The 72,089-nt window shown below is 44.3% G+C and overlaps 2 protein-coding genes and 1 long non-coding RNA gene across 4 annotated transcripts; 1 reads left to right on the plus strand and 2 right to left on the minus strand.

Moving 5' to 3' along the window:
• Window positions 1–9,780: 9,780 nt before the first annotated feature.
• LOC112264426 (chromobox protein homolog 3) lies at window positions 9,781–13,783 on the minus strand. 2 transcript variants are annotated; one of them, XM_024441025.2, is made up of 5 exons: window positions 13,633–13,783; window positions 11,341–11,489; window positions 10,961–11,129; window positions 10,696–10,790; window positions 9,781–10,409 (listed from the first exon to the last, which is right to left on the minus strand). In XM_024441025.2, the coding sequence occupies exons 2-5, from the start codon at window positions 11,481–11,483 to the stop codon at window positions 10,283–10,285; spliced, it is 534 nt and encodes a 177-aa protein (XP_024296793.1). In that variant the 5' UTR covers window positions 11,484–11,489; window positions 13,633–13,783; the 3' UTR covers window positions 9,781–10,282. The 2 variants fall into 2 exon arrangements, with proteins under 2 accessions (XP_024296793.1, XP_024296792.1); XM_024441024.2 differs by having other exon boundaries at window positions 11,341–11,519; window positions 13,633–13,776.
• A 10,471-nt stretch (window positions 13,784–24,254) lies between these two features.
• Window positions 24,255–34,214, minus strand: LOC112264427 (endoplasmic reticulum membrane sensor NFE2L1). The gene is made up of 5 exons (XM_024441026.2): window positions 33,337–34,214; window positions 30,521–30,625; window positions 30,172–30,279; window positions 29,480–29,960; window positions 24,255–25,240 (listed from the first exon to the last, which is right to left on the minus strand). Exons 1-5 carry the CDS (start codon window positions 33,850–33,852, stop codon window positions 24,468–24,470), a joined length of 1,983 nt encoding a protein of 660 aa, XP_024296794.1. The 5' UTR covers window positions 33,853–34,214; the 3' UTR covers window positions 24,255–24,467.
• A 25,058-nt stretch (window positions 34,215–59,272) lies between these two features.
• LOC121838992 lies at window positions 59,273–60,618 on the plus strand. Its single transcript, XR_006078520.1, has 3 exons — window positions 59,273–59,475; window positions 59,695–59,747; window positions 60,429–60,618. It is a non-coding gene; the product is annotated as an uncharacterized LOC121838992 (long non-coding RNA).
• The last annotated feature ends 11,471 nt before the right edge of the window (window positions 60,619–72,089 follow it).

A 72,089-nucleotide genomic window follows, 5' to 3' on the forward strand; every position in this document is an offset into this window, starting at 1 on the left:
CCTGTTAATGACATTGATTATGGTCATCAGACACTGATCCAATGTGTCCATGGTGACCAGTCACAGCAGCCCACAGCTGAGCTCACAGTTGAGATTCAGGGTCAGAAATACCTCCTCAAAGTTGGGGTAATGGAGAAGCTACCTTTTGAGATGATTTTGGGGAGGGATGTGCCTGTACTCTCTGATCTGTTGGGAAGTGTGGGGGGTCAGCTATATGAGCAGTCAGTTTGCCAGTCTGATGTTCAGATGGCATGTTCAGTTGTCACTCGTGCCCAGGCCAAAGCTGGTTTACAACCTCTGCCTGACTTTTGTGATAGTCTGTGCGAGGGGGGAACCAAAGGGCCCAGAAAGTCGCGGCGTCTTGAGAAGTATGTGGGAACCCCTGTACCTGTTGCTGATGTGTCTGGGTTAGAGGTGCAATGGGATGTTCCACAAAATTTTGCTACACTGCAGAAGTCTGACGCAACCTTGAAATGTTTGTTTGACAAGGCCTTAGCTGGGGACAGTCAATCTTCATGTGGGGGGATTTACACAGTAGACAACCACATACTCTACCTTGGGTCAGAGGCAGATAGCAGGAAGTTGGTGGTGCCATCTACCTGTAGACCACTTGTTCTCAACCTTGCACATACAGTTCCATGGGCAGGCCATCTAGGGCAACATAAGACCTATCTTAGGCTAGGCTCCCGTTTCTTTTGGCCCTCCATGTATACTGATGTACAAAAATACTGCAAATCATGCCCCACGTGTCAGAAAACCAGTGCTGTCCGTAGGTCTGAACGGGCTCCTCTATGTTCACTGCCAGTTATCTCTACCCCATTCAAGAGAATTGCAATGGACATTGTTGGACCCTTGGAGAAGAGTAGTGCAGGTTACAAGTATATATTGGTGATCTGTGACTATGCCACCCGGTTCCCAGAAGCCTTCCCACTCCGTTCCATAACCACTCCAAAGATAATCAGTGCTCTTGTTCAGCTCTTCTCTCGTGTAGGAATCCCAGATGAAATCCTGACGGACCAAGGGACAAACTTCACCTCGCGACTGATGGTTCAACTCCACCGACAGCTGGGCATTAAAGGCTTGAGGACTACTCCCTACCATCCCCAAACGGATGGGCTCGTAGAGAGATTCAATCAAACGCTCAAGAACATGCTGAGGAAGTTTGTGGCTGACACTGGTAAAGACTGGGATAAGTGGTTACCCTTTTTGCTTACAGGGAGGTGCCTCAGGCATCGACAGGTTTCTCGCCATTCGAACTCCTCTATGGATGGCCAGTGCAAGGACCACTGGACCTGCTGAAGAAGTGCTGGGAAGGTTCCCCAGTAGCTACCTCAGGACAGGGGATTGTCCAGTATGTCCTCCAGATGCGAGACAGGTTGGAACGGTACCGAGAGGAAGCTAGAGCAAACCTTCAGCAAGCCCAGAAGGCCCAGAAGAGAGGCTATGACCAGCACGCTCGCCACAGAGAGTTTGAGCCAGGACAGAAAGTCCTGCTCCTCCTTCCCTCGTCTACCAGCAAGCTCCTTGCGCAATGGCAAGGACTGTACCTAATCGGGAGGAAGATGGGTCCAGTGACCTACGAGGTGCTGCACCCGGACAAGGGTAAGAAGAAGCAAACCTACCATGTGAACCTTCTCAAGGCCTGGGAGGAGAAAGAGGAACTCTCCAAAGGAAAGTCCTTTCTGGTCCGCAGAGTAGAAGAGGATGAGTCGGATGGGGTCACAGAGGCATGGAAAGAACGAGCAGAAGTCATACTGGCTCACCTGGAAGAAGACAAGCAAGATGAGCTGAAGCAGCTGTTTGGCAAGTATCCGGCCCTCTTCAGTCAGAGACCAGGAAGAACCAAGTCCTGGAACACGTCATTCGTTTGAAACCTGGCCAGAACCCTGTCCGCCAGCATCCTTACCGTGTGCCTGAGAGGCTGGTGGTAGCTCTCAAGGAAGAGGTCCACACCATGATAGAGATGGATGTTGTCGAGCCATCTTCAAGTGAATGGAGCAGCCCCATTGTCATTGTCCCAAAGAAGGATGGCTCTTTGCGCGTCTGCATGGACTTCCGTAAGGTGAATGCCATCTCCCAGTTTGATGCCTATCCCATGCCCCGCATTGATGACTTACTGGAGAGAATAGGTAGAGCTCATTACATCACCACATTGGATCTCTGCAAAGGGTACTGGCAGGTGCCCCTGGATGAACAATCCAAGGCCTACACTGCATTCCGGACGCCAATGGGCCTGTTCCAGTTCAAGGTCATGCCGTTTGGCCTTCATGGGGCCCCTGTGACTTTCCAGAGGCTGATGGACAAGGTCCTCCAGGACTGTGACGATTACTGTGCTGCTTACTTGGACGACGTGGTGATCTACAGCCACTCCTGGGAGGAGCACATACAGCATCTTAGCAGCGTCCTGGGGAAGATCCATGAAGCAGGCCTCACGCTTAACCTCCTGAAGTGTGAGTGGGCGAAACAGGAGACAAAGTACCTGGGTTACCAGCTGGGTAAGGGTGAAGTTCGGCCTCAGGTGGAGAAAGTGGAGTCCATCAGGAATAGCCCTCAACCCAGAACCAAGACACCGGTGAAGTCCTTCCTAGGTCTGGCAGGGTGGTACCGGAGATTCATTCCACAGTTTTCGACCATCACTGTCCCTCTGACCAACCTCACTTCGAAGGGGGCCAGCAACCCTGTGAAGTGGACTGAGGAGTGTGAGGAAGCCTTCATGACACTGAAAAAACGACTGTGCTCGTTCCCTGTTCTCCAGACGCCTGATTTTAAGAAGAGATTTCTCGTGCAGGTGGACGCTTCGGCTGTAGGAATTGGAGCTGTACTGGCCCAAGGGGAGCCAAGAGAAGAGCTTCCTGTGCTGTACCTGAGTCGGAAGCTGTTGCCCAGGGAAACCAGGTATTCTACAATCGAAAAGGAGTGCCTGGCTATAAAGTGGGCCCTAGATAGCCTCCGTTACTACCTTCTTGGGAGGGAATTTGACCTGCACACGGACCACAGAGCACTGACCTGGATCCAGACCATGAAGGACCGGAATTCTCGTGTGACCAGGTGGTATCTGGAGCTCCAGCCCTTCAGGTTCTGTGTCCGTCACAAGGCAGGAAAAGAGAACGTTACTGCGGACTACCTATCAAGGCTCCCGAACATGGTCGCTTCAGGAGAGGAGGAAGGTAATGTGACGTAGAAGTCCGTCACTGGCCGCGGGCAGCATTTGGTTCTTTAACGCACACACATATTCATCACTCCTCCCTGCGCCATTATACCATAAGTTAACAATGTGGGTCGACACACAATTTAACTTCTGTCTTGGTGCATGCATTTCACACTTGTCAATGTTCATATTTGAGAGATACAATAATTATTATACTTATCAATGTTGTGGATGAGCGCATTGTTTGTTTGTTCTGTTCCTCTCTCTCCTTCTCTGTAGCTTCTGGGTATGCTGGAAAAGGACCCGAGCTAAGGGAATTGGGTTGGCTTTATATCCAGTTTAGCCATCTGGCCTACTCTACGTGACATGGTGGCTGTTTAACAGTCTGATGGCCTTGAGATAGAAGCTGTTTTTCAGTCTCTCGGTCCCAGCTTTGATGCACCTGTACTGACCTCGCCTTCTGGATGACAGCGGGGTGAACAGGCAGTGGCTCGGGTGGTTGATGTCCTTGATGATCTTTATGGCCTTCCTGTAGCATCGGGTGGTGTAGGTGTCCTGGAGGGCAGGTAGTTTGCCCCCGGTGATGCGTTGTGCAGACCTCACTACCCTCTGGAGAGCCTTACAGTTGAGGGCGGTGCAGTTGCCATACCAGGCGGTGATACAGTTCGCCAGGATGCTCTCGATTGTGCATCTGTAGAAGTTTGTGAGTGCTTTAGGTGACAAGCCAAATTTCTTCAGCCTCCTGAGGTTGAAGAGGCGCTGCTGCGCCTTCCTCACGATGCTGTCTGTGTGAGTGGACCAATTCAGTTTGTCTGTGATGTGTATGCCGAGGAACTTAAAACTTGCTACCCTCTCCACTACTGTTCCATCGATGTGGATGGGGGGTGTACCCTCTGCTGTTTCCTGAAGTCCACAATCATCTCCTTAGTTTTGTTGACGTTGAGTGTGAGGTTATTTTCCTGACACCACACTCCGAGGGCCCTCACCTCCTCCCTGTAGGCCGTCTCGTCGTTGTTGGTAATCAAGCCTACCACTGTTGTGTCGTCCGCAAACTTGATGATTGAGTTGGAGGCGTGCGTGGCCACGCAGTCGTGGGTGAACAGGGAGTACAGGAGAGGGCTCAGAACGCACCCTTGTGGGGCCCCAGTGTTGAGGATCAGCGGGGAGGAGATGTTGTTGCCTACCCTCACCACCTGGGGGCGGCCCGTCAGGAAGTCCAGTACCCAGTTGCACAGGGCGGGGTCGAGACCCAGGGTCTCGAGCTTGATGACGAGCTTGGAGGGTACTATGGTGTTGAATGCCGAGCTGTAGTCGATGAACAGCATTCTCACATAGGTATTCCTCTTGTCCAGATGGGTTAGGGCAGTGTGCAGTGTGGTTGAGATTGCATCGTCTGTGGACCTATTTGGGCGGTAAGCAAATTGGAGTGGGTCTAGGGTGTCAGGTAGGGTGGAGGTGATATGGTCCTTGACTAGTCTCTCAAAGCACTTCATGATGACGGATGTGAGTGCTACGGGCGGTAATCGTTTAGCTCAGTTACCTTAGCTTTCTTGGGAACAGGAACAATGGTGGCCCTCTTGAAGCATGTGGGAACAGCAGACTGGTATAGGGATTGATTGAATATGTCCGTAAACACACCTGCCAGCTGGTCTGCGCATGCTCTGAGGGCGCGGCTGGGGATGCCGTCTGGGCCTGCAGCCTGCAGACATCCTGGTCCGTGACTGGGCTGGATTTATTCCTGTAGTCCGTGATTGACTGTAGACCCTGCCACATGCCTCTTGTGTCTGAGCCGTTGAATTGAGATTCTACTTTGTCTCTGTACTTGCGCTTAGCTTGTTTGATAGCCTTGCGGAGGGAATACCTGCACTGTTTGTATTCAGTCATGTTACCAGACACCTTGCCCTGATTAAAAGCAGTGGTTTGCGCTTTCAGTTTCACACGAATGCTGCCATCAATCCACGGTTTCTGGTTAGGGAATGTTTTAATCGTTGCTATGGGAACGACATCTTCAACGCACGTTCTAATGAACTCGCACACCGAATCAGCGTATTCGTCAATGTTGTTGTCTGACGCAATACGAAACATCTCCCAGTCCACGTGATGGAAGCAGTCTTGGAGTGTGGAGTCAGCTTGGTCGGACCAGCGTTGGACAGACCTCAGCGTGGGAGCCTCTTGTTTTAGTTTCTGTCTGTAGGCAGGGATCAACAAAATGGAGTCGTGGTCAGCTTTTCCGAAAGGGGGCGGGGCAGGGCCTTATATGCGTCGCGGAAGTTAGAGTAACAATGATCCAGGGTCTTTCCACCCCTGGTTGCGCAATCGATATGCTGATAAAATTTAGGGAGTCTTGTTTTCAGATTAGCCTTGTTAAAATCCCCAGCTACAATGAATGCAGCCTCCGGATAAATCGTTTCCAGTTTGCAGAGAGTTAAATAAAGTTTGTTCAGAGCCATCGATGTGTCTGCTTGGGGGGGTATATACGGCTGTGATTATAATCGAAGAGAATTCTCTTGGTAGATAATGCGGTCTACATTTGATTGTGAGGAATTCTAGATCAGGTGAACAGAAGGATTTGAGTTCCTGTATGTTTCTTTCATCACACCATGTCACGTTGGCCATAAGGCATACGCCCCCGCCCCTCTTCTTACCAGAAAGATGTTTGTTTCTGTCGGCGCGATGCGTGGAGAAACCCGCTGGCTGCACCGCTTCGGATAGCGTCTCTCCAGTGAGCCATGTTTCCGTGAAGCAGAGAACGTTAGTCTCTGATGTCCCTCTGGAATGCTACCCTTGCTCGGATTTCATCAACCTTGTTGTCAAGAGACTGGACATTGGCAAGAAGAATGCTAGGGAGTGGTGCACGGTGTGCCAGAAAACTTCTGACCAGAAGACCGCTTCGTTTCCCTCTTTTTCGGAGTCGCTTTTTTTGGGTCGCTGCATGGAATCCACTCCGTTGTCCTGTTTGTAAGGCAGAACACAGGATCCGCGTCGCGAAAAACATATTCTTGGTCGTACTGATGGTGAGTTGACGCTGATCTTATATTCAGTAGTTCTTCTCGACTGTATGTAATGAAACCTAAGATGACCTGGGGTACTAGTGTAAGAAATAACACGTAAAAAAACAAAAAACTGCATAGTTTCCTAGGAACGCGAAGCGAGGCGGCCATCTCTGTCGGCGCCGGAAGTCTATATGTCGCTACAAGCTTGGCACACCTGCATTTGGGGAGTTTCTCCCATTCTTCTTTGCAGATCCTCTCAAGCTCTGTCAGATTGGATGGGGAGCGTCACTGCACAGCTATTTTTAGGTCTCTCCAGTGATGTTCGATCGGGTTCAAGTCCGGGCTCTGGCTGGGCCACTCAAGGACATTCAGAGACTTGTCCCGAAGCCACTCCTGCGTTGTCTTTGCTGTGTGCTTACGGTTGTTGTCCTGTTGGAAGGTGAACCTTCGCCCCAGTCTGAGGTCCTTAGAGCTCTGGAGCAGGTCAAGGATCTCTCTCTACTTTATTCCATTCATCTTTGTCTCGATCCTGACTAGTGGAGTGCTGCAGAGATGGTTGTCCTTCTGAAATGTTCTCCCATCTCCACAGAGGAACTCTAGAGCTCTGTCAGAGAGACCATTGGGTTCTTGGTCACCTCCCTGACCAAGGCCTTTCTCCCCTTAATGCTCAGTTTGGCCGGCGGCCAGCTCTAGGAAGAGTCTTAGTGGTTTCAAACTTCTTCTATTGAAGAATGATGGAGGCCACTGTGTTCTTGGGGACCTTAACTGTTGCAGAATTTGTTTGGTACCCTTCCCCAGATCTGTGTATCGACACAATCCTGTCTCTGAGCTCTACGGACAATTCCTTCAACCTCATGGCTTGGTTTTTGCTCTGACATGCACTGTCAACTGTGGTACAGGTGTGTGCCTTTCCAAATAATGTCCAATCAATTGAATTTACCACAGATGGACTCCAATCAAGTTGTAGAAACATCTCATGAATGATCAATGGGAACAGGATGCACCTGAGCTCAATTTTGAGTCTCATAGCAAAGGGTCTGAATACTTATGTAAATAAGTTTATTTTTATTTTTAATACATTTGCGCAAATGTATTAACTTTTTTTTCTCACTTTGTCATTATGGGGTATTGTCTGTAGATTGCTGAGGATTATTTATATATTTTTAAATACATTTTAGAATAAGGCTGTAACGTAACAAAATTTGGAAAAAATCAAGGGGTCTGAATACTTTCCGAAGGCACTGTAGATAACATACAATATATTACACACACACATAGATAATATACAATATATTACACACACACAGATTTACAGTTTATTGACATCTACATTTGTCGTGTGGTCCTGTGTAGCTCAGCTGCTAAAATAGTGGCGCTAGCAATGCCAGTATAATGAGTTTGATTCCTGCTGGGGTCACACATACTACAATGTATGTACTCAATGTATTTGTAAGTCACTTTGTTTAAAAGTGTCTGCTAAATGGCATATCCATATCTGTCTAACTCTGTGGTCTTGGGGTTAGTGTCCAGCCTGAGATTGGTAGGGAAACAATACTGTTGGATAGAATACGCTTCGGTCTCATGACAGAATGGAATAGAAGGCTTGAGAATCTAGACTAGGAGAGATTCCAGGAATCCCATTGATAAAGCGTTCCTATTGAGTTATTGTCTCAACATGCCTTCAATGACCTTCACTCTCTCAATCAGCTGATCTTTGATCATCTGACAGTCCCCAGTGAGTAGGAATCAATGGTTTTCTTCGTAAACTGATTAGAGTGCAGTGTGAGAGAACTGATAAGGTACAATGGGCTGTACCTAGAACCTACCCAACACAATCTGTTTACATGTTCTACGATGTGTATGTGTTATGTCTCAACACAAGTCTTGTGTGATTGAGTTACTTCCCTGTGAGATTAACACCTGATAAAGGTTGAGATGCAATCAGAAGCTCCAACATTCTGAATGAAAGGCTTAAATAGTGGAAAATGTGTGGAAACTTTTTCTCTTACTTGCTCTGTCACTTTGTCTCGCCTTCTCTTTGTTTGTGACCATAGCTGATCATAAATCCGATTCTCCATCTACCCTTCCATTCCTTTCTTTGCCGGTCACTCTTCCAACAGCCTCTCTGTCACCAAGGTCCCATTGACAGTGTGACTGTATTGCATCCCAAATGGAACCCTATTCTGAAAGTAGTACTCTATGTAGGGAATGGTGTGACATTTAGAACGCAACTTGTGAGATTCCACAACCAGTTGAATGGGGTAAGATATGAGGAACTTTCCCTGTTATATATTTCCCACTGGGCACAGACAATTCAACATAATTTCATTGAAAGAACGTTGATTCAACTTGTGTGCCCAGTGGGCGTTGTCCCTCTGAGTGATAAATTGTCTTGAGTATGACTGACCTATGACCCCTTAGGTAAGAGTAATGATCAAAGAGCAGTGTCACACAGCAAATATGCTGAACACACACAGGGACACAGAGGGGTTTTCTACAAAGCAGAATCAATGAGTTAGCCAGCTTTGATAAGCAACCAGGAATAATGATTGATTTTGTGGTCCATTTAAAAAGCCAAACTTATGATTTTTTTCTTAATTTAAATTAATTAGACCATGCCTATTTTAAGCTTCTTTCTACTAAATATTTATGTAAGTTAGCTGGTGAACACCTTGATCCTGTTTAGTGTCTCCTGGGGTATACTAAGTCTATACCCTGATATGACAAACGGTGAGGTCTGTCATTTTGGAGAAAAAAAAAAAGTTGCATGAAGGAAGCCCCAGTGTTGATGTTGCTTCGGAAGCTTTCTGTATTGTATCATTGAGGTCTAAAGTCAAATCTGTAGTATGGGACCCCTAACCACATCAGAACAGCACTGGCATGTCTGTGGGATTCTATCGTGCAGGACATTCCCTAATTTGGCTTTGAGAACCTACGACTTGGACTGAAGAGGCCAACTTCCAAGTCAGTGCATTCGATAATGTTCAATTACTCCAATGCATTGTATTACGCATATTTACGATGAGCCTGCTAAACATCCAATAAGAACCAAGAGTTACAGCGGGCCCATGTTTACATTTTTATTTTAATATTCATAGGTCAAAGAATGAGGTTCAAAGCATGATTCTAAATAGTCAATCAGAACACCATCACCAGTGTAACTGATGAGCAGTGAGAAATGTGCCTCAGTTCTATCTGGAAACAAAGTTGGGTGTCAAGTTCAGATGCTTAAATAAGAAAGCGGCACCAGTATGAGAACTTTGACCAAGCTAAGGAATGGGATTTAAAATGGTTATCCCAAATGGAGCAAGCTGCATGTATTTCAAATATAACAGCTTAACATTCCAGTGTGTATGGGTCATGTCAGAGTAAGCCAACAGTCTATCCACAAATCACCTCTAAGCCATACTTTCATGTCTTCTGTAATATTGCTTTTCAGACTTGGTGTTCCCATTGGAAATACACCAGTCAACACGTGATCACAATTTTCAAAATCAGCAGCTACTACTACTGGGTATAATTTCACCGTGCACATGTTGAGTCAGTAGGTCAAACAATGAATCTAGCAGAGTCTATGGGTGCATAAGTTACAACCAGTGTTGTCAGCGCTATGTAACAAACCTCAGCACAGGCAGAGGGGGTGGTAAAATGAAGCATATAAACCTTTATTGAACAGCTTTTTGAAAAAATATTTACAAAGTGAATATACAGCAAAAGACATACTGTTCAAGGGATTCAAGTATGCAACATGGGGGAGATGGAAAAAAGAAACTAGTTGAATGTGAGGGAGATGTCAAACTACATGGATTATACAAGATGTACATTTCCAACAGTAACTACATATCAGTTGAGGAACCAGTCCCTACCAGTACTGGATGAGGAATAGGTTCATTAAAAAGCGAACAATCACCCATCCATTTCTCCTCGCCGGTCTTATTCCCAGTAAATATCATCCTATCACTAAAAACGTGTACAAAAGCACAGACTTTCACCTGACTGCTCTGCACTAATACTATGGCTAAACATGCTGTAAATGACAACAAAAAAGTGGAGACATGAACAGTCCTGAGAGGCAGGAACAGGGACGGGGTCGAAGGTCTGGGGGGCCCACAAGGGACGTCAGTTGGTTGAGGAAGGGGTGCTATTGGGCCTCGTCCTCGGGACAGGAGTGCCAGGTCAGCCTCTCCTCGTAGAAGGAGATGACCACCTGAGGGCAGCGGGTGTTGGCCTCGCGGGCCGGGACCAGGTCTGCCTCATCGGAGTCTTTCCTGTAGAGTGGCGGAACAGTGGTTGGTGGTTATTAGTAGCTATTGAATACAATAATAAGACTCAACGATTTAGCAAGTAGCACTGTTCAGAATAAAGTTCAGGTGCACATCTAGAAAACTAAAATGTGGCGGTTACGAAGGCACACGTACAGTAATTTTAGGAGGCGAACAACATACCAGGGGAGATAAATTATGAGGAATGGCTCTTGGGCTGTGCAACCCTGAAAAGGGGTGATATGAGAGCAACAGCACAGGTGACGAGTTAATTTCACAATTTGAGACTCACCACTTCATCAAGAACATAAGTTCTCCACTGCTGTCTGTAGCACCAATTATCCTCTCTGGATCCAGGCTCCTGGCAAAGCCCCGCGGCTTGTCACTCTGAAACACATGGTACAGTCAATACAGCTCCCATGCAACCAGTCTAAACCACAACAAACTGATCAAATAACTATTGCACTTGCATACTAGCCTATACACAAAAAAGGACTACAAAAACAAAATCCTACAACACTGATTTTAAACAGAAATCCAGGTTAATTTGTACTCACCACATCCTTCTTCTTCTTGGCTTTGTTTCCCTCTGTCTCTGGCTCATCTGTTGAAGACTTCCTCTTGTTGGAGTCAGGATTCTCCACCACGGTCTTCTGTGCTTCCAAGAAAGCTGAGATCAGCTCTGGACAATCCAGGTTATCCTCTGGCTCCCAAGTGTTATCCGCTCTGAAAGGAAAGATACAGAAGTCGGTGGCTATTTCTTCTCCTGTGTATTTCAAAAGACTATCAGCATACTGTTGAGTAAAACATGGCTCTAGAAATGCAGCAAATTAAGACATTTCACAAGAGGTATATCTGTAACTAAAATGTCAGTCTTTGAAATTCAATTCAAATGCAGATTTCAACTAGCTAGGTTCTCCAGGATAAGTGCACTCACTCTGTAAATCCCTTCCACTTGAGGAAGAATTCCACCTTCCCGTTGACAATGCGTTGGTCCATCACCTTCTCCACAACATACTCCTCTGGCGGCTCTGCCTCCAATACCTCCTTCTTCCCTTTGCCATTCTGCTTTTTACCCATGTTAGGCTGCGAAACAAGAGGGGAGGAGGTTTTCATCTTTTTAAAGAGACGAATTTGGGTTTTAATAACATGACAATGCTTACACAGACTAGCAATACAATATTAATATCAGATTGTTTTTCAAGTGATACTTTGACACCCAACGTGCCATTCCCTTATAGGGGTTGACATCCTCCTGAGGAGGATGAGCTGGTCAATCAGCAGTCTACGTGCATACATATTTTTTGGCCCAGTATACAACCACACCATAGAGATCACAAGCTTGTAGTCCGAAAAACCAGCAGTAAGTTAGCATTTTCTACCCCTGGTTCATTGGTCATTCCTATGGGGGAAATGGATGAGTTTTGTCTATACCCCAAAAATGTGTTTTTTATTTAACCAGGCATGTCAGTTAAGAACAAATTCTTACTTACAATGACGGCCTACATGTAGACTGAGCCGTCGGAAAAAAAGACGAAAATGTGTACAGTCTTAATAAAATCATTTCAGCCACCATACAGGGCAGATCCAGCACCCATTATAGGCTGCCTAGGCTGTCTAGAGCTCGTCTGTTTTGCGCTTCATCAATCATGCCTAGCCTCACAGACCATGCTAACAAAATAACTTTTATAGCTAAATAAAACGGGAGCATAGGTTGTAATTTTAATTTCTGTAACTCTGGGCCAATTGTGCGCCGCACTATGGGACTCCCGATCACAGCTGGTTGTGATACAGCTTGGGATCGAACCCAGGTCTGTAGTGACACCTATCGAAATAGAACTACAACACTAGTTGCAAAATTTCTCATGGCACTACATCTAGTCCACGCATCTAGTGAGCGAAAACACAAGGATGGTATATTGTTTTGCTCCAGGCTGCAAACTCTTCAGTGGGAAGGTGCTTGTTTTATTGGTTACCAAACGATGTCTAGGAAACTTTGGGTCCGTCTTATAATGTAAGCTAAGCCTGTTAGGTAGAAGCCAAAAGGTTTACACCCCAAGGTGGTTTTATTTTCCATATCAGGTAATATGATATGTATAGTGTTACCATCCTTCTGTAATTATTCTTAACTAGCTAGCTAGCTATGATGAACATGTTTCTTTGCTGATAGGTGTTTGTTGCCAAGCAACAGATCATGCTCACATGCTAAAAGTGGAGGGGAATCGCTTATGGAAATAGACTAGGCAGATCTAGCGCCCTCTAGTCTAGGATTGTTGTGCATCCCCGGTGAACCGGCTCGTGCATAAAGAACCATCCATTCAAGGTGCAAGGCATTATTTCCCTCCTTAACCATTTAAAGGCGAGCCGTCGGGAAAAAAAAGACCTGAAAATGTGTACCGTCTTAATAAAATAATTTCAGCCACCATATAGGGCAGATCCAGCGCCCACTATAGGCTGCACGGAACTCGTGCGTTTTGCGCTTCATCAATCATGCCTATCCTCACACAGACAATGCTAACAAAATAACTTTTTTAGCTAAATAAAACGGGCGCATAGGTTGTCATTTTATTTTCTGTAACGTTACTGTTAGCTATATTGGCTTCTAGCCAACGTTAGATTCTGTAGATGTAACTAAACGTTTAGTTACGGATTTCGCTAGGCCCCCCCCCCCATCTAGAACCTATTTTTTCCAGGCCTAGGGGCTGGTCCAATGCTTGCATTGATTGTACATACAAGCGAAATAGTTCCTCAAAACGAACTACTCAATTGAACACAACTAAACTGTGTTACCGTTAGTTAACTATACATTGTGTGTTAGTTTGCTAGCAAAATAGAATTTGCCATCTTAGTTAGCAAACTTCCACGGCTTAGCTAGCTACCAGATATTAAGGTTGGCACAATGGCCGGTCAAATTGTGATTGCAAGGCCCAAAAGCTGCAAATTGAGTATCCCATTAACACTTATTTGATTAGGCAGTGAGAATCAGATATTCCGTTGATTAAAGGGCAGCTAGCTGACTATCAAGCGAAGTTATAGTTAAGCGTGCTAGTTAACTAGCTCGCGCAATGATATCCCTTTGTCAGCGTAGCTTTGGTAACATTAGCTAGTAAAGCTGTAACGTTAGTAACTAAATTGGCTACCGTGGCTAGACACAAATATGCATAACATCAATTATCAGTCTACACTACACCTTGCATAATAATTCGAAGTTGGATCTTGAGGGACTCACCTTGCAAATCAATAAAAAGCTGATGTAGAATGAACGACGGAAAGCGAGCACGCAACTTCGTTCTCTTCTCACCCGCGTGTGGTGCAGAATGTTGCTGCTGCGCGAGCGCCAAAAAAAAACCTCTGCCTTTTTCTACGGGTGCCGCTAGGGTAACTGTTAACTTAACTTCGTACTCTGGATGTTTCCAAAGAAATCATTGAATCCAGTCCCAAACAAGGGACTTAAAATACACATTCTGTAAGATTCCCAGTAATGAGAATTAATGGCATAGGCTTAGCTACCTCCCTTAGCCTTTGAAGAATATATACGAAGTGGTGAAATGATCAGAATTCAGAATAAACTTTATTCGCCAAGTAGGCTACATTTGCACATACTCCGAATTTTACTTTGTTGTAATATGATGATGCTAGTGATAGACAACATTTAGATACGGAAGACAGACAAGGGAGTTTGCATACATTATGCAAAAATTGGTAGAGTGAGCATATAACTATAATCGAATGAGCAGTTGATATACAAATATACAGTTGATATAGGGTGCATTATGAAAAAGTGGGCCATTATATCAACTGGGGACAGTTTAATCCTGAAGCGTTTATTTCATTGTCTGACAAGTACATATCGAAACTATTGTTATTGATGCCGCATTCAAATACAACTGGGAACTCGAAAATACGAGGTCAACTCATGACCTCGGTGATCTTCAGGTCTGATAATCAAAGCTCTAAAAAATAGTCCCATTTTCCGCGTTGAAATTTCGAGTTGGATGACTGTTCAAATCGATTTTTTCCCAATAGGAGCTCGTTTCCCCCACGAGTACCCAGTTGTTTTGAACGCAGCATAAGCCCTTGCAGAGAAACCACATGATCAAAATAATTTAATTGGTGTGACATCATAGAGGGGGGAAGAGCAAGCTTCAAACAGGGAGCTCACACCGCCAGACACTGTGCAAAATTGTGATGTAAATGTGTGCTTCTATGTACTGGTTCATCAAAATAAATAAACAAGTTGCCAATATTATGTTACAATTTTGTAATTCAGTCAGTTGTCCTGCATTACCAACCATAGCTAGCTAAAGTAGGACAGCATGGAGTAGCTAAAGTGGGACAATCTTTTATAGGATTTTCCAATGGAGGAAAGATATCCAGTTTACATTAGGGACCCCTGTACTTAGGTTAGGCAGGGCTCTGGTTCTTGTAATGCTGTTGTTTTGCTAATTTTTGGCACCAAGTAGAACTACAGCAGGTTGAATTCAGGAAAAGTGGGAAACTTTTTGCATTTCCATCTTCTGTAACCACTTAGGTAAAGTTTGTCGGTCCTGTTGTTTTTTTATAAAGAGCACCTATCAACGCATGTGAAGCTTGGTTATGTACAATATGCTGTAAGAGCTTTCGTCTCCAAACCACTGCGGTGTAAACATTTTTAGGGATTTGGCCATGTTTCAAGTGTGTGCAAATGGACAGAGTATACTGAAGAACGGTGTGTAGTAAAAGGATGACTGTGTTGCAATTGTGGTGGGGATCATAATCCCGAATTCCTGGAGTGTCCTGTAAGGAAGGGTGAAGGGGATGGAGGTGTCAAAAGTTAGAGGCCAATCGATACTCCTATGCAGAGGTAATTAAAATAGTTGAGAAACAGTGGAGGCTCCTCAGTGGAGGAAGGGGAGGACCATCCTACCCAGTGAATTATAAAAAATAAAATTGTGAAACTTACATTTTTTTTTAGCCTTTTAGATAAAACTATACTAAATATATTAACATCACCAAATAATTGAATGAAACACAATGTTTTGAAATGAAGGTCTACAGAAGCCTCAACAGCACTCTGTAGGGTAGCACAATGTTGTAGCCGGAGGACAGCTAGTTTCATCCTCCTCTGGGTACATTGACTTCAATACAAAACCTAGAAGGCTCATGGTTCTCACCCCCTTCCGTAGACATTACTGCATGATTGTAGCAGGTTTACTAACGCGTTAGTTCTAGTACCTACACTACCGTTCAAAAGTTTGGGGTCACTAGGAAATGTCCTTGTTTTTTTAAAGAAAAACACATTTTTTGTCCATTAAAATAACATCAAACTGATCAGAAATACAGTGTAGACATTGTTAATGTTGTAAATGACTATTGTAGCTGGAAACACATGTTCTGTTAGCTATTCCAAGTTTATAATTTTAAAAGGCTAATTGATCATTAGAAAACCCTTTTGCAATTATGTTAGCACAACTGAAAACGGTTGTTCTAATTAAAGAAGCAATAAAACTGGCCTTCTTTAGACTAGTTGAGTATCTGGAGCATTAGCATTGGTGGGGTTGATTACAGCCTCAAAATGTCCAGAAACAAAGAACTTTCTTCTGAAACTCGTCAGTCTATTCTTGTTCTGAGAAATTAAGACTATTCCATGCGAGAAATTGCCAAGAAACGGAAGATCTCATATAACGCTATGTACTACTCCTTCACAGAACAGCGCAAACAGTCTCTAACCAGAATAGAAAGAGGAGTGGGAGGCCTCGGTGCACAACTGAGCAAGAGGACAAGTACATTAGAGTGTCTAATTTGAGAAACAGACACCTCACAAGTCCTCTACTGGCAGCTTCATTAAATAGTACCCGCAAAACACCAGTCTCAACATCAACAGTGAAGATGCTGGCCTTCTAGGCAGAGTTGGAAGAAAAGAAAGACATATCTCAAACTGGCCAATAAAAATAAAGATTAAGATGGGCAAAAGAACACAGACACTGAACAAGTGTTATGGACAGACAAATCTCAGTTTAAGGTGTTTGGATCACAAAGAATAACATTCGGGGTGAAATGTCTTCACATTACCTCAACAAATTGACAACTAGCTTACAATGTAAGCTGTGTGTAGCGGTTAGCAGTAATGATATGAAGGTTTGGCTGGGAAAGTTTTTTTTGCTTGGCCACAGAGAGCTCATGTGTTGTGCACTGAAGTCCATAAGCGAAGGGAAAAGGTGAGAAAAGGACAGCGCGTAGATGCGACAAGTAATAATACAACAAGCAAAATATTCATGCTGTTGTTTGTATGTGGCTGCTATGAAAGTGAACCGTGTTTGCGTGCGATCAGGGGTATATTCATTCCACTGATTCTGTTGAAAAACATTTCTTAAACGAAAGCAAGCTGATCGAAACGGGGATAAACATACCTGAATTTGTCCAAAAGAAACTCTCGTTTGCAACTGTTGGACTAATGATTACACCCTAGATCAGCTAGATGCAGGCAAGTGTGTTCATGGCGGTATTGAATGTGTCACTCTCTGTCTGTCTGTCACCTTGATTAAAAAATTCTCTCGAACTGTGCACCTACGCTGTACATTTTCATTCATAGGCTAGGTTGTAGCAACCCCAGCTGAGTGAATGGAATATAAATGACAGTCATCCAATATGCTGTAATAAAAATAAGGCCATGTTCATAATTGTTTTTATCTTAAACGTCACCAACTGCCACTGGTATTAAGAATGGTCCACCACCTAAAGGACATCCAGCCAACTTGACACACCTTGTCGAGTCCATGCCCGACGAATTGAGGCTGTTCTGAGGGCAAAAGGACAGGGGTGCAATTCAATATTAGGAAGGTGTTCCTAATGTTTGGTTTACTCAGTGTATAACTAAATGCTGAGAGATGATCAGAGTGCAAATGCAGGATAGTGCTATTGATTTTTTTGTACAGTTCAAATGTCTTGACGTGGTGTGCAGCATAGAGTGCATGGTCCTTTAGTCTATATTGGCTAGATGGCTGCTAGGTGAGGGCCACAGCACAGGGAAAGAAACTGTTCAGTTGGTGGATGGTTTTGGCTATGATTTACCTGAACCGCATGCCACAGGAGAGTTTTTGTAAAAGGGAGTGATTGGGGTAGGATTTGGCGATAATTTTTTCTGCACACTTCCTTGCTCTGGAGTCATGCAGGACCTCGGTGGATGGCAAATGGCAGCCGATGTCCCTCCCTGCAGACCGGACATGTAACGCTCAAAGAGTGAATGGGTGTGGAGTCAGGCGCAGAGATCAGAGGATTCGGGAAAAACACGCTTTAATGTCCAACTGAAAATGTACAATGGGTAACGCCGAACACAGGCGCAATACACTCCACCCAAGTACACACTGGTATCTCACCGGACAGCGGAAAACCCACAATAATAAAGAACACCTCTTTACATAACAGTAACAAGCCCGCACAAACACAGGCGGGCTAACCAAACTTAAATAACCCCAACCCAAAAACCCCAACAAGGACAGGTGAAACTAATTAGACAAAACCAAACGAAAAGGGGAAAAATGGATCGGTGGCAGCTAGTAGACCGGCGACGACGACCACCGAGCGCCACCCGAACGGGAAGGGGAGCCACCTTCGGTGATATTCGTGATAGGACAATACATTGCAGCATGCCCTTGGAGTGTGGGCAGACCCAAACCAGACAGTGATTTGTTTTGGAAACCCTGATGGGGGTCCGGGGGCATGCATCCCGGAAAAATAATGAGATTTGAACAATGTAACTGTCTTACCTTATCGTAAATCAAATAATCTATGAATTACTACATTGTTTGTTTTTATCCTATAAGTCACAGCCGCACCAAAGGATGCTAAAACAAATGTTCCCTTATGGCGTATATTTCATTGCAAGGTTGTGGTTCTCCTGATCATGTTTTATACCTAAATAGTGATGTGTTGGCTAAGGTTTCAGAAAGTATCTCAATTACTAAGCAAACCCTTGAAGTCATAGTTCTTCTAACAGAGATGTAGAAAATGTCATTTGATTTGTCATTCTGATTTTACAACAAACTCCGATCACTCAGTTTCTCTTATCACTCAATTTAATTCTAAAGATTTAATATGGACCTGCTCCAATAGAGAAGCCGGTGTGGATATTCAGTGTGGATTCCAGGTTGTTCTTGAAAGGTGGGATAAGTCTTGAGAGGTGGGATAAACGTACAGTAGATAGGATTCCACATAGAAGTGTTCAACCTAAAGACCTACCGGAGACCAAACACAGGCAACTTAATAATTGTTTTCATTTAATTTATTTTCTTAGGAAAGAATCATGTCACCAAGAACATCATTAGTGCTCTTAGAAAAATGAAATTTAAATCGCATCAGTTTCATATCCTTCCCCATACAGCTTTTAACACAATCAATCCCAGTTGAGCAACAACTAAACTCAGCAAAAAAAGAAATGTCCCATTTTCAGGACCGTCATTCAAAGATAATTTGTAAAAATACAAATAACTTCACATAGCGTAATTGTAAAGGGTTTAAACACTGTTTCCCATGCTTGTTCAATGAACTATAAACAATTAATGAACATGCACCTGTGGAAAGGGTCGTTAAGACACTAACAGTTTACAGACGGTAGGCAATTAAGGTCACAGTTATGAAAACTTAGGACACCAAAGAGGCCTTTCTACTGACTCTGAAAAACACCAAAAGAAAGATGCCCAGGGTCCCTGCTCATCTGCGTGAAAGTGCCTTAGGCATGCTGCAAGGAGGCATGAGAACTGCAGATGTGGCCAGGGACATAAATTGCAATGTCCGTACTGTGAGATGCCTAAGACGGCGCTACAGGGAGACAGAACGGACAGCTGACCGTCCTCGCAGTGGCAGACCACGTGTAACAACACCTGCACAGGTTCGGTATATCCGAACATCACACCTGCGTGACAGGTACAGGATGGCAACAACAACTGCTCGAGATACACCAGGAAACCACAATCCCTCCATCAGTGCTCAGACTGTCCGCAATAAGCTGAGAGAGGTTGGACTGAGGGCTTGTAGGCCTGTTGTAAGTCAGGTCCTCAGCAGACATCACCGGCAACAACGTCACCTATGGACACAAACCCACAGTTGCTGGACCAGACAGGACTGGCAAAAAGTGCTCTTCACTGACGAGTTGCGGTTTTATCTCACCAGGGGTGATGGTCGGATTCGTGTTTATCGTCGAAGGAATGAGCATTACACCGAGGCCTGTACTTGAGAGCGGGAGGGCCCGTCATGGTCTGGGGCGGTGTGTCACAGCATCATCGGACTGAGCTTGTTGTCATTACAGGCAATCTCAACGCTGTGCGTTAAAGGGAAGACATCCTCCTCCCTCATGTGGAATCCTTCCTGCAGGCTCATCCTGACATGACCCTCCAGCATGACAATGCCACCAGCCATACTGCTCATTCTGTGCGTGATTTCCTGCAAGACAGGAATGTCAGTGTTCTGCCATGGCCAGTGAAGAACTGGCATCTAAATCCCATTGAGCACATCTGGGACCTGTTGGATTGGAGTGAGGGCTAGGGCCATTCCCCCCAGAAATGTCTGGGAACTTGCAGGCGTCCTGGTGGAAGAGGGAGGTTAACATCTCCCAGCAAGAACTGGCAAATCTGGTGCAGTCCATGAGGAGATGCACTGCAGTATTTATTGCAGCTGGTGGCCACACCAGATACTGACTGTTACTTTTGATTTTGACCCCCCCCCCTTTGATCAGGGACACATTATTCAATTTCTGTTAGTCACATGTCTGTGGAACTTGTTCAGTTTATGTCTCAGTTGTTGAATCTTGTTATGCTCATACAAATATTTACATGTTAAGTTTGCTGAAAATAAACGCAGTTGACAGTGAGGGACGTTTCTTTTTTTGCTGAGTTTATATATTTTTTATATACACACACACACTGTCAAAAATGTCACAACATCTACTCATTCATGGGTTTTCCTTTATTGTTACTATTTTCTACATTGTAGAATAATAGTGAAGACATAAACTATGAAATAACACCTATGAAATCATGTAGTAACCAAAAGTGTTATGCAATTCAAAATATATTTTATATTTGAGATTCTTCAAAGAGCCACCCTTTGCCTTGATGACAGCTCTGCACACTCTTGGCATTCTCTCAACCAGCTTCACCTGGAATGCTTTCCAAAAGTCTTGGATATCCCACATATATGCTGAGCACTTGTTGGCTGCTTTTCCTTCACTCTGTGGTCCGACTCATTACAAATGATCTCAATTTGGTTGAGGTCGGGGGATTTTGGAGGCCAGGTCATCTGATGCAGCACTCCATCACTCTCCTTCTTGGTAAAATAGCCCATAAAAAACCTGGTGGTATGTTGGGTCATTGTCCTGATGAAAAACAAATGATAGTCTTACCATGCCCAAACCAGATAGGATGGCGTATCGCTGAAGAATGCTGTGGTAGCCATGTTGGTTAAGTGTGCCTTGAATTCTAAATGAAACACTGACTGTGTCAATAGCAAAGCACCTCTCCTCCATGCTTTATGGTGGGAAATAAACATGCAGGGGATCATCCGTTCACCCACACCGCATCTCACAAAGACACAACGGTTGTAACCAAAAATCTCCAAAGGACAAATTTCCACAGGTCTAATGTCAATTGCTGGCGTTTCTTGGTCCAAGCAAGTCTTCTTATTGGTGCCATTTAGTAGTGGTTTCTTTGCAGCAATTTGACAATGAAGGCCTGATTCACAATCTCTGAACAGTTGATGTTGAGATGTGTCTGTTACTTGAACTCTGTGAAGAATTTATTTGGGCTGCAATTTCTGAGGCTGGCATCTCTAATGAACTTATCCTCTGCAGCAGAGTTAACTCTGGGTCTTCCATTCCTGTGGCGGTCCTCATGAGAGCTAATTTAACTATAGCGCTTGATGGTTCTTGAAATGTTATGTATTGACTGACCTTCATGTCTTAAAGTAATGATGAACTGTCGTTTCTCTTTGCTTATTTGAGCTGTTCTTGCCATAACATGGACTTGGTCTTTTCCCAAATAGGGCTATCTTCTGTATACCCATCCTACCTTGTCACAATACAATTGATTGGCTCAAACCCATTAAGGAAAGAAATTCCACAAATGAACTTTTAACAAGGTATACCTCATGAAGCTGGTTGAGAGAATACCAAGAGTGTACACAGATGTCATCAAGTCAAAGGGCGGCAATTTGAAGAATCTCTAATATAAAATATATTTAGATTTTTTTGACACTTTTGGTTACTACATGATTCCATATGTTTTATTTCATAGTTTGTCTTCACTATTATTCTACAATGTAGAAAATAGTACAAATAAATTAAAACCCTTGAATGAGTAGGTGTTCTAAAACTTCTGACCGGTTGTGTGTGTGTGTATATATATATATATATATGCACCTGCTCGTTGAACATCTCATTCCAACACCATGGGCATTAATATGGCTTTGGTCCCCCCTTGGCTGCTATAACAGCCTCTACTCTTCTGGGAAGGCTTTCCACTAGATGTTGGAACATTGCTGCAGGGACTTGCTTCCATTCAGCCACAAGAGGATTAGTGAGGTTGGGTACTGATGTTGGACGATAAGGCCTGGCTCCCAGTCGGCATTCCAATTCATCCCAAAGGGGTTGCGATCAGGGCTCTGCGCAGGCCAGTCAAGTTCTTCCACACCAATCTCAACAAACCATTTCTGCATGGAACTCACTTTGTGCACGAGGGCATTGTCATGCTGAAACAGGAAAGGACCCTTCCCCAAACTGTTCCCACAAAGTTGGAAGCACAGAATCGTCTATAATTATTACTCCTCCTCCACCAAACTTTCCAGTTGGCACTATGCATTTGGGAAGGTAGCGTTTGACAGGCATCCACCAAAACCTGATTTGTCCGTTAGACTGCCAGATGGTGAAGCATGATTCATCAGTCCAAAGAACGTGTTCCCATTGCTCCAATGGCAGCAAGCTTTACACCACTCCAGCCAACTCTTGGCATTGCACATGGTGATTTTAGGCTTGGGTGCAGGTTTACACGATTCACCGGTCCTGTTCTGTGAGCTTGTGTGGCCTACCACTTCCCGGCTGAGTCGTTGTTACTCCTAGACGTTTACACTTCACAATAACAGCACTTACAGTTGACCGGGGCAGTTCTAGCAGGGCAGAAAGGTGACATCCTATGACAGTGCCATGTTGAAATTCACTGAGCTCTTTAGTAAGGCCATTCTACTGTAAATGTTTGACTATGGAGATTGCATGGCTGTGTGCTCGATTTTATCCACCTGTCAGCAACGGGTACAGCTGAAATAGCTGAATCCACTAATTTGAAGGGGTGTCCACATACTGTTGTATATATAGTGTATATTTTATGGTCAAACAAATTAAGGATTTGTAAAAATTCATTCAGCCTCATTTACTCCCACACAGCAAAAAAACAACAACATAGAAGTGACTAAGAAAAAAATAAATAGAAAATGAAAAATATAAAACTGTTCAGTGTATCTTTAGAATCTGATTGGTTTTGTCCATGGCAAAACTAATTTCTGAGGTGTAAAGAACATTTTCAAAATTCATCTAAATAAAAGGACAACTGAATAGGTGCTTTCAAATGCTTGAAGTAAGTACTATAGCCTACCTCGGTCTGTTTCTTGTAGAACTCTGTACAGCGTTTTTTCCTGTTTTATCTTCCACTACACTTTTCTTCAATCTCTCAAAGTAATTCTCAAATAATATAAACATACATACAAGCATACTATACTTCTGAACACAAAAGCAGGTGAATGCATTGCTTCACTAAGTGGATGAGGGTTACATCAGTTATCATGATCAACATTGACCTACTACAGTGAAGCATTTGCAGTGACTTGGATGCATTTGTGTTCCTCAACCAACCCTCTCCCCATGCAATAAAAAAATGGTCTCTCCTACAATCTGCCCAAACCATCCATATACATCTGCTGTAGTTGAGGTAGAATGAAAACCATTAGAGTCAAAGCCCTGCTTCATAATATCAGAGGAGAAAAGCATACAGCGCTTCAAAAAAATTGTTATTTAGATTTGTTTTTTTAAACATACAAAAATTGATCACACATAAAGCAATAGCCATGTGTTTCACCAATACACAACTATCAAAACATGATTCCAAATTAAAATAAGGCCTTTCAAATGACATGTCTAACATATCGGCAGTTAGATTGAGTTTAGAAACATTTCAATTTAAACTCCAGAACTAAGGTCTATGAGGGAACATAGGTCAGAATCTTTGAAATCTTTATCAATAGATACCGAGTTGAAGTTAAAGGGGTACTTCAGGATTTTGGCAATGAAGCCTTTTATCTACTTCCCCAGTCGGATGAACTTGTGGATAGCATATGTCTTTGCGTGCAGTTTGAAGTTAGTTGCTAACTAGCTCTAGAGTAATTGCTAACTAGTCTATGGGTATCTGTTAGTATAGACTTCCAGTCATTGAGCTTAACACTAATAAGCATTGGCTTGTGAAACTACCTCTAACTTCCTTCATACAGGACACAGACATACACATGGTATCCACGAGCTGGTCTGACTATGGGGAAGTAGATGTATTTTATTTTCAGGTAGATATATGGCCTCATTGCCAAAATCCCAAAGGGTCCCTTTAAGATACAGAATTGGCGTTCTGTTTTTCCATTTTAACTGGCCTACAATTTATTTTTGTAGGAATTATACAAATGATACTGCAGCCTGACATCCTCAGGACAACAATATATCCTCCTTGTAAGAAATGCTTTAAAGATAATACAAACCTTTCCTTTACATAGTGAGGAAAACGTTAAGAGTCCAGTGTTTGAGGTACGATTATTTTTCTAAAAAAAAAAGAAGAGAAACTCCATTCACACGTTCTGTAATATTTGTATTTAAATGTATGTTTTTGGGTGTATTTATTTAACATAAGTTTCTGCCCTTTTAGGCTCCCAAGGTCAAAGAGTCCAGACAAGGAGGAAGAGAAAGATCCAGAAACAGTCACAAGACCAGAATCTGGACTGTAAGTTCAGAAAAAAACAATAACACCCCTTAAAAAGTATCAAGTACCAGCAGCCCTTGCTGCATCAAGGCTTCTTCTCCTTCTTCCTTTTGTCCGGTTTACCTCCAGCTGTTGTCGTGGCAACACTAGGCCGCCTGATATGCTGCACCACGACCCTCCCGTTGGCCTCGCACTGCAAGGTGTATCTCTCTGGGGTCAGGGGTCGTCCTGAGCCATCCCTCAGCCTGGAGAATATGTCCCTGGAGAGGTGCTCCATGCGCTGGCCTGCGGCACCAAGAGCCTTGGCCGTGTGCTGCCTCTCCCTGAGCAGCCTGCTCCTCTGGGCCTGCAGCCTCTCCACCTCCTCCTGGAGCCCCGTGATAGCATCCAGCTTGCGCTTGCGACAGTTCTGCGCCGCCAGTTTGTTCTTCCCTCGCCGCCTGATGTCCCTCAGGAAGGCAACCTGGGTGGGCGAGAGACCATGAACCTCCAGGAGCTCCAGAAACTCCTCTACGGGCATGCTGACGATCTCCGCCGCCGAGAACGGGACATGCAGGGCCCGGGTGCGGAGTTCGTCGCGGCTAAGCTCTCGGGCTTCGTCATCTTCCCCGTCTTCATCGCTGAAAGGCTCCTCTTTGATGGCTTTGTGGGGGAAAGTGGTGGCTGACAGTTGGGAGAAGGCTGCGGAGGAGTAGCTGTGGTCGTGCCACACGCTCTCGCTGAAATCCACAGGCGACCATGTGTGGTAGTTGGCAATGCTCTTGGAGGGGAGGGAGTCCACCTCACTGCTGTAGCCCGTAGCCCCACCCTCGTCCTCAAAAAACGAACTGGAAGACGATGATGACACCTCAGATGCACCTGGGGAGTCAAGTGTACATATGAATATGTAAACTAATTTACAATGTTTAGAATGTTGCAGATATGTGATATACATAAAGGCAATTCTAGGTCTTGTGGCATATTTAGGTTAAACTATCCCCAATTCAATGGATTTGCAACCCTCTGCATGCACAGTGCACTCTTCAATCACACGTGCAGCTGATTCTCAAGATATTGCACACCAATGAGATGCTATTGAGCCCACACTACTATACTGTCTGAGCCAAGCACTACATGCTTTCTGGTAAGTTTTGATTACAATACTGGGTGGGGAGAATATATTTTGTATGACATACATGATTTTTTGTTAACTAATAAATGGTAGCCTGCATCAGTGTTTAAATAATTTCTAACTTGTTAACCATTTCTGCTAGTTAGTTTTTTGCTACCATGTGGGTTTTAGCTTGCTTGAGCCTGCTAACTGAGGAGTGTTAATTCACCTGTTTCCATACATGTTTAAAACATTTATCTCACAAAGGAGTTGTTTAATCTAACTGCTTAACTATTTATCTGTACTTTTATTTTTTTTTACTCATTTGTTTCTAATCTTTACAGGAAAATGCCACGGGGCCTAATCTGATGTGTGGAGACATTTCACTGCAGCTAAATGAAGAAGGAAAAGCTGTGTACATTTGCAAATACTGTGCCAAATCATATGTAAAGAATGCAATGAATATGCAGAATCATCTGGCCAAGTGCATAGTTCCCTCAGCCTCTGACAACAAGCAACCTCTGACAAAAGTCCCTCTACTTCTATTCGAGGTGAAAATGATGAATCAGACACCTTATCGATAGTAACAGCTCATGGTCCTCCTGGAATCAGAAGTTGTTTTTTTTACTCAATGGAGGAACGTAGTCAGAGAAATGCAGAGGAATGTCTTGCTCGAGCTGTGTATGCAAATGGTTCACTTCTGATGCTCACAGGAAATGTGTATTGGAAGAGATTTCTGAATGTTCTTGCCCAGGATACACCCCTCCAACCAGACATGCTTTATCTACTCATTTGCTGAATGCAGAGTTCAGCAGAGTTCAAGTGAAGGTGAAGCAAATCAGAGAAAGCAGACTGTATTGCAATCATCTCTGATGGGAGTGGGCAAGGAATAATTAACTACATTATCTCCACCCCTCAACCAGGATTCTACAAGAGCACAGACACAAGGGACAACAGACACACCGGTCTCTACATTGCAGATGAGCTGAAGGCAGTCATGCACTGGTGACAGAAAATGCTACGAACATGAAGGCTGCTTGGTCTAAAGTCGAGGAGTCCTACCTTCACATCATACCAATTGGCTGTTCTGCTCATGCATTGAATCTGCTCCTCAAGGACATCATGGCACTGAAAACAATGGATACACTCTACAAGAGAGCCAAGGAAATGGTTAGGTATGTGAAGTGTCATCAAGTTATAGCACCAATCTACCTCACCAGCAAAGTGAGAAGAATAAGAGCACCACATTGAATGCCATCCTGACGGATGTTCAGACACTGCTTGCAGATGTAAGGAAAGAAATCCGTACTGCCCTGCCCACTTCACTGTTGCTCCAAGCAGAGCAAACTACAGTTCAGAATTACACCAAAAAGCGTGAAGACTTCTGCCTGAAGCACATACACGCAGCAACGTACATGTTGGAGCCCAAGTACGCTGGCAAGAGCATCCTGTCTGGTGCAGAGATCAACAAGGCCTATGGTGTAATCACTACCGTGTCTCGCCTGGATGAGGGCAAGGTTCTTGGCAGTCTGGCGATGTACACTTCCAGGCAAGGGCTTTGGGATGGAGATGCAATATGGCAGTCGTGCCAATATATAGCCACCTGATGGAAGGGACTTTGTGGATCTGAGGCTCTTTCCCCTGTTGCTTCCATCATCCTCCAAATCCCACCAACATTAGCTGCCTCAGAGCGCAACTGATCCTTGTTTGGGAACACACACACACCAAAGCACGCAACAGGCTGACCAATACAAGGGTTGAAAAATTGGTGGCCATCCGGGCAAATTTGAGGCTTTTTGAGCCTGACAACGAGCCATCCTCAACAAGGTTGGAAAGTGTCAGTGAAGATGAGGCCTCAGAGTCTGATGTTCAAGAAGTGGACACTGAGGAGGTCCAGGGAGAAGACATGGAAGCCTGAGAGGAAGACAACCAAAGCTTTAGTTTCTAGACTATCATTGAAAACATTTTTGGGAGATGCGATGGATCATTGGGGATCATTCAATATTCCCTTTCTTTTGTTGTTCAGTGAAATCATCCCATGTGAAGAGTCAACTCATTTAATTTAAGTTCAAGTTGTAACAAAATTGTTTTTTTTATTTCTATTGGAAGGATTTAATCATTTGCAATTTTGTCTACTTATGATAAGGTAAAATGGTTGTTTCTGTCTCCATAGGATATGATAAATATATCCAATGCAAAAAACATCTACATTTAAATGGTATTACTATTAATTTGCATATATTCCCGTTAATTACCACAGAAAGTTTCCACCTCTGAAAATTCCCCAAAATGTGCAACCCTATTCAAACCGTTTGCTATGAGACTGGAAATTGAGCTCAGAATAATCCTGTTTACATTGATCATCTTTGAGATGTTTCTACAACTTGATTGGAGTCCACCTGTGGTAAATGCAATTGATTTGACATGATTTGGAAAGGCACACACTTGCCAAAATAAAGGTCCCTCAGTTGACAGTGCATGTCAGAGCAAAAACCAAGCCATGAGGTCGAAGGAATTGTCCGTAGAGCTCTGAGACAGGATTGTGCCAATGCACAGATCTGGGGAAGGGTACCAAAAAATGTATTCAGCATTGAAGGCCCAAGAACACAGCGGCCTCCATCAACCTTAAAAGGAAGAAGTTTGGAACCACCAAGACTCTTCCTAGAACTGAGAAATCAGGGGAGAAGGGCCTTGGTCAGGGAGGTGACCAAGAACCTGATGGTCACGCTGACAGAGCACCAGAGTTCCTCTGTGGAGATGGGATAACCATCTCTTCAACACTCCACCAATCAGGCCTTTATGGTAGAGTGGCCAGACGGAAGCCACTCCTCGTTAAAAAAGACACATGACAGCCCGATTAGAGTTTGCCAATAGGCACCTAAACACTCTCAGACCATGAGAAACAAGATTCTGAGGCAAAGGTTCACCTTCCAACAGGACAACGACCCTAAGCACACAGCCAAGACAACACAGGAGTGGCTTCGGGACAAGTCTCAATGTCCTTGAGTGGCCCAGCCAGAGCCCGGACTTGAACCCGATCGAACATCTCTGAAAATAGCTGTGCAGTGACGCTCCCCATCCAACCTGAAAAGAGCTTGAGAGGATCTGCAGAGAAGAATGGAAGAAACTCCCCAAATACAGGTGTGCCAAGCTTGTAGTGTCATACCCAAGAAGACTCGAGGCTGTAATCGCTGCCAAAGGCGCTTCCAAAAATACTGCGTGTAAAGGGTCTGAATACTTATGTAAATGTCATGTTTTTTTTGTTGTTAATACGTTTGCAAAAATGTCAAACTGTTTTTGCTTTGTCATTATGGGGTATTGTGTGTAGATTAATGAGGAAAATATTGAATTGTATACATTTTAGAATAAGGCTGTAGCATAACAAAATGTGGAAAAATGTAAGGGGTCTGAAACATTTCCTTAGGCACTGTATATAGCACAACAGAGGATCATCATGTCCCCTCTCCGCAATGCATTACTATCTCCACCAGTGTTTACCCTATTCTTTTTAAGCAGTGGTTGCAACGGTCGTGGAAGGGAGGGTTTGTGGGTGTGGCTTAAATAAGTCCGGAATTGGCGGAAGAGAGAAGTGTGCTGTTTTTCAGCTAATTTCCTGCAATCCTATAATCTATTTCCATGGCTATTTTTGTGTTCTTATGCTCAAACATTATAACAAAACCAATGGGGACCCCAATCAGGGCCCCTGAGATGTACCCTGTGTGGCCATTCAGTAATCCAGCCATGGCACAAATACTCCTAAATTCATTGATTTTTAAATTTTCAATTCTCCCCTACAGTGTAGTTTTAATTTAGGTGATTTCTAGTTCAAGGATTATATTACTTAGAAATATGTAGGTCAATTATCTTTCCTACATACTTTCTGTCTGGGTTTAGTCATTTAAGTATTTCTTTTTTTGGTGTGGCGGCAACAGTTTAGCAGCGGCGGTACAGGGGAAACACTGAACATTGCACCTCCCTAAAGCAGCCCCACAAGTCTTCCAACTCACTTGGGGAGTCTGGGCCTCGAGAGCTGCTCTCCAGGGAAAGACCAGAGTCTGAGTCGAGGTCCTCCAGGACACGAGGGTCGATGCCCTGTAGAATCCCCAGCAGCTGGGCGTCCATGGTTTCCAAGCAGCCATCCAGCCCCAGGAGGTTGATCTGGTCAAACACTGCCTCATCCAAACAGCCTTCCAGTGCACCATGGGACGATGACCCATTTCGTGTTCCGTTGACCACCGCGGCGTTCGGTAGTGCAGCCAGCCCTGTGGTCGTACCAGGCGACAAGTTGGAGGAGTTTGCGGACACGAGTCGGAAGAGGGGCCCTCTTGGTTGCCGTGCCACCAGGGTCCTGACTCCACCCCTCGGGGGGATCATGTCGTAGACGGAGCCTGTTACCATGGCATCGCGGAGACTGACATCCTGACTGATGGCGCTGGAGATGTCAGCGTCGAGGTCAGACAGCTGCTGAGAAACCAGTGGGTCTAAATCCTGAAGAACCAACACACGTTATAAAAGGCACGGACATAGACACACCCTGACATACACAGTAGCGCACAGGTAAATCACAGTAGCTCAAAGGTAAATCCTAAAACCCTTGGGAGTTCTAAACCAATATTCGATAACTGACATTTTCAAGTCACCTTCTCTTTTCACAAATATTACCAAGACATCGTAATCATTATCAAGGGATACTACTTACGTCAAATTCATAGATGGGTAGGGACAGGAATTGGCTCCAGTGCTGGTCGATGTCAGGGGGGTGTGGGTCCTCAGAGCTGGAAAGAGGGGCGCCGCTACTTAACAAACCCTGGAATCAACAACACATAGTCAAATTGTCACACTGTGGAAAATCTGTGATGAAAAACATGACAAGGCAAGCACAGCGCCTATTACAAACACACAAAACATGAGGGCCATCAAACACTGAGTAAATAGTATGTTAAACAAAGGCACGCCTACAGAGCTGAAAGCTTAATCTAGCTAGCTAGCCTATTCCAAGACAGATTTTTTTTTTTAAATGACTTGTTCTATGTCATCTCTGTATGTACCTCATGTTCTAGTGTGGAACTGAGAGCCAGCTGGGTCAGGGAAACAGGTTCCTCTCTGCCTTCATCACCATACTCTTGGATCCGCCCCTTCAGTTCCTCAACCTCCTGATAACAGGAAAGACCGATAGAAAGAAGGGTGGAACAGAATACATTTAGGTACGGACCACGTTTCCATACAGTTTTTATAGCGTATACAAAAACAATTATGACAGCTGTGATGGAAACAGGAAGTTTTGGTTACAGAGATATTTTTGTGGCTAAAATTGGGGAAGAAATGAAGGTGGAATTGTCTTTATGCAGAGAAATGTTGATAAAATATAAAATGCAACATGTAACATTGGTCCCATGTTTCTGGAGTGAAAATAAAATATTCCAGAAATGTTCCATATGCACAAAAAAACGTATTTCTCTCAAATTTTGGTCACACTTTTGTTTACATCCCTGTTAGTGAGCATTTCTCCTTTGCCAAGATAATCCACCTGACAGGTGTGGCATATCAAGAAGCTGATTAAACAGCATCCTCATTACACAGGTACACCTTGTGCAGGGAAAAAAGGCCACCTGAGCAGTTGTCACACAATGTCACAAATGTCTAAAGTTAAGGGAGCGTGCAATTGGCATGCTGACTGAAGGAATGTCTAACAGAGCGGTTGCCAGAGAACGTAATGTTTATTTCTCTACCATAAGCTGCCTCCAGTGTCGTTTTAGAGAATTTGGCAGTATATCCAACCGGCCTCAAAACCGAAGACCACGTGTAACCACGCCAGCTGAGAACCTCCACATCCGGCATCTTCATCTGCGGGATCGTCTGAGAACAGCCATCCAGACCGCTGATGAAACTGAGGAGTATTTCTGCCTGTAATAAAGCCCTTTTGTGATTGGCTGGGCCTGTTTCCCAAGTGACTATGCCCCTGCAGGCCCACCCATGGCTGCTCCCCTGCCCAGTCTTGTGAAATCCACAGATTAGTGCCAAATACATGTATTCCAAGTGACAGAAGGATGTCAATTAACTGTAACCCAGTAAAATCTTAGAAATAGTTGCATGTTGCATTTATATTTGTGTTCAGTATAATAACCATCATATTGAAGTAAACTTGGAGTCATGCGATGATACGTTGTGTGTTCCTCCCACTACGACTCGGGAAAACATGCAGTTTATTAATAAGCTACAGATTAAATAAATTCTGAACTTCACAGGGTGGTGAAAGTGCACAGTGAGCTTGATGTTCCTATCCAAAACATATCAGGGGTCTTATTCTGGTGACATGATCAATGTTTGACTGCCTTTGGCTAGAGCGCACGTGCTAAGACCCAAGTATTTAACGTAACAGTTTGTGACAAAACTACTGCTGGAGTTGAAAATGCGATGGAAACTTAAGCAAAAAAGTACATTTTGTGCACTACGTCATCACCCACTGATTTTTATCCACAAGTCAATTTGGTGGCAACACACCACTGGTGGGAAAATGAGCATATTTTATTTATGTGGATTCTAGAATTTGAGTGAATATATGTCACCAATTGAATGCAAAACCAGCTATTGAGAGGTAGAGAGAAAGAAACATATGTGAAGATAATGAGGGAGTCCAGAGAAAAGGGGTAAAAGATGGAGAGAAAGAGAGAATGGGACAAAGACAGTTTTGTAAGCAGTGTCAGTCATTGTGATTAAACCAACTGTTACAGGCCTATTCAAGGCTGAGTGAGTCCAGCAGCCTAGCAATCTTCTCCTAAGAAGAATGTCTGAAACATTGCAACAATGCCCCTTATATTGTAGCTTTATAGGAGGAATGGCTTAGGCATCTGCTTTCTGCTACAATGAACCAATTGTGACCGTTAAATGACTGAGGCTCCGCTTAACTGTTACTGCACTGCTGTTAACCACCACGGTTATCAATCTGTTGACAACTGTGGTTGGGGTTGTTCAACAGGTTGATGCATGAACTTGTGTTTCAACTGTGTCTAGAGCCACAAGATGATTTAGACCCAGGAACATGTATGAGCAGGTGTGTGAGTGTAGCCTATATAAATGGGGTGTTACACAATACAGATCTCCCAATAGCAGCAAGTGAATTCGTGGGAGATAAGATAACCCAGCCTTCGCCATTAGACACTCCTGAACTATAAGGAGCCTTTACCCCACAAAAACTCACCCAAGGATCAAAAGAGAAAAGTATTAAATCCCCCCCACTTAACAGGGTTTCCAAAATGCCATCATGGTCACAGCCCTACAAACACACAGCTGAAACCTACAACATTAGACTAATAGTAAGTAGTAAATTAAGCTTCTGGGATTGACACACCTACAAAGTCCCAGACAAGTGCAATTTCGAAATTGGGCAGTGCATTATCAGCTCCTCTTGTCATGTTAGGTCATTGTATACCTTAGAGAGCTATTTATAAGTTCTCAGAAATGTCCAGATCAACTAGCCCATGTAAGTTAACGATTTTTTTATCACGACTAACAGACATAGCAAAACGTATAGAACTGAAAAAAAAGCTTTAACAATTTAAAATTCTCTCCACCAAGAAGAGGGTAGTGAACAGCTTGTCATGAAGTGCTTGTGCCCCTAGAAATAAACGTGGCGCGTGCGCACCCGTGGGGCACTGGATGTTCCCCAATGCTTGAAGGGGGACCCGATTGAAACAGTTTGGGAACCCCCGAGTTAGCCAAATAGTATAGGCCTATCAGAATACACTTACAGTTAGCTACACTTGTTGAGTAGCTAAAGGCCTGGGGGTTAGCATTTCGTCACAATAACTTCACATTAGGTAGCTTTTAGCAAAATTAGCTAATGCCATCTCGCTGCAGCACTCGCCTCATTGGGTATCTCGCAGGCTCCAGTGCTGGGATAAGGCCCCGGCTCACTTAGCTGGGCGGCAGTATGGCTTTCGTCCACGGCGAGAAGTTCAGTGTCGTTGGCCTCTTCCCCGGTACTCTCTGACAACAGCCCCGCGCTAACATTACTGTTACTCGTGCTGTTTGGTGGCTCTCGGAACTCAGAGCTGTCAGGTACTTGGTGTACGAGCCACGCGCTCAGCTGCGTAGGGAACCGGATGGGCGACCCAAGCGCCCTCACCTCATCCAGGAGCCGACGGCAGGCGAAGAAATAATCCAACTCGGGACATTTGGGGTGCACGCTGTACCCGTCCCAGTTGTCCCTCAAACTGTGAAACGGTGTCTGGATGTAGGCTGAGCTAGGACCGTCGCTAATCTCTAGCGGTGAGTAGGAGCCGTTCAAGTAACTGTCGACATCCACGCGAACTCCGATCAAACTGAGTAAGATCGTAAATTGGATCAGTCCTTCTGTGAAGTATTTCTTCACGTTTTGCATCTTTTTCACACTTTTGGAAGAACGTCTGTGGAGAAACGCTGGTCCCAGAGTTCACTTTAGACTACCAAACAAAGAAAATGCCGAACACGCTTTTCCAGCCAGACAAAGAGGTCCGCCTGACTGTACCCGGCCGGCGAAAGCTTTAGATAGCTAGCTACTGCACTACCGGTTTCTGATAACTTCCTGACAGAGACATGTCCTCAAACGAAGAACTGTACCACAATCGAATACAATAAATAATTTAAACATAGATACAACTATGATCTACGGGAATCTCCCGTTTGTGTATGGTGTTACAAACGACTTATAATACAAGGTAAATATCCCGAACCTGTTCTTTCACTCCCTATCAGCTGCAAGGAGACTTGGGGAGGGATTTGCATAATTCACATAAAATCGGCCCAAAGCTTCCATCGCAACAGGGTCCGATTGGTTGAAAATGTATTATGTTATGGAGGGAGCCAATCGTAGCGTCCCACCTGCTGTTAGTTGGATGCAAAATGTCACCCCATTCATTGGATTTCCGCCACAAACAAGACATACATTTATACTTAGAAATGATTCTTAAAACACATTTGATTCAATATTACACTGTTTCAGATAATGCATCACAAGAACACTACCGTTATTTTAAAACGGAACCTTGTTGTCAGGGGCGGGACCGGGATGGTACTTCCGGTAACTTAAAAAAAAGAAGTTTGGCCCACTGACCTACTTCGAGTCCAGTAGGCCCGACCTACCATATCAATGAATAAACCATTTTTTTGAATGAATGGAGAAGTTAAAAGCTACCCATCCTACAATATATCAAAATACCTTTAGGCCTTTTAAACTCAACATTACACAATATGTACAGGACAGTGTGTTCCCATCCATGTACCTGCACCAAATCTCCAGTATTTTTCCTTCATAGCTTGTTCTCCATTTAAAAAAAAAATGGGGAGCCAATTTGTTTTAAGCACTTTTAGTTCCAATACGGATCAAAACGTGTTTTCTCATGGCTCTCTCTTGTCCCTCTGCAGTAGACATATGGTGAGCAATATGTTGTGAACATCGAATCGCAATAAAATCACAGTATCGAATCACAATACATATAGAATCACAATACAAATCGTATTGGAACCAAAGTATCATGATAACATTGTATTGTGAGGTCCCTGGCAATTCCCAGCCCTAACCAACAGGTCCTGTTGATCTTAGGAACTCATCTTATGCAAATCATTCAAACATGCTTCAATAAAGTCTTAGTTATGAATGATAATTACTTAATCCTCTTCATACCTATGTGGAACATAAGGCTTCCATGAGAGAGTGCCCCTGTTGACAATCTTTTGTCTGTCTAAAATATTGATTTTGAGAAAAGGAAAAGAACAAAGACAAAATTCGCTAGGCCTGTATAAAATGTTGAATAAGTGCATGACACATTCTTCTTTAAAGGTAGAGACAGGGTAATAGTAGGCCTAACTACTGCAAGTAGAATAGTCAAAAGTTTGGTTTGAAAGTACCACACTGCCTAGTGCCATCCTCTCTTGCTTGGTCAGCCCAGCCCTGACAACAGGGTCATCCCTAGTAACCACCAATGATTTATACATACACTAGATGAATGATAGGGGGCGTCGTGTTGAAACCACAGTGCCTCCATCTTGCTCCCCACAATGTCTACATTCGTTGTTGCTACATTTATTCTATTAGACACATTAACGCATACTTGTATATTAAATTATATTATGTGAGCTAAACATAGGGACTGAATCGCAGTGCTAGAGGCGTCACTACAGACCCGGGTTCGACCCCGATCTGTATCACAACCGGCTATGATCTGAAGTCCCATACGGCAGCGCACAATTGGCCCAGCGTTATCCGGGTTAGGGGAGGGTTTGGATGCTGAAATCAGTAGTTTTTGATGAACTTACTTTTATGTAACATTGGATCTCCGGTCTGCCCACAGTAGTCACCGCTCAACTCCATCGATAAATCATGGAGTTGAGTTTAGTCGGCTATGCTAGACTACTTGTTCTGTAGTCTTTTGGGAAACCATAAACATAGGATGTTTTCCCTTATTATTTTACCAGGTAAGTTGACATTTGGTTTTGCTGCACAGACATGGGGAATAGATACAGGGGGATGAATGAGCCAATTGGAAGCTGGGGATGGTTGCCATGATGGCATGAGGGCCAGATTGGGAATTTAGCCAGGACACTGGGGTTAACGCCAATAATCATACAATAAGTGCCTTGGGCTCTTTAGTGACCACAGAGAGACAGCACATCCATTTAACATCGCATCCAAAAGAAGGCACTCTATCCTGGGCAATGTCCCCATTCACTGCTCTGGGGCATTGAGGTCTCCTTAGACCAGAGGGAAGAGTGCCCCCTACTGGCCCTACAACACCACTTTCAGCAGCATCTGGTCTCCAATCCAGGGACAGACCAGGGCCAACCCTGCTTAGCTTCATGAAAGTGATATAGAACAAAACAAAACATTACTTTTGGTCATATGGCTCATACACACCCCCTGCTGGTCGTTAACGGGATACTGCGAGATTCGGGCATTTACAATTTTTATGTTTCTGCGTGCAGTATGGAAGAAGTTAGTGATAGTTTCGCTAGCCAATTCTAACTAGCGTTAGCGAAATTACTGGAAGTCTACTTGTACGTTAACATTGCTTTAAATGCCAGAATCTTCTATCCTTGGAACGTAATATTCTATGGAACACAAGGGGTTTTGCATGGGGGTTTGCCATCACTTTCAGGGAGGACCATCCACGACCTAGGTATAGACCTAGGGTGAAAACCAAACACTTCGGTATAGATGAACAATATTTTACTTATTACAGCATATTATGATATTTCCTCAACAAAATATCCCATCTTTCCATTCCATATTCCATAGCCTATACAGCAAGTGTGTCTACAGGAACACTCTGTTAATCACCTCTTTTGATCCCATTGATTTAATTGTGTGCCATTGATAAATCTTGCTGTTTTCTAATTGCTCCAATGTATTAAAATGCCCCCCTCCCCCCCAAAAAAGCCTGTAGTTGTATTAATTTCCTAAATGTAAACAACTTTCTATTTCTCCCTTTAGTCATTAGGAAGAGCTCCCCCTGTTTTTACCTTTATTTAACTAGGCAAGTCAGTTAATTAAGAGCAAATTCTTATTTACAATGATGGCCTAGCGGGAACAGGGGTAGAACGACAGTTGTTTACTCTGTCAGCTCGGGGATTCGAGCCAGCAACCTTTCTGTTACTGGCCCAACGATCTAACCACTAAGGCTCTAACCACTAAGGCTCTAACCACTAAGGCTCTAACCACTAAGGCTCTAACCACTAAGGCTCTAACCACTAAGGCTGTAACCACTAGGCTGTAACCACTAAGGCTGTAACCACTAGGCTCTAACCACTAGGCTCTATCCACTAGGCTCTAACCACTAGGCTCTAACCACTAGGCTCTAACCACTAAGGCTCTAACCACTAAGGCTCTAACCACTAAGGCTCTAACCACTAAGGCTCTAACCACTAAGGCTGTAACCACTAGGCTGTAACCACTAGGCTGTAACCACTAGGCTCTAACCACTAGGCTCTAACCACTAGGCTCTAACCACTAGGCTCTAACCACTAGGCTACCTGCCGCCCCACTTAAGGGCTCAATAATACTTATTTTTTTTCAAGCATTTCATAAACATTTTTAAGCATGTAGGGACATTTGATTGGCTATTGAATTGGACTATTTTACTTTTGAAACAGCCACTTTGTTGAATACATTTCAACATTTATTTCTGAAGTGATAATTATGAATTTGTGTCTCTAGAATAATCACTATTTATATTAAGTAATTGGTCAATATAAATATTTACAATATGATAAATATAAATAACTTTAGGCTATTATTTTGTCAATAATTGCCTGTATATGTTGTTTGCTTAAAACTATAGGATCATAAAGTTTCCCTGAAATTCGTTCACATCACTGACATTCTTTTCTGTAGAAAAAAATGTGGTATTTGAAGCAGAGATTACAAAATAGGGCAGGAAAACATCTCAATCGCGCCCACTGACTGCTTCTTCGATTTTTCATTGGTTAAATTTAGTTCTGACCTCACCCAGGGGTTGGGACATATTATTAAGACCACTCCCACATCACCCTCTGATTGGTTTAATTGTATACTAGGAATGCACAGCTGTTGAATATTATGTGACCTACTTAATCACTTCGATGCTGGCGTCATCCTGTCCAGGAATTCATAAAGCATATAAATGCACATATTTCCGTTAGTTTTGCTCAATAATAAATACGTGTATTTGCATGTTAAATTGTAATTGTCTTTCCTGAAAATGTCTCCAATACATTCCTCATGTTTCTGTGAACTAAATAGGTTTACTAAACAGGCCAATATTGTTATAGCTTTTGTGGTGCAGAACTATTTACCCAAAAATGTTTAGGCAAAAATGAATGCATAAAAATACCTGCAAACTCAGCTAGGCCTTAATGTGGAATACAAAACATTACAAATATTATTACAAATGAATTACTACACAATATACTACAAGTCTGTAAAATGACATATTTTAGTCCATGACTTTTGCTAAAACATTTTCATAATGTAAAATTGATGACTGACAAAATAATATAAGCCTACAATTTTAATAGGAACGCAGCACATAATACATAGGCCTAATTTACCTTATCTTACATGAATGACCTGGAATTAAATTACACTTTGGCCTAAGGTTATTTAATCACATCGAAAAAAAACCCAATAACAATAATATTTTTTTATTAACACTTTATTAACAATTTGATTAGTCTATTAGATTTTACTTCAGGGCCACTGCATGACCAACACACAGAAAACAAGTATGAATTAAGTATTTAAAGTAAAGAAAACTAATTGTTTAGACTCAAACAGCTTCAATGAGTTGCCTGCTAGGCTATAACAACTCAAGCGCAACAGTTTGGCAAAGAAGAGTGACATTTAAGATAGCCTATGTCAATAGAGAACATGCCAGTTTTACAAATCGACCAGGTGCGATATGTCAGAAATGCGTAGAGGCACGATCAAGTTGTGGAGCATAGCTTTGAAATCCACTGAAGAATGATACGAGCTAGTTGATCTAACGCCAGGATCCAGGGCTTGATTAATCCACAAGTATTTTCATAACGACGCAAAATACATTTAAATCACTTCTGAGACATTCAGGACAGATTTATTGGGTAAATCTCTTAAATCACAACCTGAGCTGCTCGTAGAGAGAAGGTGATTGGCCGACAAGCAAGTGACGTCTTGAAGACTGACATGAACCGTAGAGCATGCGCATAAATTGGGCATTGCCGCAAGGCATCGTGGGATCTCAAGAGTAACCAATTGTAGAGAGGAAGTAGAATTCAGTGCGCCTTAGGACTTCACTTCGGCTTCGGCCAACTCCCAAAATGTTTTCATACCAAGTTGTGGGGCCACTGAGATGTGAAAAGACACATTTTGTAAAATTATGCCTGAAAGGCCTACATTGCATAAAAATACACGGGGTCTGTCTTGATTTGCTCATATGCTATGTATAATAGAGTAATAGGCCTATAATAAACAGTACGCCAGTTGGGGGGAAGAATGAACGCATACATGTCCGTAACTATTGACTGAGAGAAACAGAAACCATAGGCTATAATATAAACAATCGATGAAAGCATGTGAAAATAGCAGCAAATGTTCAATATTTTATCATTTTCTATTATTGATTATTTAGGCTAATTGCCCAAATAATAATAACCTATTATACTAAATAACTTATTTCCAATGCTGATTGTGATGACAATGTGGTGATTTTACGATAACATTTAAACAATGGATGTAATAAATTGCATATAGATTGTATTAATTTCATTAAATATGAATACATATTCTGATGTATTTAATATGTTTTCGAAATCTATTTCAGAATGTATTTTATCTCAATATGTAAAAACATTGCATTTTAGCCTATAGCCTAGTTTCCCTTAGCCTAGTTTCCCATGATTCTACTTATTGTGACAATTTTAGTTCAAATAGATCTGTGGCCAATATTTGTGTTGTTATCTGGAATACGCTTTTTATTTTCAAATGAATCAATCTATTAATCAAGATTAGATTCATTTGAAAACAATAATAAATAGCAACCCTCTCATTCTCATCTGTTATTTGTGTATGCATTGTTTATGCATGTAGATTCAAATTTGGCTCATAAACAACCATGAAAAAAACAAGCTATTTATAGCTAATGTAGGCTATTCTTGACATAATGTTTTATCGCACACAATATAAGTTTTCCCACATATTTCCAGTCCTCGGAGCTCCGTCGCCCAAAGCTCCAAACATCGAACTGGCGGCTCTCCCCCTCGATAACCACAGCTGCAACTTGATTGACAGCAAGCGCCATCCAATAAAACAAATGTGATTCAGATAAAAACATTTCATTGGAAAAGTATTACTTTCGTCAGAGGTGACCTAAACCAATCACAGATGGTATATTACCATAGTTTCAAGGCCACATTTCTGGCAAGCTCTGTGGCGCCCCGCCGTGGACACATGGAGACAATTTTGAAGCGGTGTTCTTTTCCCCGAAATGAGTAATAACAGTGAAAAATGTTGAGCAGTTTTCATTCCTTTATTTATTTCCTTTTCAATACTGGTCTTTGTTTTATGTTGATGGAAGAAGCAGCCCTCTTAACTTAGTGTTTCCCAACGGTCTCTAGGAAATTGATTGAACATGCTTTAGATTTCTTTCAATCGGATAAAATGTAGAGAACTACAGCGCTTTTGCTATAATATATTTTTCCCCAACAGTTTATCCCAGGGTAATTTAATAATTGACACAAACAGACGTTTGTCACCATCAGCCTATCTGTCATTTTGTTTGATAAATGCTAGCGATGTACTGACTAATTCAAATATCTAATATGGTTTTATGCTTGTAGGCTACTGTGAAACATCATCCTTTTTTTTTGACAACTGCATTATTTTTGTTACCACAAGAGAGCGCTAGCCTATTAACCAAAACCAACAACCAACCAAGGCCCCCAAACTAAGAATGATCACACTTTTGCAAATCCCATTCAAATAATTCATTGATTAAACTCTGCACCAATGCACTATATTTGTAGTGTTTCTATGGAGTTAAAATACAAAGAATGACAACCACTACACAATTAATGATAGTCCTATGAGAGCAATGAATGAAAAAGCTAAACCGGTTGAGTCCAGCATTAAGTCTCTGTGTGGGTTATTCTCTCTCTCTCTCTCTCTCATATTTTCAATTTAAGGGGCATTATTGGAATGGGGAACATGTTACGTTGCCAAAGCAAGTGAAATAGATAATAAACAAAAGTTAAAGAAACAATAAAAGATTTACAGTAAACATTACAATCACAAAAGTCTCTCTCTCTCTCTCTCTCTCTCTCTCTCTCTCTCTCTCTCTCTCTCTCTCTCTCTCTCTTCTTTTCCTTCATCCCTCCCTCCCTCCTGTGGGCCTCTAGAGGTCATGGACGCCAGCACTCGCACCAGGCGTTGAAAGAAGTTTTTTCAGCCTGGGCAGCGGCTGTGGATTTGATGTGGGACCGTGAGATGGCTGCCTTGATAAAGCTTGTCTGGCTCACAGAGATTGGCAGCTTTCTCCCTGGAAAATAAAATAAAAACCTCTTATGTAAATAGCAGAAAATGTCCCGACCCCGCAGGAAAACAGCCCTATGTGCCGTGATCTGTGGTGCTGTGGAGTTATATCAACCACACACACACACACACACACACACACACACACACACACACACACACACACACACACACACACACACACACACACACACACACACACACACACACACACACACACACACACACAGTTCATGAAGGGTAATGTCATTTCAGTGCTGACCAGGGCCAGTGAAGCAGATGCCAGCTGTATCAGTATCATAAGCTTCTAGAATACAGAACATCAGACACCTCAGTGTGTTCTAGAATACAGAACATCAGGCATCTCAGTGTTTATAGAATACAGAACATCAGACACCTCAGTGTGTTCTAGAATACAGAACATCAGACATCTCAGTGTTTCTAGAATACAGAACATCAGACATCTCAGTGTGTTCTAGAATAGAGAACATCAGACATCTCAGTGTGTTCTAGAATACAGAACATCAGACATCTCAGTGTTCTAGAATACAGAACATCAGACATCTCAGTGTTCTAGAATACAGAACATCAGACATCTCAGTGTTCTAGAATACAGAACATCAGACATCTCAGTGTTCTAGAATACAGAACGTCAGACACCTCAGAGTGTTCTAGGATACAGAACATCAGACACCTCAGTGTGTTCTAGAATACAGAACATCAGACACCTCCGTGTGTTCTAGGATACAGAACATCAGACACCTCAGAGTGTTCTAGGATACAGAACATCAGATATCTCAGTGTGTTCTAGGATACAGAACATCAGACACCTCAGAGTGTTCTAGGATACAGAACATCAGACATCTCAGAATGTTCTAGAAATACAAGGAGCCTTTCTTCCCCAGGACCTGAATGGTGTGTAATGCATGTCTGTTATAAAATGTGTGTTTATTGATGTAACGGTGCCTATATAGAATCGCTGTATATGTCTGTGGCTACCGTGTCTGTTCCACTAATGGACCCTCCTAACCTCCCCTCCCTCCCCCTCACCCCATATCATATGCATGTACTCCCATGGGATCTGATTAAAAGGGTTTCCAGTCAGAGAGAGGAGGGGAGGAAGGGGTATGGGACAGTGTGAGAGTGGTCCTCATGACCCCCTGTCTGTGTCCTAAATGGCAACCTATTCCTTATATAGTGCCCTACTTTTTTACCAGAACCCTACAGAAGGGAATAGGTTGCCATTTGGGATGCACACCTATGTCGGGATTGAGGGTAGAAGGGGTGGGGTGGGTACTCTCCTTCTTGCTAATCAATACAGATACCCCACCCCCAGGTCTGCTCTCTTTCCCTTCCACACTAGACTAATGTGTCTGGTACTGAGGCTACAGTATTACACAGGAAATCTATATCAGTGCAAACAGAATGGGAAACATTCCCAGATACAGATGACTCCTAGTCCTGAACTAAAAACACCATCTCTGGTCTAAAGGACTGCACTATAAAGATAACAGGGGGCCTTGTAAACATTGCTATGGTGCTTTCCATTGCATTCTAGCCTCAGTCAGTATTATTCCATTGTTGACCTGGAGGAAGGGGTTACCACCATCTCCCTGCCCGAGGGTTGCCTGGGTGTCAGCCTACAGGACCCAAAGGGCCCAAGACCAAGAGCCGGAAACTTCTGAGGGATGCCTAGTGTGTCTTTGTGGGATGACCTTTAATCTCTGTGACCTCCTGACCCGGGGTCAGAGAGGGTGTGGTGTTGGGGGTGGTGGGGTGGGAGTAATTGATGGGGTGATGGAGGGAGGCCTGGGGGTATGGGGAGGAGGGGAGAGCTAGGACACGGACACAGGGGATGGGAGTTGTGTGCGTATGACTCAATCTGAGGAAGATCCAGTTTTATGGCCGGAGTCTGGTCTGTGTGTACATATGCACGTACATCCCAGGATAAAATATATATTTGGTACGAATCAATGAATATTCCTATTGTTCTTGAGTTATCTGTTAGAATCATATAAGCCACTCAGTATAACTCAGAGTTGCATTCTTTTTGGTGAGGTCAAAGGGCAGACTGAATTGCTGGAGTCATGGAGGGGGAGAGAGAAAGTGGGGGAGAGAAAAAGACATCGGGGGAGGGACAAGGGGGGAGAGTGTAATGGCTGACAGATGTTTACAGGGGCCTGACTGCACCTCTGATTAGGGGGAGGGGTGAGGTAGTGTGTGTGTCTGTGTGTGTGTGTATGCAAGTGTGTGTCTGGGAGTGAGTGGTAGTCACAACCCCCAAAATTACATCCCCACCCCTGTCAGCCATGGAGACACCATGAATGCCCCTCTTTTCTGCAGCTCAAACACCCTAACACTAGCCTCCCCTGTCAGTCTCTTCAGCCCAACTTTGTCTAGATGGCTCAGGTCTAGCTAGCTCGGGGCCCAGGGCCCAGTGGTACTGGGTGGGCCTCCTATCCCCCACGCTCTGCTCAGAACCACCACTCTGACTGGACCCTTTCACTCAGATGGGATTCCAGGATTCCTCTGCGCTCTGTATTCTACCCTGGCGTTCTTGGGTTACCAGCGGCCCAGTGTGGGTCGTGCCAAAGCTGTTTTTTTAGAGAGTTGGACCTGGAGTGGTGTGTGTGTGTGTATGTGTGGTTGACCATAATAAGTGCCTTTCCATCTAGTCTGTCTACATCACAGTAATCCACAATGTTCTGGCAACCACATAGAGAATCGGTCACGCTGTGAAACATCTACATGCTCTCCACAAATAATCAAAACAAGGCAGAAGAAAATGTTTTGTCAATGTTCAAAATCGCTGATTCACTGTTCAGTGAAGTGTATGATTCTATCCATAATGCAAAGCTTCCCTATGTGGTTCTTTTAAAGAAAACAAGCCTGGAATGGTAATACATGTATTTATAGTCAGTGTTAACAGTGAAATACTTGCTTGTGAATGGAGAACTTTCCCATCTGATTCCCCTCTACATCAACCATGCAATAGGCTTATGGGTCTCTGTTGGTCCATCTGTCAGCCCTGAAGAAGGCACTTTCCACAGAAACATTTTTTTGAACCTTCATTTAACTAGGCAAGTCAGTTAAGAACGACAGATTTTTACCTTGTCAGCTCAGGGATTCAATCTTGCAACCTTTCAGTTACTAGTCCAACACTCTAACCACTAGGCTCTAACCACTAGGCTCTAACCACTAGGCTCTAACCACTAGGCTCTAACCACTAGGCTCTAACTAACCACTAGGCTCTAACTAACCACTAGGCTCTAACCACTAGGTTCTAACCACTAGGCTCTAACCACTAGGCTCTAACCACCTAGGCTCTAACCACTAGGCTCTCTAACCACTAGGCTCTAACCACTAGGCTCTAACCACTAGGCTCTAACCACTAGGCTCTAACCACTAGGCTCTAACCACTAGGCTCTAACTAACCACTAGGCTCTAACCACTAGGCTCTAACCACTAGGCTCTAACCACTAGGCTAACTAACCACTAGGCTCTAACTAACCACTAGGCTCTAACCACTAGGCTCTAACCACTAGGCTCTAACTAACCACTCCAGGCTCTAACTAACCACTAGGCTCTAACCACTAGGCTCTAACCACAGGCTCTAACTAACCACTAGGGCTCTAACTAACCACTAGGCTCTAACCAAGGCTCTAACCACTAGGCTCTAACTAACCACTAGGCTCTAACCACTAGGCTCTAAACTAACCACTAGGCTCTAGGCTCTAAAGGCTCTAACCACCAGGCTCTAACCACTAGGCTCTAACCACTAGGCTCTAACCACTAGGCTCTAACTAACCACTAAACCAGGCTCTAACCACTAGGCTCTAACCACTAGGCTCTAACCACTAACTAACCACTAGGCTCTAACCACTAGGCTCTAACCACTAGGCTCTAACCACTAGGCTCTAACCACTAGGCTCTAACCACTGGCAGGCTCTAACCACTAGGCTCTAACCACTAGGCTCTAACCACTAGGCTCTAACCACTAGGCTCTAACCACTAGGCTCTAACCAACTAACCAACCACTAGGCTCTAACCACTAGGCTCTAACCACTAGGCTCTAACCACTAGGCTCTAACCACTAGGCTCTAACCACTAGGCTACCTGCCACATTGGTGCTTTCTTCATGTTAACATTGGGAGCATGTACTTAGTGTGCAAAATGTTTTCATCTGTCAAACTGAAAATGAATACATTCCTCCTCACCTCAATGTTTTCCCATGGTGGACCCCCCAGTCATCGCTGCGGCTGTTTCCTATTTACCCAGAACAGCCAGTGGATTGACATAATGACATACCGGAATTAAAATGTAAAATGTTTTAATAAAAAAAATCCAAGTATTGCCATTTTACATAAACTCCTAATGCATAATTGAATAAATGTGTTTAGAAGGTTGTTATGAATGATAACATTCATAAAGGTGTCATAACTGCTTCCATCAAGGTGAATGCCGTATGTACACCCCCTTCAAGTAAAGTGTTCCCTAGAAAGAAATCATCACAATATCAAGCGGAGACTTCTGGGTATTTCCATGTCGTCGAGGGGGAATGGGATTTAGCAAACACACATACTAATGCTGATGACCCTTGATTTGCAACGCTTGGCTGAGAGAAAACAGACAGTGTTATGAGAGAAACGGTCTGGCGTGTAGATCTGTTCCCTTCTCCAGGACCAACAGGAAGTCAACCCACAGAGAGAGAGAGAGAGAGAGAGAGAGAGAGAGGGGATTCAGTTTACACACATTTTAATCCATGTACTACTGTCTGAATCATAAACACTTACAAACAAGCAAATGCTAATTGAGGAACAGGGTAGCATCCCAAATGGCAGCTTATTCCCTACATAGTGCACTATAGACCAGGGCCCCATAGTGATCTGGTCAAAAGTAGTGCACTATAAAATAGGGTACCATTTGGGACATAAGCAGGGTTTCCTGACCAGCGTTCCCATTTACTGAAATATTAATGCAATGTTGTGTAACTTCTCCCAACAATGTTTTTTTTTAAATTTCCCTAGAAGACTAAAGAGACACAAGCTACCCAAAACCCAAATACTAAGATGTATGGAACACTCATTATAATAATAGAGCAATTCATTGTTCCCTTATTTCAATTACAATATTAAAGGTCATATATTTATATATATATACACTGTATATATATATATGTATATATATATATATATATATATATATATATATATATATATATATATATATATATACACACACTACCTGTCAAAAGCTTTAGAACACCTACTCATTCAAAGGTTTTTCTTTATTTTGACTATTTTCTACATTGTAGAATAATAGTGAATGAATTAAAACTATGACATAACACATCTGGAATCATGTGGTAACCAAAAAAGTGTTATGCAATTCAAAATATATTTTATATTTGAGATTCTTCAAACTAACACCCTTTGCCTTGATGACAGCTTTGCACACTCTTGGCGTTCTCTCAACCAGCTTCACCTGGAATGCTTTTCCAACAGTCCTGAAGGAGTTCCCACATATGCTGAGCACTTGTTGGCTGCTTTTCCTTCACTCTGCAGTCCGACTCATCTCAATTTGGTTGAGGTTTGGGGATTGTGGAGGCCAGGTCATCTGATGCAGCACTCCATCACTCTCATTCTTGGTCAAATATCCCTTACACTTCCTGGAGGTGTGTTGGGTCATTGTCCTGTTGAAAAACAAATGATAGTCCCACGTAGCCCAAACCAGATGGGATGGCGTATCACTGCAAAATGCTGTGGTAGCCATGCTGGTTAAGTGTGCCTTGAATTCTAAATCAATCACAGACAGTGTCACCAGCAAAGCACCCCCACACCATAACACCTCCTCCTCCATGCTTTACTGTGGGAAATACACATGTGGAGATCATCCGTTCACCCACACATCTCACCAAGACACAGCGGTTGGAACCAAAAATCTCCAATTTGGACTCCAGACCAAAGGACAGATTTCCACCAGTCTAATGTCCATTGCTCGTGTTTCTTGGCCCAAGCAAGTCTCTTCTTATTATTGGTGTCCTTTAGTAGTGGTTTCTTTGCAGTAATTTGACCATGAAGGCCTGATTCACACTGTCTCCTCTGAACAGTTGATGTTGAGATGTGTCTGTTACTTGAACTCTGTGAAGCATTTATTTGGACTGCAATTTCTGAGGCTGGTAAGTCTAATGAACTTATCCTCTGCAGCAGAGGTAACTCTGGGTCTTCCATTCCTGTGGCGGTCCTCATGAGAGCCAGTTTCATCATAGTGCTTGATGGTTTTTACGACTGCACTTGAAGAAACTTTCAAAGTTCTTGAAATGTTCCATATTAACTGACCTTCATGTCTTAAACTAATGATGGACTGTTGTTTCTCTTTGCTTATTTGAGCTGTTCTTGCCATAAAATGGACTTGGTCTTTTACCAAATAGGGCTATCTTCCCCTCTACCTTGTTACAACACAACTGATTGGCTCAAACGCATTAAGATGGAAAGAAATTCCACAAATTAACTTTTAAGAAGGCACACCTGTTCATTGAAATGTGTTCCAGGTGACTACTTCATTAAGCTGGTTTAGAGAATGCCAGGAGTGAGCAAACCTGTCATCAAGGCAAAGGGTGGCTATTTGAAGAATCTGAAATATAAAATATAGTTTGAAATATTATTCTACAACGTAGAAAGTAGTCAAAATGAAGAAAAACCTCTTGAATGAGTTGGTGTTTTAAAACTTTTGACCGGTAGTGTGTGTATATATATATATATCTCTTTTTGCTTGTTGAAAGAGTGTGTTACAATATGGATGTCTTTCCATGCAGTAGAAGTGATTCAACATAGTCATCATCATAGTCATATACTCTAAATATCCATCTGTTGCTACATGATGAGCCACAAAGGCCCTCCTCCACCCCTATCTCTCTTTGGAGTGGACCGGTCCATGTAACAAATATCCATGTTGGACCAATCAATGTGTCCTGTCGTCTGAGTGAGAGATACCACTATTGGGGGGAGGAGTGGGGTCTGGGCATGGTGTTGTATTCACAGGGGTGTGACTGGTGGATTGCAACGCTGATGAAGACGTAATCAACTCTGACATGAGAGACTGACCCCATCCTCTGTCAACTCTCTCTCTCTCTCTCCCTCTCTCTCTCTCTCTCTCTCTCTCTCTCTCTCTCTCTCTCTCTCTGTCTCTCTCTCTCTCTCTCTCTCTCTCTCTCTCTCTCTCTTTCTCTCTCTCAAAATTCAATTCACGGGGCTATATTGGCATGGGAAACACATGTTAACAAAGTAAGTGAAGTACATCTCTCTCTCTCACACACACACACACACACACACACACACACACACACACACACACACACACACACACACACACACACACACACACACACACACACACACACACACACACACACACACACACACACACCACTATATAAAATGCCCTGTCTTTGTTTGTGAATGACGATGTAGTCCTTCTGAAAAAAGCACAGAGGGAATAGAGTGGGAATAGAGAGCGGATTTTGGGGTTGTTAAACGGTGCATTAAAGGGCTTGTGACTGGCAGTTATAGCTATAAAAGCTACATGTTTTAGTGTATTGGCTCAGAAGCAGACAGCTCTGCTGTTTAAATGTCATTTAGGGTATAGTTTAGTGTGTGTGTGTGTTTACACTGTTCGTTCAGCTTTGGGCCATTTCAGGACAGTGCAGAAGGGTGATTTAGAGATAGCTGTACAATCTGAAGCTTCTTACATGGTACTTCTTCACCCATTTGAATGATATCAAACAGTGGATACAAAACATCTGCTATTTTAATTTGGTGACTATTGTCGCAGGTCATTTTCTATGCAAATTGTAGTGTATTCAAGGTTTAAAAAGGCTTCTGGAGATTGTTATTTTCAGTTAACATTTCAGACTTGATTGTCCCTAATGAAAAATGTATCAACCCCTGCAAAAATCTGCGGCTTGTAATGATGTTTGCCTGCTGACATAGTTTCATATTTTAAACAAAGTATCCCATCCTTCTGCTTTCCTTAGATTAGAAGCACCCTGCAGGTAACCCTAACCATACACCTCTGTGGAAAAGGTTCTACATGGAACCCAAAAGGGTTTTTCAAAGGGTTCTCCTATGGGGACAGCCGAAGAACCCTTGTAGGTTCTAGATAGCACCTTTTTTTCAAGAGTGTGTTGGTTCAGTCCATTGGTCTTTGACTGATGCTGAACAGACTCCATGTTAATGATGCTGTGTATGTGTGTGTGTTTTTGTGTGTATGTGTATGCGTGCTTGTGTGTGGCAAACGGAGAGCTCTGAGACACAGTCTGACCTGACCTGCCTGTAAACATAAGCAACCGTATCCTGGAAACCACCTACAACCGTCTAAGAGCCTGTCTTGCATTCTAAGAATGTCCTCTTGGCTGTTTCCGCCATTGGGAAAAGCTGTCAACATGAAAACATATTGAGAGCTATAGCAGATACTGTCAGACAGATGGACGGATGGACGGACGGATGGACAGACAGACAGAGAGGAATAGCAGAAACAGATACAGACACACATACAACAGACAGTCCACTCCTTCCAAGCTCCAGACTGCAGTAGTGGTGGGTATTCTTACTTCCTTTGCCTGCTGATTTTTGATTGGTGGTTAGGGTTGCTAACTTCCTGAATGTACAGCAACTGCACATCGTGCAGCTATGAGTTGTATTCACCCCTTCTGTGTGTACCAGCCACGACTTTAACTCCATTGTCATGGAGTTGGGCTCCCGAGTGGTGCAGCACTCCACATCTCAGTGCAAGAGGCGTCACTACAGTCCCTGGTTCGAATCCAGGCTGAATCACATCTGACTGTGATTGGGAGTCCCATAGAAAGGCGCACAATTGGCCCAGCTTCGTCTGGGTTTGGCCGGGGTAGGCCGTCAGTGTTCTTAACTGACTTACCAAGTTAAATAAAGGTTAAATGTATAAATATTTTTTAAATGGTATGTGTGTATGTGCACGTGCGGGTGTGTAGTCAAAGCTCTCTCTACCAAAAAAAAACTTTTAAACTTCCCTTATGACCCTAGCTAATGCAATTGAACACTGGTGAGGATATGGCCAGGAGGGGGGTGAGGGGTGAGGAGGGAGACAGGGCGGCACGGCTCAGGGAGAGGAGGTGAGGAGGGAGACAGGGTGGCACGGCTCAGGGAGAGGAGGTGAGGAGGGAGACAGGGCGGCACGGCTCAGGGAGAAGAGGTGAGGAGGGAGACATGGTGGCTCGGGTCAGGGAGAGGAGGTGAGGAGGGAGACAGGGCGGCACGGCTCAGGGAGGAGGGAGAGGGTGGAGGCTCAGGGAGAGGAGACAGGGCGACAGGGCGGCGGCTCAGGGAGAGGAGGTGAGGAGGGAGACAGGGCGGCTCGGCTCAGGGAGAGGAGGGAGGGTGACAGGGCGGACGGCTCAGGGAGAGGAGGTGAGGAGGGAGACAGGGCGGCACGGCTCAGGGAGAGGAGGTGAGGAGGGAGACAGGGCGGCACGGCTCAGGGAGAGGGAGGTGAGGAGGGAGAAAAGGAGGGCGGCACGGCTCAGGGAGAGGAGGTGAGGAGGGAGACAGGGCGGCTCGGCTCAGGGAGAGGAGGTGAGGAGGGAGACAGGCGGCTCGGGCTCAGGAGGAGAGGCTGGTGAGGAGGGGAAGACAGGGCGGCACGGCTCAGGGAGAGGAGGTGAGGAGGAAGACAGGGCGGCACGGCTCAGGGAGAGGAGGTGAGGAGGGAGACAGGGCGGCTCGGCTCAGGGAGAGGAGGTGAGGAGGGAGACAGGGCGGCTCGGCTCAGGGAGAGTAGGTGAGGAGGGAGACAGGGCGTCTCGGCTCATGGAGAGGAGGTGAGGAGGAGACGGGGTAACTCTGTTTAGGGAGGGGTGAGGAGAGAGACAGGGCGGCTCGGCTCAGGGAGAGGAGAGGACGACGAGAGGAGGGGAAGAGAGTGATCTGATGAAGTGAGGGGGCCCTCTTTCTCTCTCTCTAAGATGATACAGTCATTTGTCATCCCAGCTGTCAAAACGATTTGGATCAATGGCTCCCATTTCCCCACTTTGGTGTGTGTGACTATGTTTGTGTGCGTGTGACTGTGTGCATGCGTGCAACTGTGTATGCGTGTGTGCCAGAGGAGGTTGGTGGGAGGAGCTATAGGAGGATGGGCTCATTGTAACGGCTGGAATGAAATATTTGGAAAAGTATAAAATACATCAAATATGTGTAAAGTACTTTTGATTCCATTCCATTCTAGCCATTACAATGAGCCTATCCACATATTGCTTCTCCCACCAGCCTCCCCTGGTGTTTGCATGTGTGTGTGTCATTTTATGTATGCATATGTGCACGTCTCTGAACCGAGACATTCACACCAACACTACTGTGGCACCAAGCTGTCTAACGATGATTATGATTGTTAATGGCTTTATGATGAGAAAACCAACAAACAAACTTGTTTCCCTTTTGCAGTTATTTCAATTGTCTAATCACAATTAAGCCACATAAACAGATGACTCAATCAACATTCAGGAGATGTAAATGTCCTCCGGTTGACAGTGTCTTGCTCCATCATTACTATTCAACAAGAGTTCTCTCCTATTTGTTTCACAGAATGTGTTAAATTAGCTCCGACCAGATGGAGCCTGTCTCCCTGCCAAGCATGTTATAGAAGCCATGTGTGGGTTATTATCTCTCTCTCTCTCTCTCTCTCTCTCTCTCTCTCCCTGTGTGGAGAGTGAGAGGGAGAGAGAGTGAGGGTGTTACATATACATACATAAACATGTTACAACCTATGTGTTGTGATAATTGTGTTGTTTGCTCTATAACTTAGTGCCTTGACACTGTGATATACAGGCCAAGGCAATAAGAAGACAACTATTGATTTAGAACACCGGAGAAAGTAAGAAAGAAAACAGGATCTGTTTCCGCTAGTCCAGCACCATTTCAACTTCAACATCATCAAATCACCTGAGCTTAGTCTAATACAGTGGCAACTAAAACATTCCCAAAACAATTTAGTCCAATTAATGGAAGCTAAATATCATGTGACTGTCCATGGTACTGATATATGTGTGTGTGTGTGTGTGTGTGTGTGTGTGTGTGTATGTGTGTGAGTAAGTATGAAACACATGTTGACTCACCATACTAGTAGAGAAATGCCAATGCCATCCTCCTCTCTTTCATGTTGCCGAAATGGTCTATGAAATGGTCTATGTCATACAGTACACACTGTTAGTTTTTGTTGTCCTTGGCTACCTGGCTAAATTTCTTGTTTGTTAGCCTAACTTCCTTTCATGGGCAAAGATTAGCCAGCTAGTTAACATTAGTCTACATCTAGCTACATATTGAACTTCTATCCTCTCAGAAAAGAGCCACAATGTATGAATTTATTATTGGATCAGTGGCCAGTAGAGAGAATGAAGTAAAACCACAAGTCAAAATCCCTATCTCTATTCAAGGCTAATTTAGGAAAGGGTCAATTTTAGCACACTAGCTAACCACAGGAGAACAACACAACGAGATGCAACAATTCAGGCTTATTTTTCTGTCAGTGACCTTTGGCTTCTGATGTGATGTGAATGGTGTGAAGCCAAATCCAACTGGCTTCCCTTGACACTTTGTTTTGGTGCGCCAGGACCATTCACAGTTGATCACTCAGTTAAGCTCAATGCTGATTGGCTATTATTGTATCATTTTTTATCAAGGGAGGCCAACTTTTCACTGGCTTCTCTTACATTCAATGCTACAATATCCAACTCTTTTTGTTCAGACAGCATCAGATAGATGGGCTACATATACTGAGACAAAGGGGCGCTATTTCGCTTGCTCAGATGCTTTCTCAGATGCTTTCTCTCTTTGTCAATGTTTTGGGGAAGCTTGGCTTCCCTGGGCATCCATGAATACACGCCACTGATTTGTGCATGCAGGTGTGTGTGTGTGTGTGAGTTAGTGTGTGCGTGATTAAACATGCATTAGTGTACTATATACATTAGTGTACTATATATGAAACATACTGTACATTAGTCTACTATATATGAAACATACATTAGTCTACTATATATGAAACATACATTAGTGTACTATATACATTAGTCTACTATGTATGAAATATACATTAGTCTACTATATATAAAACATACATTAGTCTACTATATACATTAGTGTACTATATATGAAACATGCTGAACATGAGTCTACGATATATGAAACATACATTAGTGTACTATATATGAAACATACATTAGTCTACTATATATGAAACATACATTAGTCTACTATATATGAAACATACATTAGTCTACTATATACATTAGTCTACTATATATATAATATGCATTAGTCTACTATGCATGAAACATACATTAGTCTACTATGCATGAAACATACATTAGTCTACTATGCATGAAACATACATTAGTGTACTATATACATTAGTGTACTATATATGAAACATACATTAGTGTACTATATATGAAACATACATTAGTCTACTATATATGAAACATACATTAGTCTACTATATATGAAACATACATTAGTCTACTATATACATTAGTGTACTATATATGAAACATACATTAGTGTACTATATATGAAACACATTAGTCTACTATATATGAAACATACATTAGTGTACTATATATAAAACATACATTTGTCTACTATATATGAAACATACATTAGTCTTCTATATATGAAGCTGACTTCACTCTTTGTCTTTCTATATTGTCCAGCTGCTGTGTTGCATTGTGGTTTGATCTCTCTGCTGCACACATGTCCTGTCTGACCTGCCAGCAAAAAGGGTTTTTGGTGTGTTTGTCTGTGTGTGTGTGTCATGCCAGAGACGAGGGCTTTGGACAGGCTCAGAGAGCAATGTGGGGAGGGGAGGACATTCAGGGGGTAGGCAGGGACATGGGGTGCTGTCCACGGTGTGTGTGTGTGACTGTGTGAGCAGTACCAGACGATGTGTTGACAGGATCTATAGGGGAGCCATGGCGGTCCATGGGTTAGCCGGCTGAGTTCCAAACGCAATGTTCCCCTGTGTGTTTTCCTGTGTGTGTGTGTGTGTGTGTAAGTTTGTGTGTTCCAAACCCTATTACTGGGTGATGTCATCACAGCTGCCAGGAGGCTAACAGACAGTTTCCGTGCCGCAACATGGGGCCCAATGGTTCACCTGTCAGCCTGATTGACAGGTGAATGACACCAATGAGGGTCCGTCTTCCCTCCCCCTGGGAGACTGGGACTGAGTGACAACCAGAAAGAGCTTATCTGAACCTTAAAGTAATCTCTTTAACTCACTCGAACGCTCATTCTGCTTTCCTCTCTCTTTTTTCAAGCATCTCTCACTTCTTTCTCTCCTGGAGATTTCTGTCCCTTTCTATCATCTCTCTCTCTCTCTCTCTCTCTCTCTCTCTCTCTCTCTCTCTCTCTCTCTCTCTCTCTCTCTCTCTCCTGTGTGCTGTTGTGTTTCATTGTGTCATAGAGAGGCAGCTTGACTTTACCTCTTCTATGTCTCTTAGTTAAAAATGTACAAGAAGTGGGTATAACCAAGTAGTATTCAAAAACATAAAAACAGTAGGGAGTTGGAAACCAACACAGACTCCACTGTGTGTTATTAGGCTGGGGTTGGCTAAGCTACAGGGGTAGCATCCCTCACACAAACCCAACACAGACCTGTGTGTGTGTGTCTGTGTGTGTGTGTGTGTGTGTGTGTGTGTGTGTGTGTGTGTGAAAGAGTGTATGTGTTTGTGTGTCTCTTTTTCACTCCACTCTGTCAGTCTCTTCCACTCTCTCTCTCCCCCTTGAATATTGAATGTCTGTCTCTCCTCCACTCCTCTACACTGGTAAACTGACTATATGTTACACCGTCTCATTTCTTCATCACTCTCTTTCAATCTGTCTTTGTCTCACTCTCTAACTTACTCTATATTTCTCCTTAAATGTACGTCTCTGCATTTCTCTCTCCCTGTGTATCCCTCTTTCTCCTCTTTCTCTCTCCATCCCTATCTATTAGGAACTCTTAATGGCCTTTGTCAGAACCACAGTCACTCCCATGCCAACTAGTTGTGATTGATGTCTCTTCATCTGGTGGCCGGGACAAGTGTGTGTGCATGCGTGTGTGCATAATATGCATGCATAAGCCTACTTGCATGTGTGTGTGTGTGTTCTCCAGTGGATTAATTTGTCTTGTGGAGGGGCACTGTGATGTTTATCTCAGTGACATATACAAATAAAGCAGAGCCAGCCCAATCTAAACAGGGCAATCACTAACCAGCCTTCTACGGTCCTGTTGGTGTGTTTATACTGGGGTTTCCTTTTAATCTCTCCATGTGTAACCACAGAGAGAGAGACGGGGAAGGAGGGGAGATGGAGAGGGAGAGGAGAAAGAGAGGGAGAGAGAGAAAGAGAGGGAGAGAGAGTTTGAGAGAGAGAGAGGTGGGGGAAAGAGAGTTTGAGAGAGAGAGAGAGAGGTGGGGGGAAAGAGTTTGAAAGAGAGAGAAGTGGTGGAGGGGGAAGAGCGAGGTGGATGTTGGAAGAGAGAACAAGAGAGAGAGGTAAAGGGAAAGAGAGAGGTGGCGGTAGAAGGGAGGGGAGAGGTTGCTTTCATGATGTCAGGGTCCTCTCACTCCCTCCTACAGTATGTGAAAACAATGGCCAAAATAAATCATCTCACTTTAGAAAAATATTGCATTCTAAAACTACTGTAACTCCAGATGACAAATGAGGTGGTTTTAGCACAGTTAGATAACCATTAGCTTTTACCTTTTGTGGCTGAGGATCCTGCTATTTTAGCAGTGGTCAGCCCCATCATCCTCCTGCCAAAATAGAAAATCGGCATGTGAGTTCTTGGAAATTTGAAGTTCGAAGTGAAACAGAAGGAAGCTTTTATGCAAGTATTTTGTTGTAATTATTTCAATCTTATATCTCGACATACTCAAAAAGACTGCACTCTGCTCTTTGTTTTGGCTCGACTTCTTGAACATAGAGCTCATTTCTCTCTGTCAGCCATGAAAGAAGTGACTTTCTGAGGGCTGACTCCAATCAAAGCGATAACAAGCTTATATCTCACACTGCAATGGAAAATAGAATAGCTGTAATAAGAGGTTAAGCTAACAACCTATCATGGAAGGTTGAATGGTGACAGGGGGGTGGGACAGAAGGTGACCTTTTGATTGACAGGAGTCATGCTGTTTGACAGACGACCAGACAACCAGCCAGGCTCCGTGGAACTCGAGAATGTCGGTTTGAATTTAAACTAAAAACCGGTTTAGTTTAAAGCCCTCCCTCGGTGTGTCTGTGTATTGTCTCGACAATGGAAATATGTGTCTGTAAACTCCAAATCAACCCAACACAAACATCCACTCACTGGCAGGCAGAAACACTAGCCCATACAATAACACTAGCCGGAGAGTCAATGTCACAGTACAAGAGGGCCTGAACTGCTGCATAAACATGAACCATACAGACAACGCATGGATAGGGCAATTGAAATTATAGAGTACATTTCAGTGTCAATGATTGATTCAAATTCAATAATGAAATGTAGGAAGTAAATGTGGGTAGTTATTTGTCTACCTCATGTTTGACACTGCTGCTGTGGTCACTTCATGTTCTGAAGCTGAAAACAGCAGGGAGAAAGAAAATGAAAGAGAGAGAGAAAAAAATAACATTATAGGGTCAAAGTAATAACCCTTGACCTTCATTCCAGCTGCATTCTGGGCGAGTGTGCCAGACCACACTAAGGGCAAAGGTCACAGTTCATCGAGGCCATTATGCGCTACTATACCTCCATCCCTCTATACATACAGTGCATTCGGAAAGTATCCAGACCCCTTGACTTTTTCCACATTTTGTTACAGCCTTATTCTAAAATGTAATACATTGTCCACCCCCCATATATCCACACAATACCCCACAATGACAAAGCAGAAACAGCTTTTTATTAAAAATATCAAACTGAAATATCACATTTACAGAAGTATTCAGACTCTTGTACTTTGTTGAAGCACCTTCGGCAGCGATTACAGCCTCAAGTCTTCTTGGGTAAGAAGGTACAAGTTTGACACACCTGTATATTTGGGGAGATTCTCATTCTTCTCTGCAGATCCTCTCAAGCTCTGTCAGGTTGGATGGGGAGTGAGAGAAAGATCTGGGGAAGGGTACCAAAAAATGTCTGCAGCATTGATGGTCCCCAAGAACAGATCTGTGCCTCAACACAATCCTGTCTCTGAGCTCTACAGCCAATGCCTTCGACCTCATGGCTTGGTTTTTGCTCTGACATGCACTGTCAACTGTTGGGCTTTATATAGACAGGTGTGTTCCTTTCCATGTCCAATCAATTGAATTTACCACAGGTGGACTCCAATCAAGTGGAAATAGGATGCACCTGAGCTCAATTTCGGGTCCCATAGCAAAGGGTCTATTTATGTATTAATGTATTTATGTTTATTTATTTTTATGCATTTGCAAACATTTCTAAAAACCTGTTTTTGCTTTGTCATGAGGGGGTATTGTGTGTAGATGGATGAAATGTTTTATTTATTTAATACATCTTAGAATAAGTCTGTAACTACTAAAATATGGAAAAGTGAAGGGGTCTGAATACTACAACTATCCCTCCATACCTCCATCATTCTACCTCTATCCCAGCCAGACAGACAGACAGACAGACAGACAGACAGACAGAGACAGACAGACAGACAGACAGACAGACAGACAGACAGACAGACAGACAGACAGACAGACAGACAGACAGACAGACAGAGTGTATTGTAGTGTATCTATCCAAGGCGGTTTGAAGTTGACCAGAATTTTTATCCGACATTAAGTAATTAACCTTATTTATCTACCACAGAACAACTCACGGCCAATCAGAGAGAGGTGAATGAAAAAAAGACAAGTGTCACTGTTTCTGGAGTGTGACGACCTATGCTGGTATCCCTCTGAGCTCGCAATTATCTGAATGTTCTAATTGACTTTAATTGGTCATAATTGGCTTAAATTATGTTTAATTGGCTGTAATTGTGATAATCTGACCCTAGATCAGAGGTCCGGGGTCCTGTGTGGGTTGTGAGTGAGTATTCCCTTGCCCTGTCACTGACCCAAGACAGATGGATCAAACACACAATTCTGATCCACTGTTGATTGCTACAGTTGTTGCATTTGTTTGTGTATGTGTGTGCGTGTGTTGTAGTGAGTTTTCTGGCATACTCTTGCCTTTACATTCATAACAGCATCTGAAAGCATAAAAAGTTGAGTCTGTTCTGCTTCAGTTGTTAAGGGAATTGTTGAACCCATATCCAGAAAATTACAATGGCACTGTTATACTTGTACTCCCATGCACATGCACATGCACACGCACGCGCACAAACACACAAACTCACTTTGAATCTGGGGAGGGTTAGAGATGGCAGGAGAGATTCAAAGTAAACAGTAATGTAATACAGTACTGATTTGAATCTCATTTTCTTGCTCAAAGCCGCTGAATTCCTAATTGTGCGTGAAGCTGTCCAGAAGTCATACAGAATTATAATATCCCTGACAGAAAGAGAAACGTGATGCTACACCACCTCTAATTTGATCTGACGAAAGGAGGGAGGAGGGGTGAGGAGGGAGAGAGGGGACTGATGTGTTTGTATTGGAGATGGAAACCACTCATGGTATCACACACACACACACACACACACACACACACACACACCTCTCTTTCTCTTTCTCCCTCTCCCCAATCACTTTCGTTCATTCTCACATTTCCCCTTTTTCTCGGTCTGTCGTTGGCTGGACATGCAGATGGGAGCGATTATCTCATAATAATAAACCGTGGGAGGAACAAGACGAGCGGGAGGAGAGGGAGAAGAAAGAAAGAGGGTCTCTGCGGAGTAGCTCATGGGCCAACACACGTGTCACTCTGGCCCGGCACGGATCAACGCCAACGTTCATTCCCATCATCCTGATGTCTTGGACCTCCATCGGAACGCCGGGAATGGTGTGTGGAACACAGAGTCTTTTCCCAGGATATAGAGTTCTATTCCCCCAGCTTGATCTAGCGTCTTTGATCAAATATCAAATATTCATCGATTTTGATTTGCCAATTCGATTTTGGGGTTTGCAGTTTTGCAGGTGCTGTTCAAAGAAGTGTCAACTGAATCTTACAATATACAGCTGTTTTTTCTTCCTCCTTTCACTCTGTTTGTCTCTCTTTCAGCACGGAATCATGTCACACATTTAAACAAGTTCTGATTTCATTCAGACACTCTGGTAAGAGCAAAATACACATCCTTCTCTCCTTCCTCCTCTTTCTCCTTCCTCCTCTTTCTCCTTCCTCCTCTCTCTCCTTCCTCTTCTCTCTCCTTCCTCCTCTCTCTCCTTCCTCCTCTTTCTCCTTCCTCCTCTCTCTCCTTCCTCTTCTCTCTCCTTCCTCCTCTCTCTCCTTCCTCCTCTTTCTCCTTCCTCCTCTCTCTCCTTCCTCTTCTCTCTCCTTCCTCCTCTTTCTCCTTCCTCCTCTCTCTCCTTCCTCCTCTTTCTCCTTCCTCTTCTCTCTCCTTCCTCCTCTCTCTCCTTCCTCCTCTCTCTCCTTCCTCCTCTTTCTCCTTCCTCCTCTCTCTCCTTCCTCTTCTCTCTCCTTCCTCCTCTTTCTCCTTCCTCCCTCTCTCTCCTTCCTCCTCTTTCTCCTTCCTCCTCTTTCTCCTTCCTCTTCTCTCTCCTTCCTCCTCTTTCTCCTTCCTCCCTCTCTCTCCTTCCTCCTCTTTCTCCTTCCTCTTCTCTCTCCTTCCTCTTCTCTCTCCTTCCTCCTCTCTCTCCTTCCTCTTCTCTCTCCTTCCTCCTCTCTCTCCTTCCTCCTCTCTCCTTCCTTCTCTCTCAGCCAGATGTGTTTCTGTCAGTGTGATTATGGTTTGGCAGTAACTATGTCTCTTACGCTGCCTCCTCTCACTCACACAGTGTGTTTAACATCTGCCCGTGGGCCTGAACCTCTCAGCACCCACTGCAGTCTGTCTGTCAGCCATTACGACACTACCACAGTCGCACAGAAAGCACCCCACCAACCACTCACCCCCTGCAACTGCTCAGCTATGACAGAGACAGGGCAGTAAACTGAGGTACAGTTAAACCATGACCACGACACAGCACTTTGACAGACATGTAGCCACTGAGAGAGAGAAAGAAGGGTTGGGGGACAGAGGAGGAGGAGGAGGGGTCAGGAACAGTAGAGGAGGAGGAAGGGTCAGGAACAGTAGAGGAGAAGGGGTCAGGAACAGTGGAGGAGGAGGGGTCAGGAACAGTAGAGGAGGAGGGGTCAGGAACAGTGGAGGAGAAGGAGGAGGGGTCAGGAACAATAGAGGATGAGGGGTCAGGAACAGTAGAGGAGGAGGGGTCAGGAACAGTAGAGGAGGAGTGGTCAGGAACAGTAGAGGAAGAGGGGTCAGGAACAGTGGAGGAGCAGGAGGAAGGGTCAGGACCAGTAGAGGAGGAGGGGTCAGGAACAGTGGAGGAGGAGGAGGGGTCAGGAACAGTAGAGGAGGAGGGGTCATTAACAGTGGAGGAGGAGGAGGGGTCAGGAACAGTGGAGGAGGATGAGGGGTCAGGAACAGTAGAGGAGGAGGGGTCAGGAACAGTGGAGGAGCAGGAGGAAGGGTCAGGACCAGTAGAGGAGGAGGGGTCAGGAACAGTGGAGGAGGAGGAGGGGTCAGGAACAGTAGTGGAGGAGGGGTCATTAACAGTGGAGGAGGAGGAGGGGTCAGGAACAGTGGAGGAGGATGAGGGGTCAGGAACAGTAGAGGAGGAGGGGTCAGGAACAGTAGAGGAGCAGGAGGAGGGGTCAGGAACAGTAGAGGAGGAGGAAGGGTCAGGAACAGTAGAGGAGCAGGAGGAGGGGTCAGGAACAGTAGAGGAGGAGGAAGGGTCAGGAACAGTAGAGGAGGAGGGGTCAGGAACAGTGGAGGAGGAGGAGGGGTCAGGAACAGTGGAGGAGGATGAGGGGTCAGGAACAGTAGAGGAAGAGGGGTCAGGAACAGTGGAGGAGGAGGAGGGGTCAGGAACAGTGGAGGAGGATGAGGGGTCAGGAACAGTAGAGGAAGAGGGGTCAGGAACAGTGGAGGAGCAGGAGGAAGGGTCAGGAACAGTAGAGGAGGAGGGGTCAGGAACAGTGGAGGAGGAGGAGGGGTCAGGAACAGTAGAGGAGGAGGGGTCATTAACAGTGGAGGAGGAGGAGGGGTCAGGAACAGTGGAGGAGGATGAGGGGTCAGGAACAGTAGAGGAAGAGGGGTCAGGAACAGTGGAGGAGCAGGAGGAAGGGTCAGGACCAGTAGAGGAGGAGGGGTCAGGAACAGTGGAGGAGGAGGAGGGGTCAGGAACAGTAGAGGAGGAGGGGTCATTAACAGTGGAGGAGGAGGAGGGGTCAGGAACAGTGGAGGAGGATGAGGGGGAACAGGAGGAGGAGGGGTCAGGAACAGTAGAGGAGCAGGAGGAGGGGTCAGGAACAGTAGAGGAGGAGGAAGGGTCAGGAACAGTAGAGGAGCAGGAGGAGGGGTCAGGAACAGTAGAGGAGGAGGAAGGGTCAGGAACAGTAGAGGAGGAGGGGTCAGGAACAGTGGAGGAGGAGGAGGGGTCAGGAACAGTGGAGGAGGAGGAGGGGTCAGGAACAGTAGAGGAGGAGGAGGGGTCAGGAACAGTAGAGGAGGTAGAGGAGGAGGTGCCAGGAACAGTGGATGAGGAGGGATCAGGAACAGTAGAGGAGGAGGAGGGGTCAGGAACAGTAGAGGAGGAGGAGGGGTCAGGAACAGTGGAGGAGGGGGAGGGATCAGGAACAGTAGAGGAGGAGGGTGGGTCAGGAACAATGGAGGAGGAGGCGGGGTCAGGAACAGTAGAGGAGGTAGAGGAGGAGGTGCCAGGAACAGTGGATGAGGAGGGATCAGGAACAGTAGAGGAGGAGGAGGGGTCAGGAACAGTAGAGGAGGAGGAGGGGTCAGGAACAGTAGAGGAGGAGGAGGGGTCAGGAACAGTAGAGGAGGAGGAGGGGTCAGAAACAGTAGAGGAGGAGGAGGGGTCAGGAACAGTGGAGGAGGAGGAGGGGTCAGGAACAGTAGAGGAGGAGGAGTGGTCAGGAACAGTGGAGGTGGAGGAGGGGTCAGGAACAGTGGGGAGGAGGACGGGTCAGGAACAGTGGAGGATTAGGAGGGGTCAGGAACAGTAGAGGAGGAGGAGAGTTCAGGAACAGTGGAGGAGGAGGAGGGGTCAGGAACAGTGGAGGATTAGGAGGGGTCAGGAACAGTGGAGGATTAGGAGGGGTCAGGAACAGTAGAGAGGAGGAGAGTTCAGGAACAGTGGAGGATTAGGAGGGGTCAGGAACAGTGGAGGATTAGGAGGGGTCAGGAACAGTAGAGGAGGAGGAGAGTTCAGGAACAGTGAGGAGGAGGAGGGGTCAGGAACAGTGGAGGATTAGGAGGGGTCAGGAACAGTAGAGGAGGAGGAGAGTTCAGGAACAGTGGAGGAGGAGGAGGGGTCAGGAACAGTGGAGGATTAGGAGGGGTCAGGAACAGTAGAGGAGGAGGAGAATTCAGGAACAGTGGAGGAGGAGGAGGGGTCAGGAACAGTGGAGGATTAGGAGGGGTCAGGAACAGTAGAGGAGGAGGAGAGTTCAGGAACAGTGGAGGAGGAGGAGGGGTCAGGAACAGTGGAGGATTAGGAGGGGTCAGGAACAGTGGAGGATTAGGAGGGGTCAGGAACAGTAGAGGAGGAGGAGAGTTCAGGAACAGTGGAGGATTAGGAGGGGTCAGGAACAGTGGAGGATTAGGAGGGGTCAGGAACAGTAGAGGAGGAGGAGAGTTCAGGAACAGTGAGGAGGAGGAGGGGTGAACAGTGGAGGATTAGGAGGGGTCAGGAACAGTAGAGGAGGAGGAGAGTTCAGGAACAGTGGAGGAGGAGGAGGGGTCAGGAACAGTGGAGGATTAGGAGGGGTCAGGAACAGTAGAGGAGGAGGAGTCAGGAACAGTGGAGGAGGAGGAGGGGCAGGAACAGTGGAGGATTGAAGGGGCTCCTGTGTGTAAAGCTATCCTGAAAAGGGCCAGTTTTGTCCAGATAATAACTATAAAATGTGACGTTTATATTATTTTTATTCTATATAATTGTATCTTAATCGGCTCTCTTAAACCAGTCATGTATAGTCACCACAAGCCATCACAGTAAATCTAGAATGATTACACCCAATATTTCTGTCATGTTTTAACAGGCCTTTTATTTAAATATTCCAGCCTCCTAGAAACCACACCACCAACTTGCCAGTGGCGCCCAGAAACACTTTCCTGCGTCAAGGCAGTCGCCTTCAATATCTCTCTCTGCTTCTTTTCATATATTTCTTTAAATCCTCCCTCTGCGGCGGCAGCGGGTTCCTCAGAGGGTGACATCATCAGTCAACGCCTGAGTGAATCGGTTGCCATGACGCCATGACTGTTTGAAGTTCTGTGGTACTGTAAACTGGGAATGAAAGTGTCTTATTCGATATTCAGTGAGGGGTTCTGCGGAGGAAAAAAGCCAACAGAAGTGAAGTATGTAGCATTGCTGACTTTGAAGGGGAGTAGGGAAGGCTCGGAAAAAGAATGTTGGTTTCCCGTTCCCGCAGACAGCCGAACTCCCTTCACTAAGCACATACACATAATAAATAAAGACAAAGCATGCGTAGCGGTTCGTGTTGGTCTAGGTTAGACGCTGTTCCTGATATACAGGGTTTCCTACAGCAGGGGCCTCAGCTCTGATTAAAGAGAAGAAAGATGAGAGACATCTGACATAAACAGGAGCTAATCAACACACACACATACATGTGCACACACACTTAACCACACACCCACGCACACCTCTAAACAAAGTGTCTTTCGATCTCTCTCTCTCTCTCTCTCTCTCTCTCTCTCTCTCTCTCTATTTCTCTTGATACATCTCATTGGTCACACTGGTTGAATCAACATTGTTTCCATGTCATTTCAATGAAATGACGTTGAACCAACATGGAATAGATGTGGAATTGACGTCTGTGCCCAGTGGGGCTGTTCTTCCCTTTCTTCCTTGTTTTCAAACAATGGTGTGTGCTAGTTCCTTTGAATGTCATTTTATCTCCTGATCTAGCCAGGCTATTCGCAAAACCACATCCCTTTTCTCTGATCCACAGAATTCCAAAAGTGTTCCTGGCCCAATTAGTCTGAATTGATGATGTTGTGTCATCAGCGGCGGGGAAGTACACAGGGTGTGGTTGCTGGCGTCTCAATCAACTTTCCCCTCAGTTTAAGGGATGCAAACTGTGTGTGACAGCTCTGTATTGATATATAAACACACATACAACTCTCCATATCCCTCCCTCACAAAACATGGTGACACACACCTCAGTCGGAGTGCTGGGTTCTATCACCTACCAACTTTGCATCTGTATTTGGAGGCAGAAATCATGTGTGACTGCAGGAAACCATTGCTGGAGTAAGGGATGGAAAAGTTGTGTCTGTTCTAGCCCTGCTGTTTCTCCAACTCTCTGTTGGTCTCTCGGTCTCTCTCGGTCTTCGGTCTCTCTCTCTCTCTCTCTCTCTCTCTCTCCCCTTCCTCTTTTCTGTTGTTCTTTACACCTCATCCCTTCTTTCCTTCATCCTTCCATCCTTCATCCATCCATCCCGCCAACCATCTGGTGCCCATACACCACTGAGCTGAGTCCACCTCTAAAAACCCACTGCTGGGCATTAACACACACACACTGCACGCATATATTTACACTTATTAACGAGAGTTGAACTAATAGAATAATTATACGGATGGCTGTCACATAATGTATGTTGACATAGCCACCATAATTCCAGACGCCTCACTTCCCCTAACCTACTTTCCACAAAGGAACTGGGCAGGTAATTCCTGAATGGGAGTAACAGTACATGAATGTACAGTGGATGACGGGACAGGCAGTGAACATAACCAACTGAGGCTTTCATGCAATAAGTACCCTCTGAAAACTCCACTCTAACATGACAGCTCTGAGACCTCCACTCAACATGGCAGCTCTGAGACCTCCACTCTAATATGGCGGCTCTGAGACCTCCACTCTAACATGGCGGCTCTGAGACCTCCACTCCAACATGGCAGCTCTGAGACCTCCACTCTAATATGGCAGCTCTGAGACCTCCACTCTAATATGGCAGCTCTGAGACCTCCACTCTAACATGGCAGCTCTGAGACCTCCACTCTAATATGGCAGCTCTGAGACCTCCACTCTAATATGGCAGCTCTGAGACCTCCACTCTAACATGGCAGCTCTGAGACCTCCACTCTAATATGGCGGCTCTGAGACCTCCACTCTAACATGGCGGCTCTGAGACCTCCACTCTAACATGGCAGCTCTGAGACCTCCACTCTAACATGGCAGCTCTGAGACCTCCACTCTAACATGGCGGCTCTGAGACCTCCACTCTACCATGGCAGCTCTGAGACCTCCACTCTAACATGGCAGCTCTGAAATTGCCACTCTACCATGGCAGCTCTGAGAGCTCCACTCTAACATGGCAGCTCTGACACCTCCACTCTACCATGGCAGCTCTGAGACCTCCACTCTAACATGGTGGCTCTGAGACCTCTACTCTAACATGGCAGATCTGAAACCTCCACTCTAACATGGCGGCTCTGAGAGCTCCACTCTAACATGGCAGCTCTGAGACCTCCACTCTACCATGGCAGCTCTGAGACCTCCACTCTAACATGGTGGCTCTGAGACCTCTACTCTAACATGGCAGATCTGAAACCTCCACTCTAACATGGCGGCTCTGAGACCTCCACTCTAACATGGCGGCTCTGAGACCTCCACTCTAACATGGCAGCTCTGAGACCTCCACTCTAACATGGCAGATCTGAAACCTCCACTCTAACATGGCAGCTCTGAGACCTCCACTCTAACATGGTAGCTCTGAGACCTCCACTCTAACATGGCAGCTCTGAGACCTCCACTCTAACATGGCAGCTCTGAGAGCTCCACTCTAACATGGCGGCTCTGAGACCTCCACTCTAACATGGCAGCTCTGAGAGCTCCACTCTAACATGGCAGCTCTGAAACCTCCACTCAACATGGCAGCTCTGAGACCTCCACTCTAATATGGCAGCTCTGAGACCTCCACTCTAACATGTTTATGTAACAGAAGGCTGGAGTGGCATAAGGGCAACATTGTCAGAGCGTTAGTATAGATATCACGGGGCTTGATCGGTGGCAGATGCTGTTTGTGTAATCACAGTGGGTCAGACAGGGGTAACCAGGGGCAACAGCAGGGTTCCAGAGCTACGGAACACAGAACAGACCTCTTCAATTTCAGAGCTACAGAACAGACTTCTCCGGTCGTGATCCGAGATTCGACTACGGTTCCTTTCCCTGTCAGAACCCAAAACCTGGAGAGTGTCAGGGTAACACACACACACACACACACACACACACACACACACACACACACACACACACACACACACACACACACACACACACACACACACACACACACACACACACACCAGGTTGGTGGCACCTTAATTGGGGAGAACGGGCTCTTGGTAATGACTGGAGCAGGAAAGGTGGAATGGTATCAAATACATCAAGGTTTCCAGGAGCTTGATACCATTCAATTTGCTCCGTTCCGGCCATTATTATGAGCCGTTCTCCCGTCAGCAGCCTCCTGTGATACAAACGCAGGCAATCACGCTTCAAGCAAGAATACACACACACCAGCATGCAGCAAACACACAATGGAATGGAATTATTTTAAGAGCCTTAACACATGTCTTGGAGTGTTTTCCTCAGATCCAAATTTAAGGTGTCATGAACCAGGAGGATTAATTGTTAAACTTAATAACCATCATTATCTGGAATTATTTCAAATTGTCCTAAATTCTCATCTTTCCAGGACATGTGTTCAGAGAGTTAGACTGCTGAGGAGATCCAGAACACTTTTCCTTCGAAATGTCACCATTATTTTCTGTCTTTTTTCCTGTTCTGTCTTTTTTTCTCCCTCTCTTCCTGGAGCTAATTTCCACAATGATTTCATGGTTGCAGAATGTCCTAATTGCAGAGAGCTGGTCTCTCAAGCTGCGGGGCAGCTTTTGGCTGTGGGGTACCAGGATATATGTGTGTGTGTGTGTGTGTGTGTGTGTGTGTGTGTATGCGTTTGCGTTTGCGCGTGTATGTGTATAAGTGTATGTGTATGCGTTTGCGCATGTGTGTGTATGTGTATATGTGTATGGCTATGCATTTGCGTTTGCGCGCGTGCGTGTGTGTGTGTGTAGAGATTTGGGGTGGGTCAGGGACTTTTAGGACTGGGGTACCTGTCAGTTTGATAGACGTCTAGTGGACCTGTGTGCCCCTGTACCCCTAACCTCCTTTCCAACCCACCCCTCCTCCTCCCTACTCACTCTGTCTGACAGTTAAACCCAGGTGGGGGACGTAGGTGTGTGTGCGAGTGTCTGAGTGTGTGTCTGGGCAGTAAATATATAGAACAGGGGTCTACTCAAAGAACAGGGGTCTACCCCCCCCCAAAAGGCCAAAATAACACTTAACTCTACTCGCGCTGTTTCACTCAATCACTGTACAGTCTGAACACAGCACACAACAAACACAGGAAATGCTCTGATGAACACATAAAGACACATTCAGGGCCAGAAATTAGCACCAGTACTCTAATACTATTCCACTTATATTTTCAACTGTTATTCGGGGCCCAAGATAATAATGTAATGCTTATGGGGGAGTTCAGTGTCCTGATGATTAGAACCATGTGGACAAATACATTCTCAACATATCAACTTCAATTTACAGCTATTGTACTTGCAAGACAATAGTTTGCATTCATTCCAGTTCATCCTAGATTATACTGTTGCCTGTGTTTTAACTATGTGTGGGTGTGTGTGTGTGGTGTTTGTGTGCGCATGTGTGTGTGTGCTTATGTGTGTGTGTGTGCGTGTGTGTGTGCTTGTGTGTGTGCGTGTGTGCATGTGTGTGTGTGTGGTGTGTGTGTGCTACACACCATTATTTACACACACACTATTTCTAATTTCACACTTTGCACACGTTCTGTCATCTCCTGAAAATAGAGAAATGAAAAACTCAAGGGAGAGGTTGATGAAAATGAAATAGAAAAATGAAAAGAAGAGAGAGAACGAGGGAATGATAGAGCGCTGCCAATGGTTTACCCTCAGACGGAAACCAATCGCAATACAAACTGCAGGGCCTGAGTCAGCAAACTGCATCATAACCATTTCACACAATTTAATTGAATAACGAGTTGATAAGACTAACCTGATTAGTGACATGGTCAAAACATAATGATGCAACGGTAGCTAAGATGGGGAGAGGTTTGTCCATGATAAACCTCTGTTCTGTTTTCTAAGATGGGGAGAGGTCTGTCCATGATAAAACTCTGCTCTGTTTTCTAAGATGGGGAGAGGTCTGTCCATGATAAAACTCTGCTCTGCTTTCTAAGATGGGGAGAGGTCTGTCCATGATAAAACTCTGCTCTGCTTTCTAAGATGGGGAGAGGTCTGTCCATGATAAAACTCTGTTCTGCTTTTTAAGATGGGGAGAGGTCTGACCATGATAAACCTCTGTTCTGTTATCTAAGATGGGGAGAGGTCTGTCCATGATAAAACTCTGCTCTGCTTTCTAAGATGGGGAGAGGTCTGTCCATGTTAAAACTCTGTTCTGTTATCTAAGATGGGGAGAGGTCTGTCCATGATAAAACTCTGTTCTGTTATCTAAGATGGGGAGAGGTCTGTCCATGATAAAACTCTGTTCTGTTATCTAAGATGGGGAGAGGTCTGTCCATGATAAAACTCTGCTCTGCTTTTTAAGACGGGGAGAGGTCTGTCCATGATAAAACTCTCCTCTGCTTTCTAAGATGGGGAGAGGTCTGTCCATGATAAAACTCTGCTCTGCTTTCTAAGATGGGGAGAGGTCTGTCCATGATAAAACTCTGCTCTGCTTTCTAAGATGGGGAGAGGTCTGTCCATGATAAAACTCTGCTCTGCTTTCTAAGATGGGGAGAGGTCTGTCCATTATTAAGTTCTGCTCTGCTTTCTTAACTTAAAAATCAGCAAAACAATCCTACAGACTTCAGTTTTATCCCACCTGGACTACTGACCAGTTATATGGTTTAGTGCTGCAAAGAAAGACATAGGCAAATTACAGTTGGCCCAGACAGAAAATCACAGCTGGCCCTTAGATGTACACTAATGGCCAATATCAATAACATGCATGTCAATCTCTCCTGGCTCAAAGTAGAGGAGAGATTGACTGCATCACCACTTTCCTTTGTGAGGGGTTTTGAAAGCACTGATATGTCTGTTCAAACAGCTAACACACAACTCAGACACCCATACATACCCCACAAGACATACCACCAGGGGTCTCGTCACAGTCCCAAGTCCAGAACAGACTATTGGGGAAAAGCCCAGTACTACATGGAGCCATGACTACATGGAACTCTTCCACAAGAAGTAACTCAAGCGAGCAGTTAAACAACACCTCACGGCACAAGGCAGACTGTGAAGAGACACACACACACACACACACATTTGATTTATATTGTACATTTGTCAAATATAGTGTAGTAATGTATTGTATGATGTAAGGTTCACTCACTGCTCTAGACTGTAGTGAAATACAGGTACATTAAAGAGGGCTATTAAACCCATGTCTAAACCTAGTTTTCTTTAACCAATGTCATTGTGAATCATGTTCTCTACAATAGTACAACCCTAATGTGTCTGTTGATTAAATGACAACGTTAGTTTGTGGTGACCGTTGCTAGTTTAGACCAGTTCTTGGTTGTCTTCCATATTTCAGTGTTGGGAGGTGGTAACATTAGGTGATATTTCCACATTCTGGACCAATCAAAATCAACTTGATACCCTCGTCATTTTCATCTCCAGATCCGTGGCTTTCTATTCCTCTAACCTGGTCAATTAATGTTGCAAGGGGTTGTTTCTATGGCAGTTTATAGGGGAAGAGTCAGAAATACACCATGAAAACTGGACCAGATTTTTTTGTGGGGAGGGTAGAAATTGAATTTCAGTCTGTTAGCTTTGTAACGGTTTTCTTCACCTGCCTCTGATTGAGAACCATATCAGGCCATACATAGAAACGGACAAACTAGACACACAACATAGAATGCCCACCCAGCTCACATCCTGACCAACACTAAAACAAGGAAAACACAAAAGAACTATGGTCAGAACGTGACAATATATATATATATATATATATATATATATATATATATATATATATATATATATATATATATATATATATATAGGCTCAATTTAGTTTTGTATTCCGCAGATTTCATTTATAAAAGCAAATGTTATCACACACGAACCTGCAACCACTAGCTAGCTTGTCAGTTGACATTTGAAGTTAGCACAGTTCTGCCCACGGAAAAGTGACATAGTTCTATTGAGAAGCGACCACATTTTGACCATGGTTTTAAGGACATCCTATTCACTCTAATCACGCAACATTCTCAGAGTAAATGGTCTGTAACCTTCTTGCCATTTGTGCCCTTTGAGCTCTGTCTCTGCCCAATAATGTTTGTACCATGTTTTGTGCTGCTGCCATGTTGTGTTGCTACCATGGTGTTTAAGTTGTTTTGCTGCCATGCTATGTTGTTGTCTTAGGTCTCTCTTTTTGTAGTGTTGTGTTGTCTCTCTTGTCGTGATGTGTGTCTTGTCCTATACTTTTCAGTAATTTATTTTTATTTTTAATCCCAGCCCAGTCCCCGCAGGAGGCCTCTTGCCTTTTTGTAGGCCGGCTGCCTTTTGGTGTCTGTCTGTCTGTCTGTCTGTCTGTCTGTCTGTCTGTCTGTCTGTCTGTCTGTCTGTCTGTCTGTCTGTCTGTCTGTCTGTCTGTCTGTCTGTCTGTCTGTCTGTCTGTCTGTCTGTCTGTCTGTCTGTCTGTCTGTCTGTCTGTCTGTCTGTCTGTCTGTCTGTCTGTCCCTCTGTCTGTCTGTCGCTCTGTCTGTCTCTCTGCTATTTCACTACCATTCTATTAACTTTGGTGAATTCACGGTGTGTCTGGCTAGCTGCTGTCACAGTGCTGCTACAGGGGCCAGCTGTGGGGGTCCTTCAGTGAGGGGCTGTCCATGTGTCTGTCTGACAGGACCAGGGCTGGGTTTACACTGTCCTGAATGCCCAGCCGTCGCTCCTAATTACCGTCCCATCACAGAGCCGGGGAACTGCAGGGGAACTGGAGAGAAACAGAGGTCTGGAAGTCATTACTCTGTGAGTTGAGTGAGTACCCCGTCTCCACCTCTATCCCCTAGCTCGCCCCCCTCTGGCTTTAATCACTCACAGCTGAGGAGGGCTGGGGGATGGAGGTTTCAAGGGGGGCTCAATCAGTAACAAGTGCGATTGATTCTACTCAGCCCCACCCCTCTCGTTGTATAAGGAACCCTAATACTCATGCACGCGCAGACACACACCCATGGGGAGCTGCCATGTTTCTGGAGAGGAAACTATCTCTCACAGCAACAGGAAATGAAGAGGCAAACACACACAGGCTGCTCTGTATCACCAACCCTCTCTCTCTCTCACACACACACACACACA

The sequence above is a fragment of the Oncorhynchus tshawytscha genome, linkage group LG13, assembly GCF_018296145.1.
Source record: "Oncorhynchus tshawytscha isolate Ot180627B linkage group LG13, Otsh_v2.0, whole genome shotgun sequence".
In the NCBI taxonomy this organism is placed as follows: Eukaryota; Metazoa; Chordata; class Actinopteri; order Salmoniformes; family Salmonidae; genus Oncorhynchus; species Oncorhynchus tshawytscha.

Excerpts from the sequence above, each read along its gene's own strand:
- LOC112264426 (XM_024441024.2), bottom strand. The coding sequence starts at position 11,519 with ATGAAAACCTCCTCCCCTCTTGTTTCGCAGCCTAACATGGGTAAAAAG. Across the intron at positions 11,130-11,340 it reads AAGTGGAAGGGATTTACAGA|AGCGGATAACACTTGGGAGC; the intron begins GTGAGTGCACTT and ends CTTTCCTTTCAG. Across the intron at positions 10,410-10,695 it reads CTTATGTTCTTGATGAAGTG|GAAAGACTCCGATGAGGCAG; the intron begins GTGAGTCTCAAA and ends GCCACTCTACAG.
- LOC112264427 (XM_024441026.2), bottom strand. The coding sequence starts at position 33,852 with ATGCAAAACGTGAAGAAATACTTCACAGAAGGACTGATCCAATTTACG. Across the intron at positions 29,961-30,171 it reads TACCCATCTATGAATTTGAC|GATTTAGACCCACTGGTTTC; the intron begins GTAAGTAGTATC and ends TTGGTTCTTCAG. Across the intron at positions 25,241-29,479 it reads TCGAGGCCCAGACTCCCCAA|GTGCATCTGAGGTGTCATCA; the intron begins GTGAGTTGGAAG and ends TTGACTCCCCAG.